General features: G+C 43.5%; 4 protein-coding genes across 6 annotated transcripts; 1 reads left to right on the top strand and 3 right to left on the bottom strand.

Annotated features, from left to right (window-relative positions):
- Positions 1-1,640: 1,640 nt before the first annotated feature.
- Positions 1,641-18,180, bottom strand: Mat2b (methionine adenosyltransferase 2 non-catalytic beta subunit). 3 transcript variants are annotated; one of them, XM_069993963.1, is made up of 7 exons: positions 17,886-18,180; positions 9,108-9,302; positions 7,604-7,718; positions 7,259-7,411; positions 4,429-4,622; positions 3,072-3,185; positions 1,641-2,582 (listed from the first exon to the last, which is right to left on the bottom strand). In XM_069993963.1, the coding sequence occupies exons 1-7, from the start codon at positions 17,913-17,915 to the stop codon at positions 2,412-2,414; spliced, it is 972 nt and encodes a 323-aa protein (XP_069850064.1). In that variant the 5' UTR covers positions 17,916-18,180; the 3' UTR covers positions 1,641-2,411. The 3 variants fall into 3 exon arrangements, with proteins under 3 accessions (XP_069850064.1, XP_069850063.1, XP_069850065.1); XM_069993962.1 differs by lacking the exon at positions 17,886-18,180 and adding an exon at positions 15,741-15,841; XM_069993964.1 differs by lacking the exons at positions 7,259-7,411; positions 17,886-18,180 and adding an exon at positions 15,741-15,842.
- A 6,490-nt stretch (positions 18,181-24,670) lies between these two features.
- Hmmr (hyaluronan mediated motility receptor) lies at positions 24,671-45,938 on the bottom strand. Its single transcript, XM_069993959.1, has 18 exons — positions 45,640-45,938; positions 43,390-43,488; positions 42,673-42,749; positions 41,288-41,335; positions 38,918-39,106; positions 38,046-38,132; positions 37,856-37,956; positions 37,585-37,659; positions 37,270-37,445; positions 36,304-36,452; positions 34,438-34,652; positions 33,148-33,264; positions 30,029-30,175; positions 29,362-29,514; positions 28,933-29,032; positions 27,708-27,884; positions 25,109-25,268; positions 24,671-24,810 (listed from the first exon to the last, which is right to left on the bottom strand). Exons 1-18 carry the CDS (start codon positions 45,683-45,685, stop codon positions 24,791-24,793), a joined length of 2,136 nt encoding a protein of 711 aa, XP_069850060.1. The 5' UTR covers positions 45,686-45,938; the 3' UTR covers positions 24,671-24,790.
- Positions 45,939-46,351: 413 nt separating this feature from the next.
- On the top strand, positions 46,352-52,018 carry Nudcd2 (NudC domain containing 2). Its single transcript, XM_069993961.1, has 4 exons — positions 46,352-46,581; positions 47,313-47,361; positions 47,839-47,990; positions 51,532-52,018. Exons 1-4 carry the CDS (start codon positions 46,393-46,395, stop codon positions 51,613-51,615), a joined length of 474 nt encoding a protein of 157 aa, XP_069850062.1. The 5' UTR covers positions 46,352-46,392; the 3' UTR covers positions 51,616-52,018.
- A 1,644-nt stretch (positions 52,019-53,662) lies between these two features.
- Ccng1 (cyclin G1) lies at positions 53,663-60,041 on the bottom strand. Its single transcript, XM_069993958.1, has 6 exons — positions 59,840-60,041; positions 58,827-59,090; positions 57,749-58,002; positions 56,616-56,694; positions 56,442-56,540; positions 53,663-56,221 (listed from the first exon to the last, which is right to left on the bottom strand). The coding sequence occupies exons 2-6, from the start codon at positions 59,088-59,090 to the stop codon at positions 56,030-56,032; spliced, it is 888 nt and encodes a 295-aa protein (XP_069850059.1). The 5' UTR covers positions 59,840-60,041; the 3' UTR covers positions 53,663-56,029.
- Positions 60,042-70,180: the final 10,139 nt, after the last annotated feature.

Genomic DNA, 70,180 nt, shown 5'->3' with positions numbered 1-70,180 from the left:
AACAAATGCTGGCAAGAAGTGGGGGAAAAGGAACCCTATTGCTTTGCGGGTACAACCACCCTGGAAGGCAATTTGAAGGTTCCTCAAAAAACTAAACCTAGGTTTTTCCGTGAGCCAGCCGTATCAATCCTGGGCATCTACCCAGAATGTTACGGTCAAATACACAGAGAAAAGCAACCTCTCTGGAGTTGTAATAGCAAACTGGGGGAGAATTGAAGATGTTCCATCATCTAGTCTATACTGCAAACACATTACAAATGAGAACCCAGGGACTACAAAGAGCAAAGCAATTGTCCAGGTAGAGCTAAGCCATTCCACAGCCATCTTCTGACACAAATCCTTTGCAAGTAAACAAGACAAATGCATTGGAATGTATCCCATTTCCAGAGATAACAGGATGTGCACAGCAAGCATTTCCCCTTGTGTGTGGCCACCTACGGAACTTTGGTAAGTCTTTGGTAAAACATTGCAAAAATGATTCCTCCTCTTTAAAATCATTTTTAGGGGAGATGGGGGACTGGGAGGGAAAAAACTGGGAGAAAATGAGGGAGGGCGCTACTCTTCAGAAAGAAATGCACTTACACCTGACTTATGTAACTGTGACCTCCTGTACATCACCTTTACAATAAAAAATTTTAATCAAATAAAATCTTTTATTTCCCGCATAGTCAAAAGTAGGCTCATTGCAGAAGAATCTGCAAAATATTTTTTAATCACAGAAGAAAAACCCACCGCTGGTCACCTTACTTACAGAAGGTAAAGGTAAGGCTGATCTTTATCAGGCATGGTGACAACCCCCAAAGCCCCATCCACAGATACTGGGTTAAGCCCAGAAACTTGATGGCCGGCCCTCATCTGCTCAGATAGCTAATGGATGGCTGAAGGAGAAAAAGGCTTTACATTTTCTTCACCTTTTCTCTTTTATACTACATGACATAGAGCGACATTTAAGAAAAAATAGTAATAAAGCAAAAGCAGCAGGGATGGCGGATGCAATTATAACTCAGGAGGCAGAGGCAGGAGGCTAAGGCCAGAGTTCGAGCCCACATGCTACATCTCTGTCTCAAAAAGAAGAACAACACCCAAGTGCCACACTAGCTATCTGGGAAACACCCAGGGAGTGTTTTCACATAGTTGTCAGCAGGCCTTATTTCTAACAATGGTATTTTGGTGGTTCAGTCAGTCTAGGTGAAGTCTCAGAATTTCCTCCAGTTAATTGGTGTGGAAATTGCTGCTTTAGTAAAGGCATCAAATCTGAGCCACTTGAATCCCCCAATCTAAGTAAATTACAGTTACAAAATACTGTATGCATAATTAGAATATACAAGTATGAGCCAGGCATTGGTGGCTAAAGCCTGTAATCCTCGCTCCTCAGGAGGCTGAGATCTGAGGATCACAGTTTGAAACCAGCCGGGGCAGGAAAGTCTGTGAGACTCTTATCACCAATAAACTATTCACAAAAGGCCAGAAGTGGTGCTATGGCTCGAGTGGTAGAGCCTTGAGCCAAAAGAGCTCAGAGACAGTGCCCAGGCTCTGAGTTTACGCCCTAAGACTGATACCAAAAAAAAGTTAAAGCCACAAAGGAACAACTGATGCAGACAGGTGGTCTGCCCATAGAAAGAACCAACACAAGGCAGGCCTGACATGCCAGCAGTACGTGTTTATTATGACTCAGGAGTGGTCAAAAGACTTACAGGCTCATTATTATTAGTATAACCGAGCATGTGAAATGTCAGCAACGTGGAGTGAAAAGGGCAGTCGTGAATTTATATTACAAAACCACACACACGCATACACTCTCTCAAGGGTTCACCACGCCCGGCTGTGACCCGGGCGCCCAGCCGCAGGAGTGCTGATGGACGTAACGTGTTAACATATCTCAAGCATAAAAACTGTACGGAGGTTGCAAAAATAAAGTTTCTTTCCTCAAACATTTTGATCTGAGCTCAAGCAAAGCAAATAATGAACACCAATGATTTTCATATGACTTCACATGTTTTAAAACAAGTCAACAGCTGCAAAAAAAAAAAAAAAAGAAAGAAAGAAAGAAAAGAAAAAAATCCTGAAAATATACAGAAGTTCTAGAAAGAATTAACAGTGAGTTTCATCCAAAATAAGAGTCTACAGCAGATCTGTCTCATCCTGGCTCCCAGGAGTTTTAGAATCATAATTTACATTACGGCAACTGCAGGGAAAAGCCAAACAAACAAAATCGTAACATAGAAAATCATGGCTACGGAGAAGGCTCCAATGCTCCTCGGATTCTTTAGACAATTTCACTAGTGCAAGAGCATCATTCACCTGAAAGAGCAGAGGCCCCTTAAAGAGTAATCATACAAAACTAGTTCCTCTTCTCTTGAAAAAGTGCCACGGACTGTACTTTTCCTTTTTAAAAAGACACGAGGCGTGAACTAATGAAAGACCGTCTGTCGCCATCTCTTGTCGATGAGGAAGGGCCAGAGCGACTCTTTGATTCCGATCTGAAAGGGTGTTCGCTGGCCGATGCCCAACGTCTCCAATTTGGAGCAGTCAAGCTGAGCATTTCTTGGACGCTGGGCACCTATGACAGGGCTATCAGTGATCTTGAGAGAGAAAGGAAACAAAGCATAAGGGCTCCAGCAAGAAATTGGGGTTAAAAAACACAACTTCATTTCATGATTTTTTGGCTGGTCGTAGGGCTTGAACTCAGGGCCTGGGCTTTTTGTGCTCAAGGCTAGTGCTCTACCACTTGAGCCACAGCTCCACTTCTGGCTCTTGGGTGGTTAAGTGGAGGGAAGAGTCTTACAGACTTTCTAGCCCGGATTGGTATTGAATCACCGTTCTCAGATCTCAGCTTCCTGAGTAGCTGGGATCGCAGGAGTGAGCCACCGGCGCGTGGCTCATTTCCTACTATTGTACACCGTTGCCTCTCGAACAGCGCCTGCCACCGCTCAGACACTACCTTTCCGCTGAACACTCCTCACCACGCCGTCACAGAGCACGCTGCCAGGCTAACCCAACGGCACTGAGTCCGTGCTGAGACGCGAAGGCAGCCAGCGCACGCCAGGCCGCGGTGGGGCGGGGTTACTCACGGGCCGCAGGTGACTGCTGGGCAGGTTGAAGGCATCGGCAATCGCACAGGCCATCTCGTACTTCGTCATCTGCTCGCTGCCAGACCAGTGGAAAGTGCCCTTGATGGACGGGTCCTGGGGACAAGGACACAAGCATTCCCGAGACTCAAATGCAGGCACCGCCACCTCCGGGGGCCAACGCGAAACCCCCGGCACCAATGCACCACCCACCTTTTCGGGAATGGATTCCGACGCAGCAGCTAAAGGAAGCGCCTGTAAATATTCCCAGCTCAACAACCACAAACAACCTCCACAAGGATTTGGAAATTTGGAAATAGAAACAGAAATTCTGTGTCATTAGTGGGAGTCCTAACAGTGATTTCCAGAGATTTTTAGGGGAAGTATTTTCAAGTATACTAAAAAGCTAAAACTAGAGCTGAGTACAACTACTTTTTGAGATGAGCTCATTAGTTAAACCTTAGATATGTTTGCAACTCAAAAATAAATATTTTCATACTTAAAAAAGAACATGGTGGTCAAAGCTGGGCATGGCTCATGCCTGCGATCCTAGCTACCCAGAGGTGAGACCTGACAATCAGGGTTTGCAATCAGCCAGGCAGGAAAGCCCGTGACACTATCTCCAGCTAACACACAAAAAGCCAGAAGCAGAGCTGTGGCTCATGTGGCTGAATGTCGGCCTTGATTTTAAAATAAGCTAAGGGACAGCACCCATGCCCTGAGTTCAAGCCCCGGCACCTGCCTACAGCAGCACAAGCCGGTGTGCCGACTCAACCAGCTGCAGGGCCTGGGTAAGTTCAGAGGAGCCATTCCTGAGGCCGGGCATCATCTCCTCCAACCAAGTCTGAAGAGGGGGACCCTGAGCTGGAAGAAACGGAAGCCCGGGTCTGGACAGCTAGGGGGAGGGGCGTGAAGCCTCAGTTTAGCTTTAAGCAAGTCCTGGGGAATCAGGAGTGAACATGGCACGCGTAAGAAACTTGGGATCGTAGAGTCAGCATCAGCAAGACCAAAGGATGCGTTTGCCCATGCCCAGATTGTTTCTTTCTACACTGACCGCAGCCCAGGCTGTGATGGGTGGAGGCCGCCCTGACATCTGGGGTCAAGGACAAAAACAAAGGATCAATTCCTACTTGGGCTGCCATTCAGGCTCTCTACCGTTCATTTAATCGGAGACAGTTATTAGCTAAAGAACAACTGCAGGCTTTCTGCTGCCTTCCTGTAGAAGAAACAACAGGTCGCACGGCAAGTGAGAAATAAACCCAAACGCAAAGGTTCTTTGGCAATGTAGTCTCCCCTCTGTCAACCACTTCTGTCTGGCCTTCTAGCTCGTCCTCCGTCCGCCCCCTCCCCAGCTGCTCACCAGCATCCGCTTCTCTGCCAGCTGCCGACACACACTGGCCACGTCCTTGACGTGGGTGGGAAACCGCTGCTGCCAGTGGTCCATGTTGGCCGATTTGTTGCTGAACTGCACCTTGTCGAACATCACGGTCACCGCACTCTCCTCCAGCTTCTCCACCTCTCCGTAGAGGACAGGAATTCTCAGAACTGCAGCTCCTGGACCAAGAAAGGGGGCGTGCTAGAGCTGCGTTCCCAAGTTTTCATGGGGGAGACATTCCCAACACAGAGACCTCGTCTTTAATATAATAAACATGCTGGGCTGGAATACAGCTCACTGGCAGAGCATTTGTGTAGCCTCTCAGAGGCCCTGGGTCCGATCCCTAGCACCAACACACACAGCTCACCAGCGATCAGGCCAATTTAATACATGGGATCTTGAGTATTTTTATAAATATCTGCCATCTGAGATATTTCTGTATCTAATGTCTATATTATGATAACTAAAGCAAAAACTTGTGACAACGTAATTAGAAATCCTGATTAGATGTCAAATCTTACAAGAAGATTACTTTTATAGAGGGAATGTTTTGAGGACAGTTGGAAAATACCTGTGGAGGCTACGTATAGGACTGCAGTCCACTGTTTATCAGGACTGTACTGCAGTGGTGTGGAGAATGTCCTTGTCTGTACAGGACACGAGTGAATGAAGTGGTCTGAGACTTCACTTAAATGGAACAAGCTGTCACCAGGGTTGGCCAAGTGCATATAAAACCAATGCGCCAAAACATCAGCATCTGAAGCCTGGTGAGGAGTCAGTGTTCACACTTCTCACAAGCACTGGTGGAGGAATTTCAAGGCACTTGGATTTAATTGGTCCCTGCTGAGGGGTATGGTGTATGGATAATTAGCACCTTAATTGCAAGTAATTGTAAGTTTTATAATCAAATGATCAGACAAGTAAACATGGAGACTGCTACAGTCCCAACCCATAATGTTCCCCCCAGAACTCCATGCTGGTTCAATCCCCAGAGCAACAGTACTGGGAGGGAGGACTCAGGTCACCAGGCAGTAATGGGGGGGTGGGAGGATGGGGGGAGGGCTCAGGTCACCAGGGGGAAAAGCCTTTTTTTCTGTCAATCTGTCATCTGTTCATCTTGAGAACTGCTGTCCTGACAAGTCTCTGCTTTGGCCAAGTGGCTGGAGTCAGGAGTTGCATCTCACAAGACAGCCAGCTACCTGCCAGTGCCAACGGAGGGGCAGCGCATTCCCACCTTCCTGACTGCGGCACAGCCACTTTACTTCTCTCTCAGGTTTCTGGTTTTACCAAAACGCTCAATTCCTGGGCAGCCAAAGGTATTTTCATTACTTTTTGGAACGGATGTCCTTTTGGAAACTGTTCTGTAGGAAAGTAATTTGAGGTTGTTTTCTTCCTTGATCTATATCCAAAAAAAATGCTTCTAAGAATATTTTATTCTGTTGGAAAAGGCTGTGTTTAAGTCCAGAATTTTTGCAACCATTTTGTCAAATTAAACAAAAAGGGGGAAAAGAAAAAAAGGACTTCATGTAAGAGATCTCTCTCAGGTAGGAAAAATGTAGAAATTTCTAAGAAGTTGTTTGAGGGGGGGAGGAAGGGAAGGGAAAGAGAAAATGCTTTTAGATGACAAAGGATTTTAAAAGGTCAAATCCTTTTAAAAGGTAAAATGTTCCAGAATATTCCAAAATGAAAACAGCAAGTTGGAGGGAGGGAGGAGGGTGAGAACAGAGTGTGAAAGAGAGGAGGGAAAAAGTAACTTACAAAGCAAACAGAACAAAGAAATTAAAAGGCTATGAAAGGTGTACAAAAGGTAAGAGTAGGTCTTATAAAGAAGGTAGCTGCTGAAGAAGAGTACAGGTGGTTCACATCCATAATCCTCGCTACTTAGGAGACTGAGATCTAAGGATCCAGTTTTGAGGTAAAACAGTAAGTGGCCTAACCACTGCACCTAAAATAGGCAGATGGACGTAGGTTACCATCTGGGCCACAGCTGTCAACCTAGTTTGTGATTTCTGTGGACAGCACATACATCTAATTTAATGTTATATCTAGCATACGCTCTATCTTAGCATTGAATATGTTATATCTAACATATGTTGTATCTTAGCATTTCCTTCCTGAATTTTTGACTCATTTAACATATTCTATTAAACATCCAGATAGGAAAATGGCTGATTTTATTTTTTTTTAAGTCCTCACTAGTATCTCTGACTTGTCTTTTAGCTAAAGAACATTCTGTCCTCTTCTGGTCCAGATGAAGGCCAGTCTGTCAGCTAGATACCAGTCACTTTTTCCTCCCTCCACGCTTAGCATGAAGCAGCTATGGAAGATGGACCACCGATCTTCTACCTTCTTTTAAGATTAGAAGAGACTAAATGATGTCAAAGATATACAAAGAGTCAAGAAAGTCTATTTTTTTCAACAAATCAAAAAATTACAACTGGGAAGTAAATTGAAAAAGCAGATAAACTCAGGGCCAGGGAGATCTTCTTTTATTTATTTATTTTTTTTAACTCAAGGCCAGGGCCAGCACTCTACCACATGAGCCACGGCACCACTTCCGGCTTTTTCTGTGTATGTGGTACTGAGGATCCGAACCCAGGGCTTCATACATGCTAGGCAAACGCTCTACCACTAAGCCACACTGCCAGTCCCTACCCTCAGGATTTTTAAGTACTTACTTTCCCTTTATATTAACTATATTCTCTGATTTCTCTCTAATGACTTATCGCTTGATTTTCTACAATTTGAAACATTTCACTCGTAAACAAAAAGCAGTTCTCTGAAACAATCAGCGGCTCAAGAGGCTAAGCCTTACCTAAATTATTTTCCAGTACCGCCTTTTCTCCTTCTAATTTGGTTTTACCATACAAATTTAGGGGAGCAGGTGTGTCTTCCTCTGAATAAGGTGGATTTGTCCCATCAAATACATAGTCTGAGCTAATGTAGATGAGAAAAGCTCCGATTGCAGCTGCAAAAGATTAGAAACAAATAAATAAACAAAAATCTATCAAAATGTGTTGTGCCGTTACTTTTGAGCAGAACTCAGAACGGTTTGTTCTATGTGATATAAAAACCGATGCAAGTGATCTATAAAACGCGGGTCTCTGAACTTGTGTGCTGACTGGACACCTGGAGAAGGGCGTGTGAGGACGTTGTTTACCTGCTTCTTTTGCCAAATTCCCAGAAGCACCCACGTTAAGCTGAGCAGCAGCGTCTGGCTGGCTCTCCACAACATCCGGCCTCCTCTCTGCAGCGCAGTGAACTACCACGTGAGGCTGGAAGGCAAGCGGTCACAGATAAAGCACAGCACACAGAGCCCCGCGGAAGCCAAGGCCTTCAGTGAAAGAGGATCCTTCATCAACCTCCTTTCAGGGAAGATTAATCACTGCGACTTTTAATGCAGTTTCCTTTCCCTTCCTTTATTTCCCTCAAGGCTCAAACTTCCTCAAATTACATACAGGCCTTGAAAAGTAAATGTGCAATTTTGTTGTTTTGGCTTTTCTTCTTCATGGTGCTAGGGATCCAGGACCTTGCAAGCAATCTACCCACTGAGCTCCATCCTCAGGCCTGCAGAGAGGAAATTTACTGAAGCCTAGACGAAGATTAGAAAACTGTCAAAAATATGAGCTGGCACACTGGACATGAAAATGAACTAAGTTACTCAAGGGCAGCAATGGAAGGGAGGGAATGAGAGGGAAAGAGAGGCCAGCTCACACTAAGCAAAAGGAAAGAAAGGTAAATATCACCTGATGCGGAAGAAATGGCTGTACTGTCAAAGCTCCTGAAATTCACAAACTTTATGGACCATGACAATGACAATATGCTTTGTGAAGGCTGAAAGGTGTTAGTGACTTTAATTAAGTATCACTATTCCACAATGCTGTGAAACATGTGAAATTTATGTAATCACCTAATCTCAATAAAATGTTTTTAACAAAAAGAAAAATTGCAAAAAAGAAAAAAATATATATATGAGCTGGGCACAGGTGGCTCACGCCTGTCAGCCTAGAGACTCAGGAGGCTGAGATCTGAGGATCGCAGCTGGAAGCCAGCCCAGGCAGGAGACTGTGAGATTTTTTATCTCCAAAGAACCACCAGAAAACCAGAAGTGGCTCTGTGATTCAAGTGCAAAGGAGCTCACAGTGCCCAGGTCCTAAGTTCAAGCCCCATAACTGACAAAAAAAGAAAAAAAAAGAAGAAAAAAAGCTTACTATTTCTGTCTTTGTCAATGTCTCCACTTAATCTTTTACATGCTAAAGAAAGTGCACTCTGAGGCTGAGGATCCCGCCCCACGTGAGAGCACTTGCCAGCGTGGTCAGATGCTCGAGACCCTGGGGTCAGCCCTCAGCCAGCCACAGAGGGTCAGTGCTTTGAGCACATGGCAACTTCCTTCACAGCAGGTACATCACCCGGGCGATTCCGCCCCCAACTCAGGTAGATGCCGACATAAACTCAGGTAGATGCCGACATAAACTCAGGTAGATGCCGACATAAACTCAGGTAGATGCTGACATAAACTCAGGTAGATGCCGACATAAACTCAGGTAGATGCCGACATAAACTCAGGTAGATGCCGACATAAACTCAGGTAGATGCCGACATAAACTCAGGTAGATGCTGACATAAACTCAGGTAGATGCAGACATAAAGGGAGGAGACTGTACCTGGTAATCATGAATGATATGGTGAACGGCTTCAGAATCTAACAGGTTGACCTGCTCAAACTTTGGTCTTGCTCTTCTAAAACCACAGCCAACAGCATGCCAATTATTCTGCTGAAATTCCTTGTAAACAGCTCTGCCAAGCAGCCCAGTGGCACCAGTGACCAGAACCCGCCGGCTGGGGGTGTTTATCTCCTCCTAAAAGCCAAGCAAAAGGACAGGGTCACCTGCTGTGACAAGACCTCTATCACAGAAACAAGTCACTGCTAGTGTCCACCGAAGACCTCTCGGCCAAGCTGTTTCCTAGGATATACCGCAGGGATTGGGCACTGAACCCAGGGCCCCTGGCATGCTAGACCAATGTGCTCTCATGTGAATGATACCCCAAGCACTACGCTTTCGTGTTGGTTTTGAGACAGGGTCTTATTACCATTGTTCATGCTGGTCTTGAACTAAACATCTTCCTGTCTTTCAGGCCCAAGGAGCTTGAATAAACAGGATCTCCAACCCCACCTTGCCTGGCATCTTTCTACTGCCCAAAACAAAGGGAACCCAAGAAAAACTGGCCACACAAAAATCTCAATTGAAAAAAAAAAAAATATATATATATATATATATATGTATAAAATAAAGGACCAAAATCTAGCTGTTTCTAGCATTTGAAAAACCTGAAAGGAAAAAGCTCATGAGTAAGGTAAAAATCTTAAGATTCTTTTCTCATAGTTCTACTAGTGGCAAAACACTTGAGAAGTGTACAGAAACTTCATCCAGGCTCTCTGTTGAAACATTTGGCTCGAAGCCAGGTGATTTATGAAAACAAGGACTCCAGCCAGCACAATATTTTCTTAGACTTTTGGCAAGAAGACAGCTCTACAAAGACACAACTGTAAAGAGGGAAGAACAAGCCAAGTCTGGTGGAGACAGACTCCGCCGACTTCCCCAGGACAGATGCCCTGACGAGGTGGGATGGGGGACTTCCAGGGGGCCTCGGGGTCCCTCGTTTTGCCCTAGGGAAGCAAAGGCAGGGGCAGCAGGGTGTAGGTCGGGCCCAGGAGACTCAGGTCAGTACCCCTCCAGCTGACGGGACGGCAGATCATGGGTATTCATGGGAGATCATGGGGACCCACTTGTAATCTTGCTTTCCAGGATAAGGCTTTTCTGAAGACGCAGTTCTCTTATTCCAACAAGACAAAAAAAAAAAAAAAAAAATACTGCCATCCAACTTCCCAGACAACTAGTAAGGCTGGTATGGGGCACGGACCTGTAATCCCAACGCTGGAAGGGCAAGGGGGAGGAAAGAGGCACAGGAGAGGAAGACTGAAAAGGAAGACGTGAATGAAAGAAAAAAGAAAAGCCCAAGTATTATGCAACCCATAAGTACTATACCATGAAGTGAGAACTGCATTCTTCAGGGGTTTTTTGTTTTTGCTTTTTTTTTTTTATTTCAAGAACACTTTATTTACCACACTCAATAAAGTCAGTTCTATCTTAATCATGGAATTAACCACAAAGTATAATGAAGGAGCAGGCCTACATTTTGTTTGCAAGTTTATTAAGATCTCAGGGGAAAAACAGATCTTTTATTTCTTTACTTTCATACTTCAGTTTTGAAAGCACGTGTTTCTCTCATTTTAATACATTTGTGTTTAATGAAAAAGATGAGTCTCCTGAGCATGTCAGTTTGGCAGTGTTTTCTGATACCTAAGTGCATCTTAAAATAAGAGGTCACCCCTGGGTGCTGGTGACTCATGCCCATAATCCTAATTACTGGGGAGGCTGTGCTCTGAGGATCACGGTTCCATGCCAGCCAGCTGGAAGTCCACGAGACGCTTCTCTCCAATTAACCAGTAAAAAAAAAAAAAAAAAAAAAATCCACAAGTGAGCTGTGGCTCAATCAGTAGAGCACTAGCCCTGAGCAAAAAGCTCAAGACCCAGGCCTTGAGTTCAAGCCACAGCACCAGCACAAACAACAACAAATAAGAGACTATTTAGACTATCTTAAAATCAAAAGCATCTTAAGAATTGATACTATATTGAGTTTCAAGAACAAGGCTGCTTTTTTTTTTTGATACTTATGAAAGGACTGGGGTCGCCAGGGGAATATTATTTCCTTATAGCCTGTGCTAATGTGTACTGTCCTGAGGAACCGGGAGACCGAGTATCCCTCACCCAATGGTCAGATGGCAATTCAGGGATCTGAGATGGGAGCATCCAACGAAAGGGAAAGGCCAGTTCCCAATCTTGAATTTGAAGACTATCAAGTGTTATGAAAACTTAGGCTGTTCCTTCTGCTTTGTCATTTCCAAACTAAAGATCCCACAGGTGGTGGTAACTTTGTCCACAGAAAGAAAAAGACTGGGACCAGAACCTAAGAGTCTTGTCTCGATGCTCTAACCACTTGCAATGAATTTTGTTTCCATCCTCTGGACTTCCATTTGATAGTTTTATCTGCTTTGTCATAGACTAAAGCATTGAGAAATTATAATACTCACACTGGCTTAATTCCTCACCAGTAAAAAGAAGCATTTGGACAAAACGGTTAGTGCTACAATTCTAGCACTTCCCTACATGTAGAACCTGATGACTGCAGCAAGATCTCTATCTACTGAAGGTCACCTTTGCCCTATTTCACCCCAGAAGACCCTTTCTGCCTGAGCCATCTATTTCCTCAAGTTTTGCTCAGTGAGTAGATGATTAAAGACCATTTGGAAATTAATCTCCATCTGTCTCTATAGCAGAAACTCAATATATGGAAGTCAAACACTTTAAGTCATCTTATTTATAGATGCCAAAAATAACTCCTGATGGTGTGTGGATTTAGCCTGAACTGCTTGTCTAACATGGCAAGATGTGAGTTCCATTCTCAGCACTACAAAAAAAAGAAAAGAAAAAAGAAAGAAGAAACCCCTTGAAGTATCAAATACAGAAAAATACTAAGCCTACTGTTCTTATTAGGCTGTCTAGTTATATGACGCCAAATTTTGTGGCTAATGGGAGATGAGTATCTCTTTCCGAACAGTCCTACCGTACGGGGACACTGACTTCCACTTTAGGACACACTGTGGTAAATTCTATTAAGAATGCTCTGAAAGAGTCTAGAATGCTAGCACTGATGTTATGCACCGAGTTGTTCTGACATCTTAACAGTATATGTAATACTTGCTACCCTTGGAATCCTTTCGATCTGGCCACTTCTTTTTTCTTACATGTTTTTTTACTCACATCAATTACTTGCACCAAGGGTTACGTTTTGACATATCTATATAAACATACAATGCATCTTGATCAGACTCACCGCTCCCCCTTTCTTCCCAAACTAATCCATACTTTATGTAGTGCTGGAATTTAGTAAGCGTGACTTCTGACCACTTAGGAGGGAATGGCTCCTCTCCCACTCTGACCCTCTTGTAACAGTCTGAAAAAACCAAGGGCTGCCTCTCAAATATTTTAAAACAAGTACCATTCTCCTGAAGAGAGAGTTTTAGTTCTACAGGTTTTCAGAGCACAAGTAATATTTGCTAAGCTCTTAATGGAAAACATGGAAAGTCATTTTCTTTGCTGAACTACTATGAAAATAGATTGAGGTTCATCCACCTGTAGACACACACATGAATGTAAACTAACAGCTGGTATCATGCACTCCATCATTTGGGGCACACAGAAATAGAGGGTTAAATAGCCCCGAAGCCTAACTCTACCAAAGTCCCAAATACCACTTGAAGGCACTGAATATGTCATATTTTGGAAACATAGAACTGCTGCTAAAGGGCAGGCTTCAGGGTCTCACACCTGTGATCCTCCAGGCTGAAGAAGCTGAGATCTGAGGATCGCAATTCTACGCCATCCAAGACAGGAAAGTCTGCAATATCTCCAATAAACTACCCCCAGAAGAAGCCTCAAATGGTGCTGTGGCTCAAGTGGTAGAGTGCTAGTCTTGAGCAAAAGGAGCTCTGGGACAGCGCCCGGCCCTGAGCTCAAGCCCAGGACCAGTATAAACAAACAAAAAACTATTGCCTCAATACAGAAAGCCATCCTTACAATCTTTCCTGTGTTTCTAACACACACGTGTGGATTCAGTCTCCTTATCTAGTGATGGACAGGTTCTGTGAATGGCTGCAGGCATGAATGGAGGGGGAGGAACCCAGGGATGGATTTCCCCAACACCATTTTCTTTCCTCCTGCAAACCATGGTGGTGGTTTGAGGTGGTTCAGGTCTTAGGTGGCCAGAGGCCTGCACCTTACCCAGAGTCCCATCTCAGAGGAACAAACCCGTGCCTGCTTTCCTCAGCTGAGAAGCAATTGAAGCAGCAGCTAAGGCATCCTGTGTATGCACACACAGGAAGATCATGAACCTGCCTAAACACCACACCTTCCTCCACGTGGCGGGCAGGGAGAGTGGGGAGGCAGCCATGACTGGAAACTGAGCCGCCCTCCAGCTTTCCAGAGCTGCAGAGAGCAGGGGGCTAGGCTCTATTCCCTAAAGAAAGGGAGCGCCCCTCTCTTTCTTTAGGACACCCCACAATCCTGGGATCCCCCATGGCTGGACACCCCCGGACCTCTGCATATGCCCACCACCCGGGGAATCCCCACATACGCCCCCTCCTTCCATCCCAACCTCAGAGATCTCCAGAGCCCCCCACCCAGACCCCTCACCCTCAGATGCAACACCCCACGTCTACATGCCCTCACCCCGCAGACTCCCCTCTAATCTGCTTACCACCCACCCCTAGCCCTTGATCTCCACTCACTTCTTGACCCCCACAGCCTCACCCTTGGACTCCCGCATATCCCCACCTCTGGCTACCCCCCCCCACCCCCAGGCTTACCACCCACCCCCATCCCTGCATATTCCCCACCCTCACTGGGAATCCCCTACTCCTGCTTAACCTCACCCTGAGGTTTGCATCCCCACTCCTGGACCCCCTACCTCTGGACCCCCACCCCTGCATGCCCCCACCCCTGGACCCCCACCCCTGCATGCCCCCTATGCCTGGGCCTCACCCCTGCATGCCCCCACCCCTGGACCCCCACCCCTGCATGCCCCCTATGCCTGGGCCTCACCCCTGCATGCCCCCATCCCTGGACCCCCACCCCTGTATGCCCCCACCCCTGCATGCCCCCACCCCTGCACACCCCCACCCCTGGGCCCCCCACCCCTGGGCCCCCCACCCCTGGACCCCCCACCCCTGGACCCCCCACCCCTGCACGCCCCCACCCCTGCACGCCCCCACCCCTGCACACCCCCACCCCTGGATCCCCCACCCCTGCACACCCCCACCCCTGCACACCCCCACCCCTGGACCCCCCACCCCTGGATCCCCCACCCCTGCACACCCCCACCCCTGCACACCCCCACCCCTGGATCCCCCACCCCTGCACACCCCCACCCCTGCACACCCCCACCCCTGGATCCCCCACCCCTGGACCCCCCACCCCTGCACACCCCCACCCCTGGATCCCCCACCCCTGCACACCCCCACCCCTGCACACCCCCACCCCTGGATCCCCCACCCCTGGACCCCCCACCCCTGCACGCCCCCACCCCTGGACCCCCCACCCCTGGATCCCCCACCCCTGCACGCCCCCACCCCTGGATGCCCCCACCCCTGACCCCCTCCCCGGGCCCCCACCCCTGCATGCCTCCACCCCTGACTCCCCCGGACCCCCACCCCTGGACCCCAGCCCCTGACCCCCCCTCGGGCCTCCCCCCGACCCCCTCACCCCGGACCCCGGGCCCCCCGACCCCTCGCCCCCGACCCCCTCACCCCGGACCCCGGGCCCCCCCGACCCCCTCACCCCGGACCCCCTCACCCCGGACCCCCGACCTCCTCACCCCCGACCCCCTCACCCCGGCCCCCTCACCCCGGCCCCCTCACCCCCGACCCCCTCACCCCGGCCCCCTCACCCCCGACCCCCTCACCCCGGCCCCCTCACCCCGACCCCCTCACCCCGGACCCCCGACCTCCTCACCCCCGACCCCCTCACCCCGGCCCCCTCACCCCCGACCCCCTCACCCCGACCTCCTCACCCCCGACCCCCTCACCCCGGCCCCCTCACCCCGGCCCCCCGACCCCCTCACCCCGACCCCCTCACCCCGGACCCCCTCACCCCGGCCCCCTCACCCCGGCCCCCTCACCCCCGACCCCCTCACCCCCGACCCCCTCACCCCCGACCCCCTCACCACGGCCCCCTCACCCCGGCCCCCTCACCCCGGCCCCCTCACCCCGGCCCCCTCACCCCGGCCCCCTCACCCCGACCTCCTCACCCCCGGCCCCCTCACCCCGGCCCCCTCACCCCCGACCCCCTCACCCCGGCCCCCCCGACCCCCTCACCCCGGCCCCCTCACCCCCGACCCCCTCACCCCGGCCCCCTCACCCCGACCCCCTCACCCCCGGCCCCCTCACCCCGGCCCCCTCACCCCGGCCCCCTCACCCCGACCCCCTCACCCCGACCCCCTCACCCCGGCCCCCTCACCCCGGCCCCCCCGACCCCCTCACCCCCGACCCCCTCACCCCGACCCCCTCACCCCGGCCCCCCGACCCCTAGCACCGCACGCCCCGCCCCAGCGGGGCTCCAGGCCGGGAAGGCGGCGGAAGCTCCCGCGCCGGCGCCGCTCGGGCCGAGCCGCGGGCCTACCTCCACCAGCTGGCAGCTCCCGGGCACGAAGTGGATGGACAGCTCCTTCCCCCGCCCCACCATGCCCGCCGTTTTCTCGCCGCCGCCGCCGCGGCCGCCTCAGCCCGCCCCGAACCGCCGCGGGCCGCAGCTCCCCCAGGCCCCGCCGACCTCCGCTCCCGCTTCCGGCTTCCGCCGCCCGGGCCGCGCCTGCGGATTGGCCACGCTCCGCCACGCCTCCGGAGGAGGGCGGGACCTCGCAGGACGCGCCGGGCCCACGCGCCAGTTCTTAAAGGGACAGACACCGAGACCCAGACCGCCGACGCCGAGGGCCGGGTTTGGGGGGTGGGAGGCCGGCGGGATGGTTTTCTCTCGCGCTTAAGCATCTACTTTTCTTTTTCCCCCTTAACTTGGGAAGAAGGATCGAGTTGACGGGCCTGGCGTTGCAGGTTCGCAGACTGTGCGGCGGGCACGAACTACACCGAGCAGCCTGAGAGCTTTTCAGAGTGGGAGGGAGGGGAGCGAGCGCCCGCGCCTGCGCAGGAGGAGGGGTCTGAAAGAGGGCGAAATAAAGTCATCACAGAAATAATCGTGAGAGCCGTGCCGGAGTCAGTAACCACCCGGGAGCCTATGTGTGTCCTGGGGTGGTTGTTGACTCCCCCAACTTCCCCTTCCTCACTGACGGACAAACTGACAGAGGCCAGGCCTCCACTCCCACTGGTGGGGAGGGCAGACCCTGCAGCCTCCTCAGTGGATCTCAGGACCGCCTGGGGGAGACTCGCTTTGCTTTTTAAAAGCACATCAGGAACAACCCCCCAAGACAGTTGCTGCTGCTTGGCCTTCCTGGCACTTCACTTGGCTTCCACAAGTGTGCACGCCGTGTACGGGGTTCGCCCACCTTTACCCCACAGTCTATTCTGGTTCAGGCACTACCCACGACACTGAAAACCTGCCCACCAACGTGATCATCACGACTTGTATTTTCCTGAAGCCTTATTTTCAAAAGAAAAAAAAACAAAAACCCTTGTAAGAGTTAAAGGATTAAGCAATCTTTTTTTTTTTTAACCTCAACAGTCCTGTGACTTGGCTTCCTCTTCAACGCCCAAAGAAACTATTTCCTTATTCATTATACACATAAAAAGTTTCTTGGGATCAGTGACTCAAGACAGCCTTAGGTCCCTAACTTTTTGAGATTATATATATATATATATATATATATATATATATATATATATATATATATATATATCTTGAAGCTATTATTGTTCACAAACCGAGAGGATTGTCCCAACACAAGCAGCAGAAGCAGAAGACAAGGAAGTAAAAGGCAAGAGATCTAGTCCTGGCCGTGCTTGCTTACCTTCAGGGAGGTTGAGACAGGAAGGTGTACTTGTTCCCAGACAGCTATGGACCAAGCCTCAAGACAAGTAATCAAAACCTTGGGGGACAGAGGGGAGGGATCCTTCCTGCTTAAAAAGTGAAAATTCCAGTTCCTAGTAGGACTGTGTGAGGTAATGGGATCTCCCCAGAGGGACTTAAAATTGTCCAACAGAAACATGTAAGAATTGCAATTTGCAATTTCATTCTCAGAGCAGCCCATCTTGAATGAGGAACAAAGTGCTCATTCGCCTACATTTAAGACTCTGCTTGATGCTTACTGGGGTAAAAGTTGGGTATGGGTCATCTAGCACATATGTTTGGGTGTACTTTATAATCATTTTTCTGTCAAGAAGATAAACTATATCCATTCACAGATAACATCTAACTTCCTATGTAGTCAAGTATAATAAATGCAGCCTGGAACTAAAAGTTATGCTAGCAGATTGGAGTCACACAAAAGACAGAAAGCTGGAGCTCACCATAGGATAAAAATCCTGATTTATCACAAAACCTTCACCTACATTCTTGCATCTCATTTGGTGCATGCTTTGCATTTTATTTTTGTAAATGAGTGAGACTTCACTAAGCTTACCAAAGCTGGCTTCCAGGGTCAGTAACTCAAGTTGGGTGTATTATTCTATGTCCAAAGGTTGTACCGGGAGGAAAATGAATGCCTCAACCTGTTTCCTCTTTTCTCCTTACATCCACACTGCAGCTACCGGGCATTCTGGTGTGCATTTAAAGCAACTCTTTCCCCTGAATGTTCCTTGAATTGCTAGCTCTTACCTGCTCCATGTCCTCCGGCATTTCAGGCATGATTCCCAGATTATTCCAGGAACACAGGACGGGGATGGCTGTCAGCGTCTGCTTTCTCTGGCTGGGTCTTTTGTCTGCCGGGCTGGCTGAGAGCACAGGCACGCCAAAACGTGAGGCGCAGCTTCGCTTGACCTTTTAAATTAGCATTTTGATTCCACTCCCGGAATCTCGTGCAGTTTTCCACAGTGCAGTAAGCTGGCAGCTGATTCCCCCGGCCTCGTTTTGAAAATACCCAATAGGAAGTTTCATGTTTAACTGCCAGCCAAGCGAGGAGCCATTACCAAAACCATATGGCAGAGCCAACGATGGCAGCAGCAAAGACAAAGCAGCTAGGACGGTAACCTGCCCTTTCATCCCAGGACTTGTTGAAATTTTCTGTTGCAGGGAGAGATCTCGCAAGCCGGCAAGCTGGCAAGCCACAGGGGGGCTGTGGTTCTTCTTCTGAAATATTGTAATTCAACCACACCTTATTGGAACAGAATATGATCACTACCATTATCCAGTACATTTCCAGTCAGTGTATGTTAAGTAATTATTCCAAAGGACAATAAAAAGCACTGGTAGTAACAGCACACGCATACGCTCACAAAGTCAAGAGTTAAGTGGTCATTTCTTTATTCACATTGCCTTCGTAAGTGGAGTGGCTTTTAATTTCACCTAACATTAAAGACTCACCGATCAGTAATAATTCCCCAACCTGCCTGCACTGCAGAATCTACTGAACAAAATCTCTTAAGAGTCAAGTGCAGGAATTTTCTTTTTAACCATTTTAAAGGTAGTATGCATTTTTCGTTAAGTTTTGAATCAGTGATTTAGATTATGGCAGTGTGTCTATTTAAAAGCAACAAAATTTGGCATTCAAATTTAGCTAAAAAAAAATCCCATAACTTTAATAGTCTACCCATTTAGAGCATACAGCACATGGCAAAATGTAGGAGGCGTTCAAAGTCTGTAAGTTGTGAAGATTTTTTTTCTAGGGTTTCTATTAAAAATACATATCTTTAAAATTGACGTCCAAGGTGTAAAAGCTAAAATATCAAACTTAGGAGAAAAGGTGTATGATGATATCTCCATAACCCAACAAACAAATAAATATCTCAAAGGTACAAAGAGAAATCGACACTACACATTTTTAAAAACTGATAAACTAAAATTTAACAAAATGGAAAACATCTCATTAAAAGACATGAAGAAAATGAATAGCAGAGTAGAGACTGGGGAAAAATCATTACAATACTTATATCTGAAGAGGACTTACATTCAAAATCCTTAAAGAACTTCAACTCAATAATTTATAAAAGCATTTATAAATGAAAAAATGGTTAGTACACACTTTACAAAGGAAAATTATAAAAATAGCCAATAAGCCCAAATACAAACATGAGTGACCAAGAAACATTCTCCTTATTAACCTGATTTATGGAATTGTAACCCCTTATACAAGTACTTAGTTTAAAAAATGAAAATATAAACCTAAGATAGCATTTCATACCAAATAGATTGGGTAAAATTAAAAAGATAGGTAGCTGGGCACTGGTGACTCTTATCTATAATCCTACCTACTCAAGAGGTCAAGATCTGAGGATCATAGTTCAAAGCTAGCCCAGGCAAGAAAGTCTATAAGACTCTTACCTCCAATTGACCATTAAAAAGCTGTAATATGGTTCAAGGGGTAGGAAAAAACAAAACAAAAGAAACAAAAAAAACCCACTTCAGAGACACGGCCTAGGACCTGCATTCAAGCCTCAGGACTGGCAGAAAAATAAATAAAATTTAAATATATATATATATATATATATATATATATATATATATATATATATATATATACAAGGTAATATCAAGTACTAGTATAAGGGAGAAAAAAAATCTCTATTTAAGCTTTTGCCAGTGCACCTAAGAACTGACATGGGGCAAGAGAAAATTTATTCAGTCTAAGTTTTATGTGACACAGGTATCTTAAGAAATGAAGCCCCCACACACAGACATTGAGTTAGACAATGAAGACTAGATTGTGTGGTGAGATGGGGGCCTTCAACCAGGTTTGTGTTACATTCCCTTCCCACCTTTGATGACAACTTTGCTGGTGGTGGAGTACAGGGAGGACTCCTTTCATGGAAAGTTCCTGCTTTCAAAACACAGCAGAAAGGTCTAGGTGAACTTAACACAAGATAGTGAATACGCCAGGGTGGTCTTTTCGTAGCTCCTTCATGAATACGCATCTGAAAAACAAATAGAATGCTCATTCTGTGTGCTAGAGGGAATGTATATAAAAACAATTAACCCATCTTATTTTCTGTGTGTGTGCTGGTACTGGGGCTTGAACTTGGATTGTGTGTGTGTGTGTGTGTGTGTGTGTGTGTGTGTGTGTGTGTGTGTGCTGGTACTGGGGCTTGAACTCATGTTTGCCTTGACTTTTTCACTCAAGCTGACATTCTACCACTTGAGCCACACCTCCACTTTAGATTTTCCCCTAGATTAAGTGGAGATAACAAGCCTGGAATTGTCTACCTGGGCTGGTTTTCAAACTGGATCCTCAGAACTCAGCCTCCTGAGTAGCTAGGATAATAGGCATGAGCCACCAGTGCCTGGCCCACAACCAAGTTAGTAGACATATATATGTAAGTATATATGTATATAAGAATATATGCATATGTATATTTCTTCAAAATCTAGATTCTAATAACTTGGAGCAAAAGCCTTTTTGATAAAAAAAAAAGTGGTGTTTTAAAGATTTGCCTTATTGTCTACATAGCACAAGGCATGTTAAAGTACAGAACACATGAGTATGTTCACACAAGAACAACACTGGTGGATGAAGAACATCTCTTAGCATTAACACTGGATACAGGCTCTGGTTTTACCAGCTGTGTACTGCAGGGCTATGATGCAAGGAAAATGTGCAAGCTGACCTAATGACTTTAATCCTCCTCTTAAAGGGTATCAGGTCATATAAGCCCATTGAAGTTTTGGTATATTTAACTAAGTTGGAACACTAGTACTGGTTTGTTGATATTGTTTTTGGTCATGGGGCTTGAACTCAGGGCCCGGGCACAGTCTCTGAGCTCTTCAGCTCAAGACTTTGAGCCACAGCTTCACTTACAGCTTTCTGGTGGCTAAACAGAGGTTAAGTCTCACAGGATTTTCCTGCCAGGGCTGGCTTTGAACAGCAATCCTCAGATCTTAGCCTCCTGAAGTAGGATTTTTTCACCAAAAAATTCACCAAACATATTCAGTCAGAGGAGATTTTCTAGTGCACTGCAGAGCCACAAATGACTGGCCTATACTCGTGTATAATGCAAACATGTTAAAATCTTCTCCCTCAGGTCTCTGCAAGCCAGCATTGAACAGGGAGGTCTGGTGCTAAGATGATCCTGGGGCTGCTGTTGCTGGTTTATACAATGAGTGTCCTGTAACATTAGCTCTTGGTGATGTGCCCTTATCTTTTCCTTTGATCTTTGCTCAACTTCTTGGATTTATGAAAGATGACTTTTGATATTTATAATGACGAAAATGAACTCTGGGGGCTGGGAAGGTGGCTTAATGGTAGAGTGCTTGCCTCGCATGCATGAGGCCCTGGGTTCGATTCCTCAGCACCACATAAGCAGAAAAAGTTGGAAGTGGTGCTCTGGCTCAAGTGGTAAAGAGCTCACCTTGAGCTGAAGAGCTGAGGGACAGTGCCCAGGCCTAGAGTTCAGGCTCCATGACCCACCAAAAAAACAAACAAAAAACAACTCTGTACATTTTCCCCCTCCATTCTTTTCCTCTGGAACTTCATTTATTCATACAGTAGGCCATGTGATATTATTCCACAGATCTTGGGTACTCTTTCATTTTCTTAACTTTTTCAGCTTGGAAATTATTTCTTTGTATCACTCAAGTTCATTGATCCCTTTAATTTTTCATGTTCACACTGGTTTGTGGTTAAGCCTATCTAATGAATCCCATTTTAAATCACACACTTTATAACATATGTATATATCTAGTAAGTTTCTGTTGTTCATATGGTTTACTTTTTTTGTATCAAGCATCTTTCATTCCGTCCCCACAGGGACTTATTTCTAGTCTTCTCAGTGCCTAGGATGTTGAGCAGTATACTTATCTATTCTCTTTGCTATTAGCTTAGTTCAAACCATTTGGTTCTATTAATTTTTCTAATTCATATTTTCTATAAAATTTCTAATTTATGTATGATGGTCTAAAATTCACTCACATTAAGATTTAACACAAGAATTTTTATTGTGAGAATACCATTCAGATGAGTTACAATGACATGGGCAAGATGAGTGCATAATAAAAATAATAATATTTCTTATCAAGCATTGTTGCCTCCTCTTTGTTTCCCCTTCCCATCCCTTCCCATACTCCCCCACCTGTTTATCCTGCCCCCCACCAAAGTTGTAAAGTTCGTTTTTTGACATGACTTGTACATCTCATTGTTGCCCTTCTCCTCCACAAATTATACCATCATCAAAAACAGTGAAAGCAGGGGTTATACCGTGGGGGAGGGACATAAAAAGCAACATAGAAATCATCTTATATGTTAGAAACAATAGCAAGAAAGAAAAAACATTTGAGTCTTTATCTTGGGGTTCGCCTAACATCAACTTATCTGTTTCTGCTTGTCTCAGAATATACTAGTTATTGCAAATGGGAAACCATGGGACCTGTTTCTTTGGGCCTGGCTTACTTCACTTAAGATTTTTCAAGTCTTTCCATTTCCTAACAAATGGGGCAGTGTCATTCTTTCTGGTGGAGGCATCGAATTCCATTGTGTATATATACCACATTTTTTTATCCATTCATCTACTGAGGGTCATCTGGGTTGGTTCCATATCTTACCTATGGCAAATAATGCTGCAATAAACATATTGTGCTGGTAGCTTTAGTGTGGTCTTGTTTGTGATCATTCAGGTAAATGCCCAAAAGTGGGATTGCTGGGTCATAGGGGAGCTCTATGTGGAGTCTTTTGAGGAACCTCCATACTGCTTTCCAAAGTGGTTGAACAAGTTTACACTCCCACCAACAATGTAGTAAGGTTCCCTTCTGTCCACATCCCCTCTAGCATCTGTTATTAGAGTTCTTGATTCTAGCCATTCTAACTGGGGTGAGGTGGTATCTCAATGTTGTTTTGATTTGCATTTCTTTTATGGCTAGGGAGGTTGAGCATTTCTTCATGTGTCTATTGGCCATCGTTCATTCCTCTTCAGAGAAGTTTAAGTCTTTAGCCCACTTATTTATTGGGCAGTTGTTTCTTTGAAGATTTGTTTTTGGGGGATTTAATTTTTTGAGTTCCAGGTATATTTTAGATATGAGACCCTTGTCTGTTGTGTGGCTAGTGAAGATCTCCCAATCGTGGGCTTTCTATTGATCTTGCTATGTCCTTTGCCATGCAGCTCTGCAATTTCATGCAATCCCATTTGTCCAAGCTTTCTTTGATTTGTTAACACAAGAATTTCTGGAAAGCTGTTCTGATGGTGTTTGTCTCTATTGCTCCATGAGCATTGTAGGGAGGCTTTAAACTACATACCAGGGCTAGGAAGGTGGCTCAGTGGTAGATTGCTTCCCTTGCATGCATGAGGCCCTGGGTTCGATTCCTCAGCACCACATAAGCAGAAAAAAAAGCTGGAAGTGGTGCTGTGGCTCAAGTGGTAGAGTGCTAGCCTTGAGCTGAAGAGCTGGGGGACGGCGCCCAGGCCCAGAGTTCAGGCCCCACAACTGGCAAAACAAAACAAAAAACTACATACCAACTCTGCAAATCAAACAGAAGAGAGGCAGAATCACCACTTTCTCAACAGTATCATTTGTGAATCTTGGGGCAAGATAGGGTGGGATGGAAAGACAATAAACACATTCAGAATACAAGTTTTAGCTGAGCTTCATCAAGTGAAAATGAAATAACTTAGCAAATGACTGTTTTTACTTTACGTGACACAAATATTCAGTACACATACAGATGGCATGTTCTCTAGAGGCTACATGTGGAGGCCAAACTACAGACTTTAATCTAGAATTGACGTACTGCCCAGGAGTCAGTACATTCAGTAATTCAGTGACTCTGACACAAGGTAACAAGGTTCCTATGGAGCCAGTCGTGCCCTTCATTTTATTTGAAATGCACAAATGATGAGGACAGAATGAACATTACTGGTAAATCAAAGAAAAGGCCACAAGCCAGGGAGCTTTAGTTTTTTCTCAAATGAAAATGATTTCCAGCCAGGCGCTGGTGGCTCATGCCTGTAAATCCTAGGTACTTAGGAGGTTGACATCTGAGGATCATGGTTCAAAGCCAGCCCAGGGAAGGAAAATCTGTGAGTCTCTTATCTCCAATGAATCACTCAGAAAACAGGAAGTCGTGCTGTGGCTCAATAGAGTACTAGCCTTGAGCTGAAGAGCTGAGGGACAGAGCCCAGGTGCAGAGTTCAGTCCCCAAGACCGACCAAAAAAAAAGAAATAAAAAAAAAAGAGAAAATTATCTCTAGAATCAAGGCAAAAAATCCAATCTGGGGATTAGAATTTGGGATCTTGAGTCTGAAACTAAGAATGAGGAAAAACAATTTTATAGTGATGTTTAGAGAAATATAAATTTGGTGGTGTGTACTGGAAATTGGAAGCCAAATTTGATAGGACAGAATGGGATGCTAAAGAGATTCTTAACAAGAGAAAACAGTGTCAGAAGATATTCAGAAACAAATGTGCAACTTCATTTAATATACCTAAGGATCAGCAGTTAAAATTTAATATATTATCAAATATCCAGAATAAACATATTTAATAAAAACAACAAGGTCAACAAAAATAAAATGATTCCCAAGAGGCTTTGGCAGCACATTTCTCAGATACTTCTTGCATGATTCTTGACACTGCATAGGAGCTTAGTAGCAGTTTGTATCACCTGAAAAAATTGGTAAAAAGAAATGTTATTTAAGCTCAAATGATCATCATAAACAAAAATGCATGTTTTTTTTTTGAAGATAGCTGAAGCAACGCTTGACGTTCTGCAACATAATTTATTTGTATTTTGATATTCATTATTTCCACCGGTTTTGGAAATATATAAAGATTTAGTCAAAAAAGATGTCTTTCTCCCAGGACCACAAATTAATAAATTATAGAACAAACATTTAGGTTAAAATATACATTGTGTGTATATGCATATATGTGACAGCTCTATACGTGTATTAATTTCTTACCTTCCTTTAATGGGGTTTTAACAAAATTCTCTTTATATTCATGATGAAAAGCCTTTGATGGATCAAAGCGTTTGATACCCAGAACTTTATTCAATTCTTCTTTAAGCTTTTGTTCACTTTGTTTCCTTTTAGCAAGCTGAGACTGGAGTTTTGACACCTCCTATGTGAGAAAAACAGAAAATACACAACTATTAAAGATCACAGTGGAGAGATGTATTACCCAAGCTGCAGGCTAAGTTGTTCAGCATCATAGCTAATGGCAAAGTAACTATTCCAAACATACTTTCAAAATCAAGTAACAAAATTGAAGGACTTGAAGGACTGGAAATGTGGCTTAGTTGTAGAGTGTTTGCCTAGCATGCATGAAGCACTGGATTCGATTCCTCAGTATCACATGAACACAAAAAGGTGGAAGTGGCACTGTGGCTCAAGTGGTAGTGCTGGCCTTGAGCAAATGACTCTCAGGGACAGTGCCCAGGCCCTGAGTTCAAGCCCCAGGGCTGGGGGAAAAAAAAAAAAAAACAGGTATGATAGATAAATTTGTCGTACAGTTACAAAGCTGTTTTTGCAATAAAAGCTCAACCTAAAACTACTGAAAGACAAGCAAAATGGCAGTTATTCAAGCAGAAGTAGATTATCTTTTTTTTTTTTTTTTGCTGGTCCTATAGCTTGAATTCAGGGCCTGAACCAATTTGTGCTCAAGACTAGTGCTTTACCACTTGAGCCACAGTGCCTCTTCTGGCTTTTTGTGAGTAGTTTATTGAAGGTAAGAGTCTCATGGACTTTCCTGCCAGGCTGGCTTCAAACTGAGATCCTCAGATCTCAAGCCTCCTGATTGGTGTGAGCCACTGGAGTCCTGCTCAGAGTTAGATTTTAAGGGAGTACCGATCATAAAGCAATAGTGCACCAAAACAGAAACAGGACAGGTAGCCTGACCAAGCCGTCTACTATTGGAAATCAACTTTTGTCTTGACAGCATAAATGCCTTGTGTACTAAACATCAGAAAGGCAAAACAGTTAAGACCTGACTCTGAAAATGGCACTGGGGGAAACATGAAGAAACATCTATTACAGATCTAGGAGAGAACTCAGGGTGAGGAACAATAGAATTCCATGGTTGACAAAGAACCCTGGCTACTTGAGAGTAAACCTTAAAGAGTAGCCACTTAGTGGTTGAACTATGGAACTTGAGGTATGGATATGATTGGGAGAGATGGGAAAACAATGTAAGGGGTGATACTGATCAAGATGCATTATACTGCCAGGTGCCGGTAGCTCACCCCTGTAATCCTAGCTACAAAGGAGGCTGAGATCTGAGGATCATGGTTCAAAGCCAGCCTGGGAAGGAAAGTCCATGAGTCTCTCATCTCCAAAAAACTACCAGAAAACTGGAAGTGGTGCTGTGGCTCAAGTGTTAGATCACTAGGCTTGGGCTGAAGAGCTGAGGACCAGCACCCAGGCCCAAAAGTTCAAGCCCCATAAGTGACAAAAACAAAACAAAACAAAACAAAAACAAAAACAAAAAAGCATTATACTCAGTCTGACTTTTAAAACTGAAATCTTTGTACCGATACTTCAAAAAAAATTTTTTAAAAAGAAGCAACTTAGGGGCCTTCAACTTTCAAAACCCACACCCAGCTAATCCTCTATGAAGGCTCTGTGAGTTATAAGCCAAAAGCTCTAGAGTCACAGATGTGTGGTTGTGAAAAAGGTGAGGTCAGAGATTGCAAAATATCCATTCAGAAACAGGTTCCTGTACTTTTTTTGCCTGAGCTGGCCTTATAATCTCCTCTATGTCCAACACTGCTTGAATTTTTTAGTAACTTTTTTTTCTGGGATGGTTTTGAACCTCTATCTATCCCAGAGCTGGAATCAGAGGCATGTGCCATAACACCCAGCCTCTGAGTTTGTCTTGAGCAGCTTTGTCTCTATCATAAATTCATTTTTGGAATAAAATGACCATCAAGGATGACTGTGGGAATACCTGGGCAAGATGATACACCAGGAGGCTGAGGAGATCAAAGAGTTCAAGGCCAAGCTGGCCTACATAGTAAAATCATATCTGAAACAGACACTGAGAAAACACACACACACACACACACACACACACACACACACACACACACACACACACACACACACACACACACACACACACACACACACACACACACACACACACACACACACACACACACACACACACACACACACACACACACACACACACACACACACATAGTGCTCCCTTCCTCTCCACTCCAAGCTGACTAAGGCAGACACTCCAGGGCAAAGGCTATAGCTAAGAATAGAAGCTTTCCTCTTTCCTCAACTTCCACAAGGTACTTCTTCCCAGGAGGAGTAGGGCATCACAGATGGTGTTGCCAGCAGCAACCAGTTGCTGAGGTTCTGCCCTAGAAATTGTAGTTGAGGTGGAGAAAGAAGCTATTTTGATCAGCCTTAATTGTAGTACAGGAATTCTACTTAGGCACATGTGTTAAAAATGCTGTTCTGCTTCATGAGGTAATGGTGTCACCTTAGGAGAGGCAAATAAGCCCTTTATTCATATCCTTAATGAAAATAACGCTATTTTACAAACCGACTTAAGATGGCTATTTTCATCTTTCAATTTCACAACATGCTTGATTTTTTGCTTTAGATTCTGATGACCCAATAGTTCCGCATAGGAATCTCTTATTTTATTCAGCTGTTCCTGAGTTGCACCATGTTCATTCAATAGTGCCTGCTTCTCTGCTTCAAATGCATCCAGTTGTTGCTAAAAAAAAATATATTGAAATTGTTAAATCTTATTAGCTTCTTTTAAATCATGAAAATAAAGAAACCAATAAGCAAATCAAGAGCATTCTTACATAAAAGACTCTAAGATACTTCTAGGAAACTCTTAATTTTTTTTTTTTTGGGTCAGTCATGGGGCTTTAACTCTGGGCCTGGGCACTGTCCCTCAGCTCTTGAGCTCAAGGCTAGTGCTGTACCACTTGAGTCACAGTGCTACTTCTGGTTTTCTGAATGGTTTATTGGAGATAAGAGTCTCACGTACTTTCCTGCCCAGGCTTGCTTTGAACTGTGATTCCCAGATCTCAGCCTCCTTCGTAGCTAGGATTACAGGCATGAGCCACCTGAGCCCAGCTGAAACTCTTAATTTTTTTATTTTAAAGGTCATTAAGAAGAAAAAAAGCCAAAGTTGCAATACACACTTCACATACAACTCAGCACTCAGAAGGTTAAGGCAGAAGGATTGCAGGCTTGAGGCCTGAGCTGGCTTACATAGCGAGACACTGCCTCAAAAAATCCCATTTAAAACAAAAGCAAAAACAAAACAAACAACTTAGAGGAAAGGAAATAGCCAGCCACCTCCCTCTATCTGTATCAACTATATCATCACTCTATAATTCACATGTATTTTTACTCTAAAAGTCCAAATTAACATTTATACTATTTTTTCTTTTAAAAAGATCAGTGCATTAATTTGTAAAACACAAATACTGTGAAAAATACATTTTACAAAGCGACATAAATTATCAATGTACATACCAGGAGAGCCTTCTGGCCTATTACTTTCAAACTATTTTTTAAAATATGTTAATTTAGGTTACATTAAAAATTTATGTGTATCTGTCAATTATTTCTTAATAAAGCTAGAGAAAAGTTATAATAAAATTTATGAACTTTTAATAGGAAATTGGAACAATAAATGCATATATTAAAGTGACTCTTCAGCAAAACCAATCACTATTATAACTGTCTCAGGAAAAAAAGTGAATTCCTAAAATAAATACAAACAAGTTTACTTCTATGTGACAAACCTGGAAAGGTTTGGTTTTCTCATATAGTTCCTGATAAAGGAGACGCCATTTATTCACTTCCTCTGTTAATTCCGCCACTTTATTTTCTTTCTCAGATTTCCTGCATGATAAAATTAAATTAAAAACTATTATTTAGACTCCAGGCTCCAGTGGTTCACACCTGTAATCCTAGCTACTCAGGAGGCTGAGATGTGACGATCACAGCATCACAGTTCAAAGCCAGCCCAGGCAGAAAAACCTGCAAGACTCTCACCACCAAAGAGCCAAAAATCAAAACTGGTAAGGCTTTTGAGGCTACAGCTCACATGGTTTAGCACTAGCCTTAAACACAAAAGCTCAGGGGCAGTGCCTAGGCCCCAAGTTCAAGCTCTAGGACTGGCATATACTCACAAAAAAATACATGGCACTCAAGTTCTAAATCTGATTTACCTTGTTTCCTCATCTTCTAGTTGCTTCTTAACATTTTCCTCTTCTTGTTTGAGTTGGTTCTGCAAATCAGTAATCTTTTTAAGTGAACTATCTGTGATTTCCTTAATTTCTGCTTCTTTTAGTGCAGACTCCTTCTGGAGATCTGCAAGCATCCTGGAATTTGAGAGAAAAAGAATCTACTAGACATTTTATAGACATTTCATTAATTTCTTTTAAAAAATCCTAAAGGAACTTAAGAAATCTATCTATCCTTTTAATCTTTTTCCCCCTCCATGTGCATGTTTAGTTTTATAAACATACCATATATCAGGAGTCCAGCATTTCAAGCACCACTGGCACCAATTTTAAAACCTCCTTCAGCCGATTAGGTTTTTTTTGGGGAAGGACATGTTAAAATGGATCCCATTATATTGTAAATGTATATAATGAACTTTTGGTCATATCCTTTCTCATATTACTTTTTGTCCCACTTCAGCCGATTAGGTTTTTTTGGGGGAAGGACATGTTAAAATGGATCCCATTATATTGTTGTAAATGTATATAATGAACTTTTGGTCATATCCTTTCTCATATTACTTTTTGTCCCACTTTCCTACTGGTCCTTTTTCTTTAGTGAAGAATCCTTGCCTAAGGCTGCGGGGATGGAAATGTTACTTGTTCTACCTACCTTGCATATTCTCGATTGGTGCTTTCTGTTTTCACTATCTGATATTGAACATCCTGTGCATGCTTTTCAGCCTTGGCTACTTTTTCCTGTAGAGATGCATTCTCCAGTTTAAGAGCTTCCATCTCACTTGCTTTTGCTGCTTTATAGCTTATTAAAAGGAAAAAGTAGCATTTTAAATGTGCATCATTCATGCATATACCTAGTTTCTATTTTAGGTACTTTCCAGTAAAACAAACACAACCATCCAATATACTCATGCACTTTCACAGGTAAGAATTCAACGTTCAGAATTAAGTACTAATGAGTCTCTTACAAGACATTTATTGTTCAATGAAAACAAAATCATGTGGCTACGATGTAAAGGAAGTATACATACAGAGATGAAATTAACTATCAAACATAAAAATTACTTCACAACACAATCTCTGAATCTACTGTCAAGAGTTCATGGTCCCTCATAAAAAACAGGTAAATATATAATTACAAACACTTTTGAAATATGTGTTAGGAAGGGAAAGTACAAAAGGTTTTAAGCTTAAGAATAGGGGATCCTGCACTCTGGATAGTAAGTTAAGAGGTAGACAGAACATAGTCCTCTACAAGGTGAGAAAAAGGCTCATGAATGATAGGCTGGAGAAGGGGTTAGAGGTGAACAATGATCACCGTATCAGAGCATAATGAGATACTTGAGGAATATGAAGCCCTAGTAAAGGTCTCTAAGTAAGTATGTGGATTTCTCCGGAGATGATTATACAAAGAAGTATAGGAAGAAAAACTAGAAAATTAATAGATAATTATTTATTAGCCAGGTGAGAGAAAGGAGGGTTTAGATTGATATGCTGACAATAGAAAGAAGTAAGACTCTTTTATAGACATTATAGAAAATTGTGACATACATAGCCTGGATGCAAAGGCTAAAAGAGAGAAAATAATAAAGAATGAGGCTTAGATTTATGGAATGAGAAGTGGGGAAGATGAAAATGTCACCTACTACAATGAAAACACAACAATAAAAAAGGAAAGACTAGAAGCAGAACCAAATGGAAAGACCAAGAACTACACTGTTCAGATCAGCACTAGGTGATAGTGAGATACCTATTTGAAGATGTAAGAGAGATAGAAATGGAATGGAAAAGATCTGCTTTGAAGAAGCACATTTTAAGGGCATTAGAGTATTTATAGTGAGTGAAATTATAGAATCAATAAAAATCACTTACAGATCTGTTTATTAAACTAGTGAGAATTCCTTAAAAGGATTGAGATTAATAATACATATATATGTACATATTTCATATATATATAGGCATCTCCCTATATTTTATATATAACATTGTTGATATAAAATATTTATAATACATGAGCATATATATAATAACACATACAATATATAGGCATTTGTTAGTATCTTTAGGTTCTTAGAACAGGAAGAAGATCTTCAATAAGATACATTAAATAAAGTTATACATCACTAGTAGGAGTACAGATTCATATCAACTTTGGAAAGTGATAGTACTAAATTCTAAAGTTGGATAGTAGCAGAGAAAAATTTATACATATGTGTAATAGAGAAACAACCTATGCTATTAGTTTCATAAAAATGAGAAATAATCCCAAAGTGATAGTGGATAAATTGTAGGCTGTTCATATAAGCAAAGAGTCACAGCTTAACCATGAGCAAATTTTAGCTCAATAAACAAATGTAGTATGATTCTAGAAAATAATGCATAATGAAAACCAGGACATTAATGCTATGACAATGCATTTTGCTGGCACTGAGACAAAAGAAAATTAGATAATGCCTTTCTGTATGAACATATGTTATCAAATTGTAATACATAAGGTAAAAATCAGTGATAAATTAAGGCCTCAAGAAAGTCTTATCTAGCCAGGCGCTGGTGGCTCACGCCTGTAATCCTAGCTACTCAGGAGGCTGAGATCTGAGGATCGCGGTTCAAAGCCAGCCCGGGCAGGAGAGACCGTGAGACTCCTATCTCCAATAAACCACCAGAAAACCGGAAGTGGCGCTGTAGCTCAAGTGGTAGAGCGCTCGCCTTGAGCTGAAGAGCTGAGGGACAGCGCCCAGGCCCAGAGTTCAAGCCCCACGGCCGACAAAAAAAAAAAAAAAAAAAAAGAAAGTCTTATCTGATCTGGGAAGGCAGAAACAAAATACATAAATATACAAAACTGTTGAAAATCCTTTGTGTTGATTTTATCTTTTTATAATTCATGTAAAAAATTGGACATTCTTTTATTAAAGAGAAAAGGAATCTTCTCACAAAATAATAGGTAAATAAATAGCTAAGTACCTGTGGCTTACACCTGCAATCCTAGCTATCTCAGGAAGCTAAGATCTAATGATGGCAGTTCAAAAACCAGCCCGAGCAAGAAAGTCTCAGATTCTTATCTCCAATTAACCAGCAGAAAACCAGAAGTGGTGCTGTGGCTCTAGCCTTGAGCACATAAGCTCAGGGCAGCACGGAGGCCTGGAGTTCAAGTGAAAAAGAACAACTGTAAATGGAAACATTACTGTTAATATACCAGATAGAAACATTACTATTAATATTTCAAGTAAAAAATGTACAACGTATTTCATTGTGTGTGTCAGTACTGGGGCTTGAACTCAGGGCCTCACTCTCTTGCTTTTCTGTCCACGGCTGGTGCTTATTGAGCTACACCTCCACTTCTGGCTTATTGCTGGCAAATTGGAGGTCTCTCAGACTTTCGACCTCAGCTGGCTTCAAAATGTGATCCTCAGGTCTCAGCATCCTGAATATAGTTAGGACTTCAGGTGTAAGCTGCAAGCATATTTTTTTTTAAAGAGGGAAAAAATATATAGAAGTGAATACAGTGTGCAGACAGTACCGTGTGCAAATCTACCAAACAACTGTGAGGAAGAATAGAATTTTGGCTTAAGGTGCCAGATTGAATGGTATGAGACAGCTTCAAAGAGATCAAAAGTGTTTTGGGTGTTTTTGGTGAGATTGAAGGGAGTAAGTGAGGTTGGATTCAAACTTGCTATCACCTCTTTCCTCTGCCTACCAAGTGCTGAGATTACAAGTGTTATGATCACTATGTTTGCCTGGGAAAGGGAAACTTTCATATAAGTAGAAGATTAATACCTTTCAAATTGAACATTAACATCTTCAAGGTTTCTCAATGCACTATTATAAGTTCCCTGCAAAATCAAGGTAGCCTGTAAATGAGCAGTATTATTGTTCTCCAGTTCAGCTTCTTTCCTAAGAAAATAGAAAAATGAGAAGATAAAATATAGGCATTTAGAGGAACAGCGCTCTTCAATCCCTCCATCAAATCATTACTCTTAAGAGAATGCATTGAAATGGAATCACGTATCATTGCTCTAGCCTTTGTATCCTATCTGGACTCAAATTTATGCCTTCTAACAGCATTTTTTTCTCACTACTTAGTCCAGGCAGGCTTTTATTTTCATGCTCATCCTCCCTCCTCTCCTTATGCGTGCTGGAATCACATGCATGCTTATCACCAGGTTTCTTATAGTATTTTATTATTCTCATTTTTTTTCCAAAATCAAAAGAAACTTGTAGACCAATCAGGTTTGATAGTTAAAAATGTCTTGTACAGATATAATTAGATATACTGAAGAGTGGCAGATTGCCACTAGCAATTTTTCATCCATGGCTATCCATTATTCCATGTTTACCAAACCTTGAGCTAGGATGAGGCTTCAAAGGATCACCTCCTTAATCCTCACAACCATCTCCTGAGGTGTCCTTAGCTCATAATTATGTCCTGGTCAGAATGGAATGGGCTCACCCTTTATTTCTGGAACAAGTTGTTTGTGTTGTTTCTTTAATATATTAATTTATTGACTGGTTTCATCTCATCTTTACTGCTTATATTTTATTTTTTTCTTTGGTCCAAGATGGAACTTGAATTGTAACTTGCTTTCTGCTTATTGGCAGGCAGTCTACCACCTGAGCTACACCTCTAACTCCTTTATTTTACTTTTGTTTTAAATTTATTAGTTATTAAATTTATCATTCCACATCATATACATTTATACTGGTAGTTTAAAACTTACTGGGTAGAATTAAAGAGACTCTAAAACAATTTTATAGCAGCAGGAAAGAGTAAAGAATACAAGGATTACCAGTTACAAAGCACCTAGATTTAATGAAGTCTAAACTTCTGTATGTAGTACAGAAAATATACAGTACGGAAAGTTATACAGAAAATATTAAGTACAGTGAAAGATATTTTAATGGTTCTTTGAAAACAGTTACAGAATTATGAAGACTTATCCTATATAACATTGTTATCTAGGGTTGAAACAACTTATTCTTTTGCATTTTGAGAATCTTAAGAAACAAACTAGAGAATGCTTTCACATCTAAAGTCATGTATAAGTTTGAGATATTGTGAATACAAACTGTGCCAGCTGGTCTTTTAGGAGTCTTAGCTCTCTTTTTGCAGATCTGGTGTCCACTTCTAACTGGTTGATCAGTGTTTCAGTCTGGAAGTCCTTTTGCTGTGCTTCCTCCAGCTCATCCAATGTTGATTTTAGTTCTTCTTTAAAGTTTTCCCTTTCTTTGATAATTTCTTCTTGACAATTAGATAGGTTCTGCTGAAGACTAGAAGATAATTCCTGTATTCAAACAGGCAACACAGAAAACAATATGAAATTACTTTGAAATTTTTCCAAAGACACAAGTACTGTGCAATCTAAATCCAAAAGTTTCACAGAAATATTACAAAGCATATATGTATATATATATATATATACTAACTATATTCACTTTTACATATGCCGGTCTATATCTTAACATTCTGACGTGATTTTCAAGTTTTTGGAAAAAAAAAAAAAAAACACTCCCAAATAAGCTTTAGTAAAATAGAAACTACATCTATGTATGTTTTATAATCGATTCTTTTTTTTTTTTGGGTCCGGTCATGGGGCCTGAACTCTGGGCCTGAGCGCTGTCCCTCAGCTCTTCAGCTCAAGGCTAGCACTCTACCACTTGAGCCACAGAGCCACTTCTGGCTTTTTTCTTTTTGCTTATGTGGTGCTGAGGAATCCAACCCAGGGCCTCAGGCATGCAAGGCAAGCGCTCTACCACTGAGCCACCTTCCCAGCCCCCATCATAGAAGTATTTTTTATCTGACATTAGAACCATATAATCGATTCTGACATTAGAACCATAGTATACTAGTATATGAGAAAAGTATATTAAAATATACATAAGAATCGATTATATGGTTCTAATGTCAGATAAAAAATACTTCTATGATGGGGGCTGGGAAGGTGGCTCAGTGGTAGAGCGCTTGCCTTGCATGCCTGAGGCCCTGGGTTCGATTCCTCAGCACCACATAAGCAAAAAGAAAAAAGCCAGAAGTGGCTCTGTGGCTCAAGTGGTAGAGTGCTAGCCTTGAGCTGAAGAGCTGAGGGACAGCGCTCAGGCCCAGAGTTCAGGCCCCACAACCGAACCCAAAAAAAAAAACAAAAAAAAAACTTCTATGAGCCAGACACTCCTGGCTCACACCTGTAATCTTAGCTATTCAGGAGGATGAGATCTGAGGATCACGATTCAAAGCCAGCCCAGACAGGAAAGTCTGTGAGACTCTTTTCTCAAATTAATCACAGAAAAAGCTGGAAGTGGCCCTGTGGCTCAAGTAGTAGAGTGTTATCCTTGAGTAACAGGAGCATAGGGACAGCACCCAGGTCCAGAGTTCAAGCCCCAGGACCAACCAGAAAGTAAAAAAACAAAATGAAAAAAGAAATAAGTAAATTTTTCTTTATGTACCTGCACTTTATGTTATTTTTCCTCTGTATTTATTCAACTGTAGCCAGACACCTGTAAGCCTAGCTACTGAGAAGGGTGAGATTTGAGGATCACAATTCAGGTAAGTCCGTGAGACTCTTATCTCCAATTAACCACCAGAAACCAGGAAGTGGCACTGTGGCTCAAAGTGGTAGAAAAAGCTGAAAGGCAGTACCTGGCCAGGTCCTGAGTTCAAGCTGAAAATATCTATATAGCCTGTCTAACACAAAAATATCCTAGTAAAAAGTTTTTATTTCCTATTTTGTCATATACACTATTTTTCTTTTGTATATATCTACTAACCTTATAATGACATATTGTAAAGATCTTTACCTATAGTAGTCAGTGTATTTATGATTACTGACTCAGGCTAAGAGTCTAAAATTAGAATTATTAAAGAATATATACAAAGAATAACATATAGGGAAATTTATGACATATTAAGAACATTTTTTTTCAACATTGGAGACTACCTACCTTCTCTTGTTGGAGAAGTGACTCAATTTTCAAATTTTCTTGTTGTAATTTTTCATACTTTTGTTTCTTAAGAATAAGCTTCGTTTTTAAGTCTTGTATCTCAGCATTTAGATTTTCATCCCTTTCTCTATTCTTGTTGATGAGGTCATCTATATAGGAAAACATTAGGGACATTGTTAACTAAAAAATAACATTACTTTTTTCTTTTGGTGCTGGGTACTGAGGCTTGAACTCAGCTAACCTGTCCCTTGGCTTTTCTGCTCCTAGGCTACTGCACCACCACATGAGATACAGCTCTACTTCTCACAGTCTCAAAGACTTTCCTATGCTGACTTAAAACCTGGATCCTCAGATTTCAGTATCATGAGTAGCTAGGATTACAAATGTGAGCCACTGACACCCCATTCAATAACATTATCAGAGTCCTACGTTTCCATATACCCTTTTTTTTTTGGGTCCCGTCACGGGGCCTGAACTCTGGGCCTGGGCGCTGTCCCTCAGCTCTTCAGCTCAAGGCTAGCGTTCTACCACTTGAGCCACAGCGCCACTTCCGGCTTTTTTCTTTTTGCTTATGTGGTGCTGAGGAATCGAACCCAGGGCCTCGAGCATGCAAGGCAAGCGCTCTACCACTGAGCCACCTTCCCAGCCCTCCATATACCCTTTTAGTATATTATGTAAATCAAGTATTTCCGGAGGTGGGGGGAAGACTCCTCATATTATGAAATTCGTATCATTACCATAATAGCACACATTATATACTATTTTTTAAGCCAGGAACATAATATATAGAACTAAGAAGAAAACATTATATAAGTTAAACACTTGCAAATAAAGAACAAGCTATTTTATTTTTTACATATTAAAAAGCTATTTTAACAAAGCAGTACTTTTCTTAAATATGGTATATAACATTTCCCAAAAAATAAAACTAAGTAAAAAACTATCAAAGTATAAACACCAAAATACCTTTTTCTTTTTCAAGTAGCTGACATTTAGCATTGAGTTCTTCTACTTGTCTAGCTAATACAACTTTTTCCTCCATAGATTCCTTGAGATTTAAAACTTCATGGTTCTTCTCATTCAAGTCTTGTTTCAACTGGGCAACATCTACCTTGTATTTTTCCACCTGATCTGATGCACAACTGCATTAAAACACATGGTTTTGAAGACTATATCCCTTTAAGACAGGGAAAATCTCAGCAAATCATTAAAATGACACATTCATCGGTGTTCAGAAAAATAAGGCACAATTATTATAATAACAGCTACTATTCATATTACCTAATTTCTTCAATGTATTCTAAGAGTTTTTCTATTTCAGGTTTTTCATCAATTTTTTCTTTCTCTATTGAAACACTAAAAAGTAAAATGAAAAGGGTGATGTTAATACATACTGATTTTGTTCAATATACCCACGTAACACTATCTATCAATTAGCCTAATTTAAATATAACATTATACATGTGCACTGAAACAAAATAGCACCCCTATAAATATGTGCAACTTTGTTTTCATGGATCACTTTAATTTCTCTTTCCTTTTAGTCACTTACAGTTTCCCCTCAAGTTGTGCTATTTTCCCTTTAGACTCTTCCAGATTCTTTTCAGTCATCTGTAGCTTCACTTCCATGCCTTCTTGTTTAGCCATCATACTCTACATAAGAGAGAGATGTTTGTTTTAGGAAATGAAAAATTGCTTACACCTCTAATGTAGACAGTTAACTTACCCAAGGTAGCACTTACCTTCATTTTTGCTTCTCTTTTGTTTCTAAGTTTCATCAACTCCAGGCTGAGAAGTCTCATATTCTTCTGGTTACCATCATCAGTAAACTAAGCACAATAGACATAAAACTTTAGAAATGTTTTTTGCTAAGTCATATATAATGACTTTAATTATTATATCACTGTAGCTATACTTGCCTGCAATGTACTTTACTGTTAGAGAAAATAGTTTTCAACCATAATTGCTGCCTGTAACTGCTAGTATTATTTTTGTTTTTTCTTCCTCTTAGTAGGACTTTCTAGTTTATTTTTGAAGTACTTTAAGCATTTACTTTTATACTTTAAGTATACTTAAGTATTTACCTTTATATGTCCACATCAAGGGTCTCTGAGAAATTTATCAAATATGCTTAACAAAATTAATCTTAAATTGCATCGTATTCTTGAAATATGCAGTCTGTAGAGGCCCATCCTAGGTCTCCTAACACATAATCTCCCTTGGGTAGGACCAAGAAATCTACTCTCTTCTCTGATTCTTGTGCACTTTTACTCCCTTTCTGAGGAGGAAGAGAGAGGAGAGATGAGAGAGGAGAAGGGAAGGTGAAAAGAAAAGGAAAAAAGGAGAGAAGAGAAGGGAAATGGGGGAGAGGGAGAAAAGAGGGAGGAAGAAAGGGGAGGGGAGAGATCAATCTGTTAAGTAACTTTAAGATACAAATTCTGTGATTTTTATTAATGGTCATATTTGGAGGGAAGGTGAGAAGATTTCAAAACATTATTAACAAGATGTAATTTATTTAAAACCTCTTATGTGCCAGATTCCCTAATAAAAAGACAATCCTATTTGAAAAAGACAAGCTTATTAATCAATTTTAGTTATTGTGAGGTTCAAGTACCTTAGATTTTAGTAGCTCATTTGCTCTAGTTAGTTCCATAAGCTGTTTTTCCAGTGAAGCATTATTTGCAGACAGAGTTGTTTTTTCCCTGACTGCAGCAGTTAGTTTTGCTTCCATTTTCTCCAACGCAGATTCCATATCCTGGATCTGCTTGCCCAGAGTACCACGTTCATGTGCAAGAACACGAATCTTAAGAAAAGAAGTTGATAATAAATGATTCACTAATATAGTGCCAATAAAAGTAGATGCTACCGGTAACAACAGCAGTAAGGTCTCTAGAGAGGACATACATTTTGACATTATACTCAGCTACCTTTTTTTGGTGCCAGTCCTGGGCACTGTCCTTGGAACTATTTTCCTTAAAGCTAGAGCTCTACCACTCACGTATGCCACAGCTCTTCTTCCAACTTTTTGTTAATTAACCGGAGATAAGAATCTCATGAATCCTAGCTACTCAGGAAGCTACCCAGGCAGGAAAGTTTGTAACACTCTTATCTCCAATTAACCACCAGAAAACTGGAAGTGGTGCTATGGCTCAAGTGGTAGAGTACACATTTGCTTTAAGCTGAAGAGCTCAGGGACAGCACCCAGTCCCACAACTGGTGGTGGGGGGGGGGGGGGGAGGTGGGGGGGGGTAGGGAATCTCATGAACTTTCTTGCCCAGGCTGATTTTGAACCACAATCCCCAGATGTCAACCTCCTGAGTAGCTAGGATTACAGTTATGAGCTACCAGTGCCCAACCACAGTTACTATTTTACTTGCTTTGTGAATAATCACTTTTAATGTATTTTTTTACTTTTGTGTGTGTGTGTGTGTGTGTGTTGGGCAATATTGGGGATCAAACTCAGGTCCTTGAGGTCTAGCTTAGACTGAATGCTCAGCTACAATGGTGGCTCAGCTCTACTACTTGAGCCATACTTCTTTCTACCCCAAAGAACACAAGGATTATACTTGCCATAAACTTCTAAGTACAATGCAGCTGTTTATTTACTTCTAAGACATGAAAGTTCTAGTTTTCATTCATTCAAATTACACAAATTTGAATTTTACTTTGAAATGCTAATTCCTTTCATAGAGGCAGAGCTGAGGTTCTAAGCAGACTGCAGTATTGGTCCTATTAATATCAGCAACAAAAAAATAAATATCTGTAAACAAAAAAGTGTGCAAGCCATAGTGGGTATGTGGCTCCAATGGCCTGCTCTTCTTGTAATGAGGCCCTTGGTTCTAACCCCAGGTCTGATGGGTGGTGGGGTGAGTTTGGGGCAAATTTTGCCATTCTAAAGTTCTATATCCAGTGAAGTAACTGATGCAAATGATCAGTTCTAATCCTGGCACCGCCACTGGTCCTTAGCTATGCCACTGAGACTCAGTTATTACATGGTGACTATCACTGAATATATCTGCTTTGGCCTGGATCCTCAGTAAAATAATAGCCAATTATCATTTAAAGTAAAGCACATCAGGGCAACCAGAACAGAGGCATGCAATTATCTATGTTCTCAGTCCTAAATTAGCATTTGACAGTAACCAAATGCTTTTTTTTTTTTTTTTTGGTCGGCCGTGGGGCTTGAACTCTGGGCCTGGGCGCTGTCCCTCAGCTCTTCAGCTCAAGGCGAGCGCTCTACCACTTGAGCCACAGCACCACTTCCGGTTTTCTGGTGGTTTATTGGAGATAGGAGTCTCACGGTCTCTCCTGCCCGGGCTGGCTTTGAACCACGATCCTCAGATCTCAGCCTCCTGAGTAGCGAGGATGTGAGCCACCAGCACCCGGCCCAAATGCTTAATTTAGAATAAAGAATGTAATTACCAGAACAGTGAACAACAGGAACCTGTAGACTGGTAGAAAAGTAAAGTTACATTGAGCAGCCTACCATCATTAAGGAGGTAAAATGGATTCTTTAGGGCAGCGTTGTTCTACAGAAAATTCTGCTTTAAGAGAAAGGTACTGTTGAATAGAGCAGCTGTTTACCATTGGTGGCTAACTGAGCAGTTAAAAAGTAATAAGCAAAATGTGAACTGAGTTCGTAATGGTGTTCAACATTATTTAAAAACAGCCATATGGACAGATTCTCACACTAGTAATCCTAGCTACTCAGAAGGCTGAGGTCTGAGGCTAACAGACTGAAGGCAGCCTGGGTAAGAAAGTCCATGAGACTTTTGTCTCCAATTAACCAGAAAAAAAGCTGGAAGTAGAGTTCTGGTTAAATTGGTAGAACCAGCCATGAACAAAAAAACTGAGACAGCACCCAGGCCATGAGTTCAAATCCCAGGAACTGGCACAAAAAACAAATGTAGTTAGCAATTATTATTATTGAATTATTATTCAATAAAGCACTAAAAAAAAAGCATTTCAAGAAAGAATTGCTTACCTCTTTTTCTAATCTCTTCAAATCTTTATCATTCTTTTGAGATTCCTTCTGTTTAAAAGCCAAGGAACAATTATAAATAAACAAGTGCCACAAACATCACAGTCAAACTTGATTTTTAAATTAAACAAATTAAAGGTTCTAAACAAGTAATTTTCCTTCATTTGATCTTTTGTGTAGTGCCTTACTATGTAGCCAGGCCGGTCTCAAACTCACAATACTGCCTTAGTCTCTTATGTGCTAGGTTTAAAGGCATGGGCTACCACACCTGGATTCATTTCTAGCTCAAACATTTCAAGGGGTTCATGAAATATATTATAGTTAGCTTCTCTTGTAAATGAAAGAGAAGTTTTTTAAAATCTCAAAATATTTTAGGTTAAAAAGTTTGCAATACATCTGTAGTTTTTCCTAAGAAGCCTGATGAAAATAACAGGTGGAGGTTTATGGATTATGCACTAGCAGTATTTCAAGTACTTAACAGCCACATACAGCTACTCACTTCCACAATGGAACAAATTATTCTATACTGCAAATCCAGAGATTTAAGTAACTGCCAAAAAAGTAAACAGTTCAAGTATAACCTATAGCTTTGGACTCCTAACTCTGAATCTTTGTCACATGATAATATGCTAATATGTGCAACTCCTTAAGAAAGCAAAGTTGCCTATTTATGAACAAATGAAAATATTAATAGTAGGACACAGCAACGGTCACAAAATTACTAAGAAATCTATCCTCCCACCACTACCTTAACAGTTTCCAAGTAACTACGTTAGGCATTGGAACATTTCTTCTTTTCCACCAATCCCTAGCCTTCCCCAGAAATGAAACAAACAGAAAACAAAACAACTCAGACAGTGGTGACTTACAGATCATAGTATGATTTATAAAGGTTAAAAAAGTAATAAGAAATTTAAGCTGGGCGCCGGTGGCTCACGCTTGTAATCCTAGCTACTCAGGAGGCTGAGATCTGAGGATCATAGTTCAAAGCCAGCCCGGGCAGGAAAAGTCTGTGAGACTCTTATCTCCAATAAACTGCTAGAAAACTGGAAGTGGCGCTGTGGCTCAAGTGGTAGAACTCTTGCCTTGAGCTGAAGAGCGCAGGGACAGCGCCTAGGCCCAGAGTTCAAGCCCCACGACCGGCCAAAAAAAAAAAAAAAAGCACTAAGAAATTTATCTAGATATAAAAATGACTCAGAAATAGAGACTATTTTGTAATTATGACCTTAAGGCATAAACATAGTGGATTTAGTAATCACTGGGGAGATTAAAAAACTTGCCAGAGTCCTAATGATAACTTAATTAATTGGTAGATTTACTTACAACTTTGATTTATTCATTTAGCTTATTTTTTGATACAGATGAGCTATTATATTAAAGTTCCTCACCTTTAATCCCACAGTCTTAGCTCTTTTAGCTGAAGTAGGCAAGGTAGTGTCTGTGTCATCAAGATTTTGTTGAGATTCTTCAGAAAAATGAATTGAAACAATTATGGTTGGGTTTTACATGCTTTAACCATATATGAAACATAAAATTTCCAGATTTCTTACTGCTACTATTAATAAGTCAACATTCTTTTGATTGTACATTTCCAAATAACTGTACAATATTTTTACATCTCTAACACCTTTCTGATTTTTGTAGTATTATGACAGAAAGGGTTGCTTAATCTTCTTGGTTATGCATACTATAAAGATGAAAGCAGCTGGGCGCTGGTGGCTCACGCCTGTAATGCTAGCTATTCAGGAGACTGAGATCTCAGACTCACAATTCAAAGCCAGCCTGGGCAGCAAAGTCTGTGAGACTCATCTCCAATTAACCACCAGAAAACTGGAAGTGGCCCTGTGGCTCAAGTGATAGAGTGCTCGCCTTGAGCTGAAGAGCTCAGGGAAAGCACACAGGCCCAGAGTTCAAGCCCACCACTGAGAAAAAGAAAAAAGAAAAAGAAAGCATTATTCTGTCGTTGAGCCTTCCATAAATCCATCAAAGTAGTCTAAATATAGTTTGGGCTGTTCATCTTTAGAAATGTACCTTTACATATAGTTAGTTACAGCTTTAAAACTTAAAAGTTCATGTTACCATTGTTCTATTTAAAAACTCATTACCTTTTTGTTTTTTAAATCTTTGAGATTTCTGAAAAGATACTGGTCCTTTAGATACTTCAGAGACTGTAACATCGTAAGCACCTGGAGATGGAGCACAACCTAAAGAAAATATAAGACATTAATGAGTTATTCAGCATTAGTCATTATTTCTTGTTAAAAACATGTCAAGATAAACCCAGGTATGGTAACATATGCCTGAAATCTCAGCACTTGGGAGGCTTTGAGAAGTAACACACACACACACACACCTATCTGTCTATACTTACACTAACAGAGTTTGGTAAAAATAAAAAAGTCCCTTTGGAGGGCACATTCCTGTAACTCCAACTAGTTGTGAAGCAGAGGCAAGAGAACTAAGCTAGCCCAGCAAAAATTATGAGATTAGGGTAGATTTCTCTGAATACCAAAAAAATATGGTCCTAGAGTCAAGGAAAAAAAGCTTGTGTTAGCTCACTCAGTCATCCTTTATAAGCAAGTGATGAGCATTGCCATTTGTATATTATCTGACTGAAATTACAGATGGAATGACCACTAACTAATGTACATTATAATGCATAAATTAAGGACATTGATATTCAGCTCTACTCCTTCCTGGATGGCTATTCAATACAGCTACACGCCATTTAGTATTCTCTTGGTAAAGGAAAACTATAGTTTGGTACCTAATACTGACCCTTTGCTGCTCTGGCTGCTGGAAGAACAACATTTAGATTTTAGTGTAGTGAGGGAGTAGCATCTATCAAGTGATATCTACTATACTTAAGTCATCTACTTGCGTGGATGGATCATAGAAGCCTGGGTTTATACTCTATGTCTTTGGTTTTGAGCATATTTCAGTCCCATTTTTTTTCTTTTCTCAATAGAGCACTTACTCTACCTCTGGAACTACAGCCACAGTTCAAAAGAGTTAATCCTTTTCTTTTTTTGATGCCAGTCCTGGGGCTTGTACACAGGTGCAGTACTTAAACTATTTTTGCTCAAGGCTAGTGGTCTATCATGTGAGCCACAGTGCCACTTTCTGGCTTTTTGCTGGTTGGCAGAGTCTCATGAACTTTCCTTATGGTCTGGCTTTGAACTGCAATAATGAAATCTCAGCCTCCTGAGTAGCTAGGATTACAGATGTGCTCAACTCATACCAGGTGATAAAAAAAATTTTTTTTTTTGGGTCCGGTTGTGGGGCCTGAACTCTGGGCCTGGGCGCTGTCCCTCAGCTCTTCAGCTCAAGGCTAGCACTCTACCACTTGAGCCACAGTGCCACTTCCGGCTTCTTTTCTTTTTGCTTATGTGGTGCTGAGGAATCGAACCCAGGTCCTCTGGCATGCAAGGCAAGCGCTCTACCACTGAGCCACCTTCCCAGCCCCGGATTGTTAGATTTTTGAAAAAGCAATTTGGATATAGCAGGGCCTGGTGGCTCAAGCTTGTAATATTAGCTATTCAGGAGGCTGAGCTGTGAGGATCCTGGCTGGAGGTTAGTTTGAGCAGAAAACCCCGGGACTCATCTCCAGTTAAGCACCAAAAAAAGCCGCAAGTGGAGCTGCGGCTCAAGTCCAGTGGGAGAGTGCCCGCCCGCCGGGCATTTCTCATTTATTTTCCTTATTGTGTGCAGGTCCTATGGCTTGAACTCAGGGCCTGGGGGCTGCCCCGATCTGATTCTTCACTCCAGGTTGGGCTGGTTCTCTACTGCTTGAGCCACACCTCCACTTCCGGGCTTTGGAGGTTCCTTGGAGCTCAGGGTCTCGGGGACCTTCCTGCCAGGGCTGGCTTCGAACCGGGGTCCTCCGATCTCGGCCTCCTGGGTTCGTTTAGGATGACAGACGTCGGGGCCGGCCTCGAGTATGCTCAGGGACGGTGGCCAGGCCCTGAGTGAAAGTCCCACGCACAGGCGTCCGTGTTGCGCGTGCGCACACACAAGCTCCACTACCGGGGGGGGGGGGGGGATGGTTGGGAGGCGTGGCTCACGACCGGGGCCTGAGTTCAAATCCCGCCCCACCCACGACCACCGGGCCGCGGGCCGGGACGTGACAGGCGCTCAGCGAACCGTGCCGTCCAGGGCCGTTTCCCCAGCACCCCCCCCCTCCCGGGAGCTCGGGCCCCGGCCCGCGCCCGCCCGGCGCCATCTTCCCCGCGTCTGTCAGCTGAGAGCCCCGGGGTCCCCCGGAGCCCCCCGCGTTCCGACCGAAGCGGACCCCCGGGCAGACCCCGCCCCGGCCCCGGCCCACCCCCCGAGCGCGGCCCGCACCCGGCGCCCACCAGAAGGGTGATTGAATCTCTTCAAGGGCGCCTTGGCAAACGACATCGTCAGGGCCGGCCAGAGAAGCGACGCGGGCGGCGGCTCCGCAGCGAACCCGACCGTTAGTCAGCCCGCCGCCCCAACGTTGGTATTCAAATCAACTCGCACTTTCCCCGCCCACCCCACAGTAGCCAATTGGAAGGCTGAGAACCAGGAGGCTGACCAATCCCGCTTAGGAACACTGCAGGAGCACGTGCACCGAAGCCTCTAAGGCGTCCAATGAGGTGATTCGTGACGGCAGGCTGTACAGCCAATGGGAGGCCGTTTCTCTTGGCTACGTCCCGCCCGCTCGGCTCTGGAGCCTCGCAATCCGCCGTGTGGGCCGGCGCCCTTTGGGCGTCGTGATCCGCTCGTTCCAGCCTGGTGCCGCCGTGCTTTGGCTGTCAACTTTTCTGGGTCCCAGTTGCTTCAACACCGGATCCTGTCCGTGTCCTAAATGGACATGGAAACGGAAAAACGAACTCCGGGCTCGGCGTCAGGTAGGGGATGTGCGCATGTGCGATGACCCGGGTGTGTAGTGGTGGGAGGGGGGGGGGAGGAGGAGCGTGACCCGAGCGTGGCGCTGCGCGCGTGCGCACGTCACACTCGGGGCGGCGGGGGATTGGGGACGGGGTGGGGGAGCCCGGAGGCAGTGTCTGGTGGGTGGGTGGGGGGCGTGGCGCGGCGCGCGTGCGCACGTCACACTCGGTGCGGCGGGGGCCGGGGCCGGGAGCATGTCGGCCCCGTTCGAGGAGCGCAGCGGGGTGGTGCCGTGCGGGACGCCGTGGGGCCAGTGGTACCAGACGCTGGAGGAGGTGTTCATCGAGGTGCGGGTGCCGCCGGGCACGCGCGCGCAGGACGTGCAGTGCGGCCTGCAGAGCCGGCACGTGGCGCTGGCCGTGGGCGGCCGCGAGATCCTCAAGGTAGCGGGCGGGCCGCGGGCCCGGGGGGGGGAGGAGCGGAGGGGAGCGGGCCGGGCCGGGCCGGGGGGGACGGGGAGGGGCAGCCAGCCGGGCCGGATCCCCCGACACCCCCACCCCACCCCGGCCCCGCCCCGCCGAGCGATCACCCAGCCGCGCAGCAGGCCGAGATGTGAGGATCGGGGTTCGAAGCCAGCCTCTTCCCCCGCCTGCCACCTCCGGCGGGACAACCAGAAAAGTCCGAATGGGAGCCGCGGCTCAAGTGGTGGCGCGCCCGGGGTTTCCCGACCTGGAGAAATTCCCCCCCCCCCCCCCCCCCCGCCGGTCTGAGAACCGAGCCGGAAGCTAGTTAGGAAGGGCGGGCGTGGTGGCCCAGGCCGGCCGTTCGCCCGATGGGTTTTCACTCACGGCCCCGGGGTTCCGGGATCACAGACGCAAGGGTCTAGTTTCGTGCTGGGACGGGGCTTGAACCCCTTTATCGGCGTGATCCCCCGACCCCTAGCTTTGGGACCTTTTTGTTGTTAATGCTGTATGAAAAGACCAGTTAACAATTGGAAGTTGGATTCTGTTCTCCGACACTAGCTGCGGGACGTGTCCAGTGGGCGGTCGTGCCCTGCCAGGACACAAGGCTTGCTGGACTCCCAGCTCCGCCAGATTTCTGGGTCTGTGACTTCGCGCAAAAGGTTCTTCAGCACTTACCTATCTTCATCCTGTACTTGACGTTTATCTTTCAGGGCAAGCTCTTTGATTCCACTATAGCTGATGAAGGAACATGGACTTTGGGTAAGAAAAACAATAAGATTAATTTTGAGATGAAATTTAGTATCTTCTTCCGCTTTTTGTACAGTCTTATTTATTATTATTATTATTATTATTGGTGGTGGTGGCGATAGTGTTGGTCGTGGGGCTTGAACTCTGGGCCTGAGCGCTGTCCCTCAGCTCTTCAGCCCAAGGCTAGCGCTCTACCTTGAGCCACAGAGCCACTTCTGGTTTTCTGGTGGTTTATTGGAGATAAGAGTCTCACAGACTCCTTGCTGGGGCTGGCTTTGAACCGTGATCCTCAGGTATCAGCTTCCTGAGTAGCTAGGATGACAGGTGTGAGCCACTACTAGCACCCGGCTGTACGAAATCTTTTCGTAGTTATGAAAGATATAGACGTGGGTTGAAAACGATGGACTAATCACAGTTGCCTAGTAGATTTTGAAAAATAAAAAGAAGATAAAGTGATGGACTGATTTCTTTGTAATTTTTTTTTTTTAGAGGATAGAAAAATGGTCCGCATTGTTCTTACAAAGACAAAGAGAGACGCAGCCAACTGTTGGACTTCCCTTCTAGAATCTGAATATGCTGCTGATCCTTGGGTACAAGACCAAATGCAGAGAAAGCTCACATTAGAGAGGTTCCAAAAAGAAGTAAGTCAGATGAATGCATGAGTGTGTGTAGTTAAGTAATTGAAAGAATTGTAGTTAAGTAATTGAAGACTCATAGAGAGTAATTTTTACTAAAGTTCAAGTATGAGGATTATCAAAAGTGATGAAAGCTCTTGGGGCTGAAATTATAGCTATTCACAATTGTAGCTACTCAGTAGACTGAAATCTGAGTATCACAATTTGAAGCCAGCTGGGGCAAAAAAAGAGAGAAAAATCTATGAGACTTATTTCCTATTAACCAGCAAAAAGCTGGAACTGAAGGCATGGCTCAAATGGCAGCCATGATTGAAAAAGCTGACTAGAAGTACGAGGTCCTGACTTTTTAAGTTCCACTTGCTGGCACATACACAAAAAATTATTGGGAGAGGGCTGGGAAGGTGGCTCAGTGGTAGAGCGCTTGCCTTGCATTCCTGAGGCCTTGGGTTCGATTCCTCAGCACCACATAAGTAAAAAGAAAAAAGCCGGAAGTGGCGCTGTGGCTCAAGTGGTAGAGTGCTAGCCTTGAGCTGAAGAGCTGAGGGACAGCGCCCAGGCCCAGAGTTCAGGCCCCACCACTGGACCCAAAAAAACCAAAAATTATTGGGAGAAATATTTCAAGTATAGTTGGAAAAATGCATGGTGGTTTTTTTAACTTTTTAAAAAAATACTGCAAAGAATATTTTAGAGTGAGTTGTAACTTTATACCTCCAATTCATGAATAGTAAACTGTAAAAATTGAATCAACACAGACATATTTTTTTTTTAAATGCAAGGTCCCTTCACTCACATTTCTCCATTGTAGGCCTCTGTTTGATTTTCTTCTCATTTATTGGTCTGTGTTTATTGTTTTTCATGTTTCTCCTTTGTAGTATATCTTGGTCTCTACTACTACATACCTACAGCATGTGCAAATCGGAAAACTTAAGTCTTTAGTTTGAATGTATCATAATTACTTACTGATCAATTCCTCTTTAATATGATTCAAATTCTCCATTTTCTTTTTTTTTGGGGGGGGGGGGGTCTGGTCGTGGGGCCTGAACACTGGGCCTAGGCGCTGTCCCTCAGCTCTTCAGCTCAAGGCTAGCACACTACCACTTGAGCCACAGCACCACTTCCAGCTTTTTTTCTCCCTGCTTATGTGGTGCTGAGGAATCGAACCCAGGGCCTAATGCATGCAAGGCAAGTGCTATACCACTGAGTCACCTTCCCAGCCCTCCATTTTCTATTTTTTAAAGTTTGTGCATTCATCTCTGTGAAAGTACTCACTTGTTCCAAGCTGGTATCTTTAAGATAACACTTAAAGGACTCTAGTTTTAGTGGACAATTTATGGTGATTACCCAAATGTTTATGTTTAGTCAAGATTTTGACTTGGATTTTGTATGTGCATATGCAATTATCTATTCAACCTCTCCACTTGGCTAACACATGAGACGCAGTTTGGGTGTCCTAGTCAAATACCCTAATTTCTCCCCTCAATTTGGTCTTTAGCTTTCTTCTCTCAGATGATAGAAACTAGTTGCTGAGATTTTTAAAAGTTGAGACCTATCATTTGACTCCTATCTCTTTCTCACACCAATTGCTAGTAAATCTTCATTGGCATTACTTACAGTTACATGCAGAATGTCACTGCTTCTCAGCAGCAGTGTTAACAGCCCCTGTGGTGTGGCTCACTTCACACATTACTTGTGTTGTCTGGCATTCCTTCAGTCCTCTCAAAATAGCAGTTAGAGAAAGCCTTTAAAAATACAGGTCAGCTGGAGGCCAGTGGCTCACCCCTGTAATCTTAGCTACTCAGGAGGATGAATGAGATCTGCAGGAATGTGGTTTGGAGCAGAACATTCTTTGAAACTCCATCTCCAAAATAACCAGCCCAAAGCAGAACTGGAGGCGTGGCTCATGAACTATTCCAGCCATGTAAGCAAGTGTGTTTCCCTGACCGCAAACCTTGGTTCTGGTTTAAAAAAAAAAAAAAAATCCCCAAGTCAGATCGGTCACTTTTCAGAAGTCTGCAAGGTACTCCCTGCCTTAGTGGAGTAAACTGGTCAGTGATTTCATTCTTGCCCTACCCTCCTGTTGATGCTTGGACATTGTAGCCTGTTCCTTTGTCATCTTTGACAGGAATGCTGGCCTCCAGTTTGTCAACTTCTTCACTGTTTTCAACTCTTATCAATGAATGAAGCAAACTTTGATGGTCCCATTTTCTTCTTTTTCCTTACACTGTGCTTTTTGTTTATTTTTGTATGTTTTGATGGTTTTCAGCACACTAGATCAGTGATTACAGTTCCTATGGGCCAGATTGAGCTGATTGCCTTTGTGTGTATGTATTGGGGTGTGTGCTGCGTGCGTGCTGTGTGCTGCGTGCGTGCGTGCGTGCGTGCGTGTGTGTGTGTACACCAGTACTGAGGCTTGAACTCCAGGACTCACAGTCTCACTCAGCTTATGGCTAGTGCCCTACCACTTAAGTCACACACCTCCACTCCATCTTTTTTTTTGATTAATTGGAGATAAAAGTCTTGTGAATTTATCTGCTTAGGCTGGCTTTGAACTATGATTCTCAGGTGTTAACCTCCTGAGTAGCTAGGATTATGAGGGCAAACCCCTGGCCCCTGGCTTCACCATTTTTGTAGTAAATTTTTGTTTGTATGTTATTCTTTATAGAGAAATTCTGTGTGGTTATTTGTTACAGTCTGTGGGCTGCAGATCTTGAAATATTTCCTACCTGATTTTTTACAGAAAAGTATGCTAGCTCTGCACAGAATACTTTCATTCCTTTTTTCTTTCCTGATAGTTAGTTCTTCTGAAGTAGACATCTTTACTCTTGAACTACACATGCATTTAATGGTGTCTTCCAAAGAGTAGAACTCATTATGAGCTTGTTAAATGAATAAAATTAACCATTGAAAACACTGAAGGCATATTTACTGCATAGAATTGTCACGAGGGTTAAATGTATTAATGTATCTATGGCTCTTAGAATCCTGCATGGCACGTAGCAAACTCTCTCAAATGCTATCAATTAGCTATGGTGGCACATGCCTATAATACCACTACTCAAGAGGCTGAGGCAGGAGGTTGACATGTTGAAGACCAGCCTCAGCACCTTGGGATAGGACTGTCTCAAAAAGGAATGAATGGACCTGGCGCATGGCTCAAGTGCTAAGTACTTACCTAGCAAGCACAAGGCCTTAGTTCAAACCCCAGTTTCACAAAACAATCAACAAAACAAGTGAATGGATCGATGCCAGGTTGTCGCCCAGCGTGGCAGGCTGCCGCAGCACCGTGGGGAAGAAGTTCCACCGAGTGCGCTCACGCGGATAGTGACGTAGTTGCCACAGGACTGTCTCCATCGTATTACACATAGCAATGTCCTAAATACTGAAAAGTGCCTGTAGTTTTGAATTTTACTTTGGTGGCGATGGTAAGGTTTGGTATCTTTTCGTGTACCTTTTAGGACACTTAGATCTCCTTTCCTGTCAATTGCTCATTCAACTTACCTTTTTCCTTACATGCTTTATTACTTGTTTTTTTTTTCATATTGTTTAGAATCCTGGCTTTGACTTCAGTGGAGCTGAAATCTCAGGAAACTACACAAAAGGTGGACCAGATTTCTCAAACCTTGAGAAATAACTGCAGTTCTTTAGAAAAGAAAAGCTTTTGGTTACATTGTGTGGATCAAAGCAGGTATAGCCAATTTTAATATAAGCAGTATATTATGTGGAAGAAAAAAATAGGATACCTACAATTAACAAATTGCAAAGCTATTTAAATATGGTTCTAAAAATTGCATTAAGATATGATTTACATAGAAAACATGTACCATAGGAAATATTCTGTGGATATATGGTGACTTTTTTGGACTTGTTTTTGCTCAGCATGAAGTTTTATATTCTGCCTTTTACTAATTTCATATTTAATTGTATTTTTACTACAAAAAATACCAATCATATGAAATGAAGGGTGCCTTCAGGGAACATTTAAGTTTTTCTTAAGTGTGATGCAAGAATAATGTTCAATAAATTTTCTAAGCAGGCACTGTGTACCCCTTTGTCTTTGTATCCTACTTCACAAACACAAGTTCTGAAAAAGTTGTAAGAAATTCAAAACAGCAATGGTATTTTGGGCAACTTGATGTCAAGATTAATCTCCTAGTGTATAAATCTGGTGAAGTTTAATACGTGCATTGGCATATGAGAGCTTTGACAATTATTTCAGTCACCCTAGAAACACCAGAATGCTTTCTTAGTAGTTGCTTCTTCCTGCGCCCTGAATTTAAACTTTGGGAATTACTGATCTAGACTATCTGTCGTTTTGTGTTTGCAAGATTATTGTTATTCTATAGAACCATTGGAAAATTGTTTATTCACATACCCCACATTTACCCAAAGAATGCACATTGTATCCAGTCCATCACTGTAGATAATTTTGAACTCAAGCCCTCAGCTTTTTATTTTTTATTTTTATTGTCAGTTGTCGGGTCTGAACTCTGGGCATGGGCACTTGTCCCTCAGCTTTTCAGATCAAAGCTAGTGCTCTACCACTTGAGTCACAGCTCCACTTCTGGCTTTTTCTGCTTATGTGGTGCTGAGGAATCGAACCCAGGGCCTCATGCGTGCGAGGCAAGCGCTCTACCACTGAGCCACCTTCCCAGCGCCCTCAGCTTTTTTGTTCCTAGCTGTGCTCCTCTACCATTTGAACTGTTCCTCCTGCCCAGCCTGCTGCCCGTTGACTGGAGATGAGTGGAGGGTTTCTCTGCACGGTTTGATTGAAATCAAACAGTGATCTTCAGATTTCAGTTCCCTAAGTAGATAGGATCTAAGGTATGAGCCACAGTTGGGGAACCCAGCCAGTATTCACCCAGTGTGCACATTGTGTGCAACCATCAGCACAGTCAGAGTGTTTTCCTCACTTCAAATAGCACTCTTGGATGTCTATATTCCTTCCCACCACATTTTCTGTTGCATAGATTTGTGGCCATTTCATACACATGGCATCATATACTATGTGGTCATTGGTTACAGGGTTCTTTCACTTAACATGCTCCAGAGGTTCTCCATGTCCTAGCATCGGTAACTACTTCATTTTTGTGTCAGAGTAATCCTCCATTGTATGAGGGCATCACATTTTGTCAGTCGGCTTGTAACTTGATGGATGTCTGGAGTATGTTTCCTGAATACTGCTATAAACATTTGTGTACAGTTTCATATGGGTACGTGTTTTTCTTACCTAGGACCAGGGTTGGTCTATGATGTGTTTAAACATTTAAGGAATGTAGCTATTTGGGAGGCAGAAACCAAGGCCAGCCCAAGCAGAGAAGTTAGTGAGATCCCATTTCCGCCCATGGCTGGGTGTTGTGTTTACAGGAAACAATGGGTGTGCCCTGTGATATACACCCATCATTCCTATTGACACAAGCACCAGGAGGAGGGAGCACCCACGCTGGCTCAGGCAGTAAGCTCCAAAGTAACCTATGCAAAAAGAAGCTGGAGGTACAGCCCAAGTGGTAGAGTGCTTCTCTAGCAAGTTCAAACCCCAGCACCACCAGAAGTTAAAAAGCTACTGTTCCATGCATCTTTGTGTAGAATTTAAACATATGAACCCAGCTTCTTTCTTATATTACCACACTGCGACAATGAATCTGGAAAGGAAAAAAAAAAAAACAACTAGCCACCAAAGATTGCATTTCAATAGTTTTATTGAAAGGTACCAAACAACGGTTGGACAGGTTGCATCTGCCAACTCAAAGTTAACACTGATGTTTTCAAAATGTTGAAATGTATCAGCCCTTTGGGGAAACCAAAAGGTCACCCATAAAGTATGGTCTACAAAAGTTAAGGATAACATACACTGTGGGTCTTTGGTTTGTTTCTTCAGCGCTGGTCAGAATTGCTAATGGCCGGTCGGGAGGGACTGTGGCTACTTGTACTGTCCATACACTTCCTACGTCTCCTTAGATCCACCAGCTGAGCGGAGCAATCCTCGCTACTACTACCTCTGCCATCTGGTAATCATGCGGGTGCCGACCATGCATAAGACACAGAGGTGTTTGTGAACGTGGTTAAAAACAAAATTCTGCTTTAGAAGCAATTGCAGTTTTATAAAGTCTTTTGTAATAACTGGGGTGGGTTATCTAGCTTATTTACCTACCAGCTATTTAGCTTATTTTGGTGGAGGCAAAACAAGTTATCAGAGTGACAATTTAGTTTTGAGTTTCTAACAACTGACACTAGTTTCTTTAGTGGAACTGGAATAAGGCAGTAGATTATGAAAATTCACCATGGATGCAAACATCACCTGTTTCTAGGAGACACAGTAAAGATAATATATCAAACTTGCAAGGTCTTTTATTTGTTTTATATAAAATGCCTGCAAATTCAAATTAATTTCTTATGTAGCAGTAAAATCCTCTTCGAATTAACTGCTACCTGCGTTGTGAGTTCAAGAAGCCATTTACTGCCTAGAGTATATTAACTCTGATGCCTTAAAGTGCATTTGTGAAATGTTGGTTTTCATGTAAACTTTATAATTTAAAATATGTTTAAATTAAGAAGTTTACCATTGTCAATACCACTTAAAAACAATAGCTCTAATATAGAAAGTTAGATCAAAGTTAGAAATGAAGATTCACAAGCCGGGCGCTGGTGGCTCACGCCTGTAATCCTAGCTACTCAGGAGGCTGAGATCTGAGGATCGCGGTTCAAAGCCAGCCCGGGCAGGAGAGACGACCGTGAGACTCCTATCTCCAATAAACCACCAGAAAACCGGAAGTGGCGCTGTAGCTCAAGTGGTAGAGCGCTCGCCTTGAGCTGAAGGACAGAGCCCAGGCCCAGAGTTCAAACCCCACGGCCGACCAAAAAAAAAAAATTAAAAAAAAAAAAAAGAAAGAAAGAAATGAAGATTCACAGTTTACCTTCCTAGGTTTGTTATTAATATTTCACCTTGGTATCTTTAGCTTTGACTTGACTGCTTTACAGATGAATTCAAGTCTTAACACAGTTCAACTAAGCATTAATTAGCCAGTTTGCCCAGATCTGAGGTTATATAGTGGTGGTGTTTCCATGTATCATAGCTTAACATCCATTACAACATGGAATCCATACTTAGGGTCGTGGAGAAAGATTCCAGAGGGCTTTGTTTTCTTGCTTCAGTAACAGAAATTTAAGTCAACAAAAATCCCAGTTGCATAGAAGTCTGCCTAAATATCAACTGGCCAACCCTACATTTTTATTTTACTTTTTATTGCTTGGGGGGCTTGAACTCTGGGCCTGGGTGCTGTCCCCACGCTCTTCATCTCAAGGCGAGTGCTCTACCTCTTGAGCCACAGCACCACTTCCGGTTTTCTGGTGGTTATTGGAGATAAGAGTCTCAGAGACTTTTTCTTCCAGGGCTGGCTTTGAACCAGGATCCTCAGATCTCAGCCTCCTGAGTAGCTAGGATGACAGGCGTGAGACACTGGTGCCCAGCTAAGCCTACTTTTTTTTATGCATATAATTATTATAAGGTTGAGAAACCTTAGCAAGTTCCAGAAACCCAATGTGGAGATCATCTGACCATAGTCCTGTTTCTTTTTGACACCACCAAGGTTGAAATGCTATGGCTTATGAGCCATGCCACCTGAGTTTATGTACAGGGCAGAGTTTTGGTCCTGATGCTCAACTTGGGCTTCTGTTACTTTGAGTTAGATATTAGATACTTGCAGTCTACCTACAGCAAGATAGGCAATGAAAAACACTTCAGTGCTACCTTAAAAATGCAGGCTATTAAGGAGGCCAGTTTCCTATGCTGATGACTGAAATGATGACCATTATCAAGGGGGAGGTAACAAATTAAATTGATTAAGGGAATTAAAGGAATTAAGGTGTTCTGCTGCATACACAATAAATGCTTTCAAGTATTAGCAGACTAGAGCAGTGAGGTGATTTCCCCCTTTTGCTATTCCAACTCCATTTGGTTTATTTTGAACATCATATTTCAGTTCTCCGATTGTAGAAATAAACTTATACCACTGGAAACTTTTTCTACACAGAGAACCAAATTTGCCCATTTATGAAACAGTTTCGGGGATGGTTGGGAGGTGACTTATTCTGTAGTAACTATGCTTCAACTGTCGTGCGGTCCGCCCGGAAACAATCCACTTCAACTTCTGAACGTTTGGTTTGGAACACTTGTTGGATGAATATTCAGTTAAACACTTGGATACGAGCTCTTGCCAGAAGATCAAATCCCGAGCACTTATCTGTACAGAAAGTTTGTTGACATTATAATCACATCACAGTCCTACTGTATTGATGGTAATAAAATGGCTGCCATATTATTATTCATTTGAATCTTTTCCCCTCATCAAAAACATTGAGGCTAGCTACTTCAGTTTCAAACAGGTGACATACCCCTTGGCTTTAGAAGATCACAAAGTGGTTGAGATTCATATCTCCTTAACAGTTCGGACCAGGACATACCTTGGAATGTTTCTGAAGGCATTCGACACCTTCTGTTAATTCTAGGGCCTTCTGTGCCTGGATCTCCAGAGCCACAATGGACAGGGCCAACACCGAAGGCTGAAAGGGGCAAAGTGAAGGTCAGGTACAAAAATAGGTCTATATAAATAGGTCTAACCTAAACGAAATACCCACCTTTGCCTTAGAAAATAGGATCCTGCAGTGACATGCCTTCAGTTGAGCTTCTAGTCTTTCAAAATTAAGGCTATTTCTCCTTTAAAAAAAAGAGAGACCGATTTCAGGTAGATAGATAGTAACATTATTAAAGTATTATTAGTGTGACTCAAGGTATCTAATATTAATGTCTGGCATGAGTCAAGACATTTTTTAAAAAGTATTACTTTTTTGTTAAAGGAATTTCCCTTTATCAGAGACATTAAGTTCTTAAAGGAACCAAACAGGAAATTTATGAATAGAATAAAAAAAGAACAGGGATATGCCACAAATATTAGGATTTCTTTTTTTTTGGCCAGTTTCGGGGTTTGAACTCGGTGCCTCTTGCTCTCTCTGCCTGTTGGCTTGTGGCTGGCACTCCACTTGGCCCATACCTCCAATCCAGCTTTTTGCTAGTAATTCTGAAGATGAAAGTCTGGAGGATGTTTCAGCTCTGACTGGCTTCACAGTTCAATCCTCAGATCCCATGCGCCTGATGAGGATTACAGGATTGAGCCACCAGTGCCCAGTGAGTTTGCCTTTTTTGTGGTTGGAAGGATGGTTCAGGGCCTTGATATTGTTAGGCAAGTACTGTACCATTGAGCCATACTCTCAGCCCTTATGTTTTGTTAGCTTGCTTTTCAGCTAGGGTCTCTAACTTTGCAGTCTGGCCTTGAACCTTGAGCCTCCTCTTGCTTGGAATAGAAGTATATGCCAACAGGTCCAGCTTGTTTTTATTGAGATAGGCTTTCCTAACTTTTGTCTGAGTTGGCCTTGAACTGCCATTCTCCTGTTCCTGCCTTCCAAATAGATGGGATTCATAGCTGTCTGCCACCATGCCTAGCTCCTCAAGGTATCTAGGCAGCATCTTACTGACTGCCCATTGAAGCTTGTGTTAAATACTAACCTGCTGGGTTCTATGAAAACTTAAATGTCCTTTCATCCTAAAAATGAGCCTTCGGGAAACAACTGATGACCATCATTTCACTTCTGCTGGGTACTAAAGGTCAGAAGCTGTTTCACCTACTTTGGTTGGAATTCTGAGGGTAGTGATTTTATGCAATATGCAAACAGTCCAGTCCTGATTTCTTTCATTCAAAACGAAGGTCACCTACCTTTCAGGTGGCAAGTTCTCTTGAATGAGGGAAGAATAGAGTTGCAGAAACTGAAAGGCCGTGGTAGCTCGGACTTTCCAACACACCTTCTCCAAGACAATCTTTTCCATTCTCATCAAGTCTGAAACCGTAAATCTATACTGACTTATTCGGATCAAGTCAGTTGCCGAAGGGACATTCCTTTCCTCTTCTATTGACTTTACAGCCAAGTAAAAGCAGCTCAGTCCAACACACCCAAGGTGCTTAGGCTGTACCTAGAACCAAAAATCCACCATCAGCCCACATTGCTACCTTGTTTTAATAAAACACAAGGGGGTAATCTACTACTTAAACCTATCATGAAATTATGTTTGAGATTATAGCTCAGCAATCAGAGTTCACATGCGCTCCCACCTTCAAATAGTTGTGCAAAGGGATTTCAGTTTAGTATGTCTGCTTACATGTACAATGCTTGTCATCATTTCCCCTAGACCTCATTTTGTTTTGTTTTGGTCAGTCATGGGGCTTGAACTCAGGGTCTGGGCAGAGTCCCTGAGTTTCTTTGCTCAAGGCTAGTGTATTACCTCTTTGAGCCACAGAACCACTTCCAGTTTTCTGGTGGTTAGTTGGAGATAAGAGGCTCATGGACTTTCCTGCCCAGGCTGGCTTCGAACCACAAACCTCAGATCTCAGCCTCCTAGGTAGCCAGGATTACAGGCATGAGTCACTGGCACCCAGCTTATAGCCTCATTCTTAACCATTCTGTCTTTAGCAAACTTTTTCTAAAAGTGAATTGTAATCAAGTGGAAATATCCAACCTATCAAGCAAGATTCTGTTTCAAAACATGCAGCTTTCGTACTGAATGATGCAGTTACTTATGTGGTATTAGGCTTTTCTACCTCAGAATGCATCTGGTAAGCCATACTTCTTGATTAGAGAGGAAGCAAATTAATGCTGCTGTACCCAGCCAGTATTTGTTACCCTCTGAAAACATACGGAAGGCCAAGGTTATGGATTCCAGCCCTGCATTGGTAATCCCAGCTTGGCTTTGAGCAAAAACATTGAGAAATTCTCGGGGTCATGTGGCTTCACACATACCTTCATTTTAGACAAGAATCTGTCCAGTAAATTGACAGCTAGAGAAAACGTCTCTGTGTCAAAGCCAAAGAACTGGGTCAGGCTCAGAAGGTCTTTCACTTCGAAGTCCCTGAGCCTCGCAGTCATCCTCAGGCCGTTGTCGTGGGCAGACTCGATCAGCCTCAAGCCACAGAGCTTTGGCTGACATCTCGACTCCTGCTCCAGGAGGGTGTTCAGCTGGTGTAGCAGATTCTGGGCGTCAGGTGTTGTGGGTACCTCGATCATCTATAAATGGAACAAATCCCAGAAAGGAGAGAGAGTATCACTTCCCACTCTCCTTGGCGGGTGCCAAGAAATGCTTCCTACTGTGTCTCCCTCCAGGGGGTAACTCAGTCTGAGACACTCCACTGTGAGTCGCCCGGTGTTGTTTTTCCCCTTCTACAAGTTGGCTGCGTCTTAACTGAGGAGGGACCATGCCTTAAACATCAAAGGTGCAGGCCTTCAAGAAATACTTTCAAGTACTGCTCGTCCATAACCTCGAACAAGGCATGGTAGGCTAGGGGAAGCGAAGGCGGGGGTTAGCATGCTGGCTAGGCAATGGACTCCTCTTGCTCCTGTCACTAACCCTCTGTGCAGTGTCCTCACAATAAAAGACCACGGTTCCTTAGCTGGGGCCATTACACCTCGCAGACCCGTGCGGGTCAAGGGCGCCGGCCTCCACGCAGGCGGCCCCGGGTTCGAGTCCTCAGCACCACCTACAGGGAACGGGCCGGAAGTGGCGCTGCGGCTGGGCGGGGGGTAGAACCCCGCCCCGGGGCGGCGCCCAGGCCCCGAGTTCGAGTCCTGGGCACCCTGCCTGCCCGGTACTGAGGAGCGGGGCGCGGGAGGCCGCGGGGCGCGGGGTCCAGGGCGGGCCCTCCCCGCCCGGCTCACCCGCGTCCGGGGCCCCGGCCCGCGGACCCCCGGGACGGCGGCGCGGCTCCGCCCCTCCGGCCGGGCAAGCCCGGGCTTGCGCGCCCCGCGCCCCGGCTCACCGTGACGGCGTCGGCGGCTCCCCGGCGGTCCGCGCCCCCTCCCCGGGCCTGCTCTCGCCTCGCCCCCCGAAACCACGCTCCAGAGGCCGACGAGGCGAGGGGCCCCGCGGGCCGGGGAGGGGAGGCCCGGGGAGGGCCAGCCGTCTTGGACGGAGGTCTCCGCTGAGCCTCCGAGACACTGCTGTCTTCCACTGGGTCCGCGGAGAGCCGGAGGGGGGACGCGCCGGGCTCCCGGTTAATATAGTCCAGGGGGCGGGGCTTCTCCTCAGGGAGGCTTTGTCACCGCTGATTGGTGGCCTTCTTCTGATGGCCGGCTCCCGCTGTCCAATGAAGGCTGGGCCGACGAGGTTAAGAGGATCAGCCAATCAGCGCACACTTCCCACTTTCCGGACTCAAATCCCCCTCGGAGGCCACGCCCCCTCCCCAGGCGGCTTTCATTGGACGGCTTCCCGGAGCCCGCCCATTGCCGGAGCGCGTGGAGCTCGGAGCCCGGCCGGGCGGGGTCGGCGCGGGGTCCCGCGGCGGTCAGGAGGGGGAGGGGGGGTTCCAGAAGGGCCTGGGCGAACGGCAGGTCCAAAGCGGGACTCTCACGGAGAAATGGACGTGCATGCAGGAGTCGGTTTTCTATGGTGTGGGTTGTGAGGTTCCAGAAGCTTCTCTGAATTTAGTTGTGCAATTCATCAGATGCTGCCGTGCGATGGAGCTGAGCACTTTCCTTGGTCTTCTACCATCTTTCCCTGCCTTTTTCAGATGCAGCTTTCCAGTGGCCTGGGGCAGACTGGGAAGGAGGCCCAGAAGCAGCTGCGGGCGATTCCTCTGAGCTGATCCTGGGGGGGGGGAGAGGGGGGATCCATCTCTAGCCTGGGGTCCCTGGATTCCACTCTCTCCCAGATTGTCCCAGGGATTTGTGTTCACAGGGAGTCCATGTTCAGTTCTTCCACAGCCCTGGCTCTGTTCCATGGCTCTCCAGTGGTTCTTCAAAGCTTTGAGAAAGTGAAACTCTGAAAGATGTTTGTTTGTTTGTTTCTGCCAGTCCTGGGGCTTGAACTCAGGGCCTGGGCACTGTCCTTGAGCTGCTTTTTTGCTCAAGGCTAGCTCTCTACCACTTGAGCCACAGCACCACTTCCTGCCTTTTCGGTTGCTAGGTACTGAGGAATCGAACCCAGGGCTTCATGCATGCTGGGCCAGCACTCTGCCACTCAGCCACCTTCCCAGCCCCTGTAGTTTTCTTGATGCCCTGTGGCTGTGAAATAACTTCATCTTATGGACAAAAGAACACTATTTGATCACAGAACTAACACTCAGAATTTCATGGCATGGTGGCACTGGTTCTATCTCACTAAACTCATGGTCTGAGACTTCATTGTTATTAACTTCTAGTCATTTCACAGTACCCTTTGGACTAGCTTGAGAAATTCAGCCCTAGCTTATTTATTCTCTACTGTCTAGTACATAAACCCCTTAGCAATAAACAATAGACTTTCTCAATGCCTGTTATGAAAGTTTCTCATAGCTGGGGAAGCAAAGAAATCGCTGGGATAGGATATGCTATTAAAAACCTAACTTGAATTGCAGGCCTGGCTTGAAGGTAGAGCACCCACCTGGCTGTGTGAGACCCTAAATTCAAACCCTAGTACCACCAAAAACATGAAGGACCTGTCTTGGGTCACTAATTATTGCTGCAGTTTAGCTTGGGGCTTGAATTCAGGGCCTGGAATCTGTCCCTGAGCTTTTGCTCAAAGTTAGCACTCTACTATTTAAACCACAGCTCCACTTCGGGCTTTTTCTTTGGTGATTAGGTGAAGAAAAGAGACTCACAGACTTTCCTGCTCAGGCTGGCTTCAAACTTGGATCCTCAGATCTCAGCTTACGAAGTAGCTAGAATTACAGGTGTGAGCCACTGGTACCCAACTTACATTTTCATTTTAAATCTATAATTAATTACAGTGGCGGTGCTGGAGCTTGAACTCTGGGCCTCACCCTTGCTAGGCAGGTGCAATACCAAGAGAAGCCCTCCTACCCTTCATGGTTTTTGTTGTTGTTGTTTTGTGCCCCTGTTGGGGCTTGTTGTCTGTCTCACACAAGGCTCAATTTTTTTTTTTTTTTTTTTATCGTCTGTGGTTAGTTTAGCCTCTATGGCAAGGTCTCCCATTCCCCATCCTGCAGACCCTGGCAAACATCTCCTATTATTCTGAGAATCTAGTGTTCATCATGGGGATTGTAATAGACTGAGCAAAGAATGTAAAGGTTGTAGCAGCTAGGACTTTATCTGATTAATCATTTCTCCCCCGCCCCCAATATTTGTATATTTGTATTTTACATTCCGGGACTGAATATGATAATATATAAGATGCAGGACATTTTTCTAATCAGATTTTTTAAAATTACACTCTTATCCTTGATCTATTTCACTAACAAAAAGATGTTTAATGCAAGCTTATCTCTGATTTATTTCCCACTTTCAATAGAAGATATTATCACAGCAAAAGAAAATGACTCTGAGCCCTCTTTTCCATGGAAGGGTAATCACACCATGGGCTATAAACTTTTTTGTAACTTTTCTTATCCACATGCCAGGCATGGGGGCTGTGTTCCAAGGACCAACACTCAGATTGGGGGGAAGAGAGGTGGGGCAGAAATTAAGAGAGCAAGGCACAGGCCCGGTGATCTTTTATGAACAAATGGCCATCCAGTAGCTGTCTTTTCTACACTGACAAAGGCAGTCAGACTTAACCCAGTTCGAGGGAAGTGGACACTGGAGGCCTGGCAAGCCAGTCAAACTCAAGGCCCTGAGTCCATGTCCCAGTAACCAAACCAAAACAAATGAATAAATAAATGAGCCAGGGAAGATAAATGGCCTCTACCTCTTGGTAAGATTACGAGGAAAATCTGAGACCCAGAACAAATGCTGCGGCTAATTTTGGAAAACACGATCTGCCACAGAACTCAATGCTAATATGTGAATTAAAATCAAACAAACAAAAAAAGGTAACTTTAGTGTTTGGGATAGACTGGGGGAGTAGGGTGCATGATTGAACAGATCACATCGATGAAGATGCACTTTACACGTACATTGACATAGTAAATGGAGAGCCCTTCGTACAACAACATCGAGATAACAAAAAATAAATCTTAAAGATAAAAAAAAAAAATCCTAGCTACTCAGAAGGCTGGGAGAGATCTGAGGATCACGGTTTGAAGCCAGTCAGGGTCTGGAAAGTCCATGAGACTCTTTTCTCCAATAAACTACTTAGAAAAAAGCTGGAAGTGGCACTATGGCTCCAACGGAGAGCTAGCCTTGAGCACAGACAGGTTCAGGTCCTGAGTTCAAGCCCTAGGATCAGCAAAAATAATTATATATATATATATATATATATATGTATGTATTTTAAAGATAATGTTAGGATTTTAGGAAATGAATGTCCAAGTGGGTATTTCCGGTGTAAAAGCATAACCCGTGGGAGAGATAATTCATGCAGCTCCTTTAATAACCTTTGAGTGGTGGGTAGGCAGATGCATATTCTAGTTGGTAAACACACATGCATTGTGTTTGTCCTCTTCTGTGCGTGGATTTGCTCTGAAAGGGAACAATAAACTTTCCTGAGGATTAAGTGAACTGTTCCCCATGCAGGGCTTGGCAAAGTAGAATGTATTTCTGCAAACTCACTAATCCCCAGATTGGAAGGCAGTGTTCACATAAATTCCTTTATCATCGCTGCTTTATCGTGTACAGAAACGAGGCCGTTCACCCGGATTTTGGTGTCATCAGTGTGGGCTCTCTTTGCAAATTCGGAAACAACCTAACGAGAAAGTTAGGAAGGTTTAGACAGTTTGAAAGATGAATGCTGAAAAAAAAAAATACAAGGAAAAACCAATAAAGGAAGGGCCTTTGAAGGTCACTTAGAATTCTGAGGAGGACAGAGGTTTTGTTGCATTTGAGTGCCAAGAATCATGACAGCGTATTTGAACTGAAGGCTGAGTGAGTGGCATTTATTTATTTATTTATTTTTTGTCGATCATGGGGCTTGAACTCTGGGCCTGGGCACTGTCCCTTTAGCTCTTCAGCTCAAGGCAAGTGCTCTACCACTTGAGCTACAGCGCCACTTCCGGTTTTCTAGTGGTTTATTGGAGATAGGAGTCTCACAGTCTTTCCTGCCCGAGCTGGCTTTGAACCGCGATCCTCAGATCTCAGCCTCCTGAGTAGCTAGGATTACAGGCATGAGCCACCACTGCCCGGCTGTGAGTGGCATTTATATAATAACCAAGGTGAGATGATTTTTGCTTGTCATTTTGCACTCAGAAAGTTCTAGACATGGATACCTTTTGTATTCTCATATGGAGTCCAGTTTTAGTATTCTAATCAAAGTCTGAAGTTTGCCAGGCCCTGGTAGCTCACGCCTGTAATCCTAGCTACTCAAGAGGTTGAGATGTGAGGAACGTGGTTCGAAGCCAGCCTGGCCAGGAAAGTCTATGAGACTCTTATCTCAATGACCAACCAGAAAACTGGAAGTGATGCTGTGACTCAAAGTGGTAGAACGTTTGCCTTGAGCCAAAGAGATCAGAGATAATGTCCTGAGCTCAAGCCTTAGTTCATGCCCCAGGACAGACCCCTTGACAGAGAGAGGCAGGAGGTGGGGAGGGAGAGAGAGAGAGATCTGAAACTCACTGGACAAGAGCATTAAGTGAATGAATATTTGGTTGTAAGAATTAGTCACTGCTTCCTTGAGCTTCCTATCCTGATCTCCTGTTTCCTTCCAGGAGTTGTAGGTTAAAGGGAAGGAAGTCCTTCTACTTATCAGTTAACTAGAATATTTGACTAACTCTTCTTTATCATTCTTGGGGGCAAGGGAGCTGCTGTTTGTGTATAGCCCAGGTGCAGTGTGATAAGTGTAAGGACCATTAATTACTCAAGATCACAGGATCCCAATTACCGCCTCAGTTACAATTATGGACTTTAGTCTCCTCTCAAAGATTCTTCCACCAATTAGCACTTGTGTCTAGCCCACCTACAAGGTCAGTATCCTTAAAAAGCAGAAACACGAATGGATTACAAAATGAAATCACGCATCCAGTAGAAGGATAATGACAAGATTTTCTGATGACTGCAAAAGGAATAATTTGAATATCAAAGGGTAAGGCAAAGCCCGTGGGGAAATCAATGGATTCTAGAATACATTATAAATGGTCTGAAGCTCAGTACGGAGGAAAGACTGACGAGGAACCTCACAAAGTTTTATTAGCGGAATGATGCCAGAAAAATCAATCCTTAACTCAAGGTCTGTCTGTTGTATGAATCAGTACAGAGCTGTGACCACAAACTGATTTTTAAGCATGATAAATGTATTTCATAATCTGTAGTTTCCCTTGTGGGCATGATTGCGCCTATAAAATCAATTGTTTTGCCATTATTTAGTACGAAATAATATCCCCCCTCTTACGCAGATCTGATGTTCCTTGTATGAGTTATCCTGAAATACCGGGGCATTCTAAAGGGACACGTTCCATCTTGGTAGTACTTGAAGGTTTGGTTAGCTTTTTGGCCCAGTGACAAAGTGCCTTGGAGGAAGTAGGCAGTGAGGGGCAGAAAAGGGGTCAGAATAAGAGCCTTCAAAGGCCACCCCAACTCCTGCCTTTCCCTCTACCAGACTCCTCCTCCTAGGATCCCGGTGGGGTACAAATTCATCAATAGATTGATCCTCTTGGAGCTAATCAGGTCTCCACAGTGCCACCCTCTGGCCACAATGCTTCAACACATGGACCACTGAGGCCATTGTATAACCAACCGGTAACAGCATGGTCCTCTAAATAGTTTAGAAGATGACAGGTTTCTCTTCTTAGAATCTTCGCCGTGTTTGGTTCTTTCCTTCTCCATCATCTATTCGGTTACTTTATTTTTCATCTGACAGATTTTATTAGTTTTTATTTAGTTTTTTATTATCCTAAAGTGGTTGTACAAAGGGGTTTCAATTCAACGTACCAGTGTATGAACACGATGCAATTGACCAATGTCAATCCTCCCATGACCCCCATCCCACCCCACACAATCTATTCTAGCACTTATTATTATTATTAATTATTTAGAAAAGCTTCTTACTCTGGTTCCTAAATAAAATTTAGTGTTCACCCATTTGGCCACTAGATGGCAGAATCGGGGCGTTTTCTAAGCAAATGGAAGTATTCTACATTTAGGGAGAAAAACTAAACAACACACACACACCATTTAAAAAACAAAACTCAAAACTATTATGGCTTGAAAAGGATGTCAGCTCATTCCCTTTCTACCCTGTGCATAGTTATGACATCCTGTTGTTTTTATTTCAGAATTATCCATTAATTATGATACTCAAAGTTTTTGTTCACGGAGAGGCAGCAAGCCAAAGTTTTAATTAAACTCATGGGGCACTGCCTCAAGGCAAAGAAGGGTAATGGCTGAGGCCAGGGATTTCCAGAAGGTGTTTCAATTAATTCTCCAGCATCCACCCCTTATCTCACATGGAGAAAACCAAGGGAGGTTTAGCAACATGCTCCGGAGCTAGGACCAATGCAGCCACAAGTCAGGGAACAGGAGAGGTGGAGAGATTTTTCCCCCCCTTTTTCCTTCCTTGATCCATTATTTCTTAATCATGTTCTCAGCCTAGCTAACCCTTTTATTTCCATTCTGCATTGTTTTCAAAAGTTAGAGAAAACAAAACCCAAGTCAATCAATATGTGCTTTGAAAACAAAAAGCTGTAGCCTTCTTAAGGTATAATAATTTGTTTGTTTGTTTGTTTGTTTGTTTGTTTTGGCCAGTCCTAGGGCTTGAATTCAGGGCCTGGGCAACTGTCCCTGAGCTGCTTTTACTCAAGACTAGCGCTCTAGTACTTGAGCCACAGTACCACTTCTGGCTTTTTCTGAGTAGATTTTTTGGAGATAAGAATCTCATGGACTTTTCCTGTCCAGGCTGGCTTCGAACCACGATCCTGAGATCTCAGCCTCCTGAGTAGCGAGGCTGACCGGCGTGAGTCACAGGCACCCAGCTCGAGGTGTAATTTTCAAGATAAGGTCGGTGATGGGCTGGGAAGGTGGCTCAGTGGTAGAGCGCTTGCCTTGCATGCCTGAGGCCCTGGGTTCGATTCCTCAGCACCACATAAGCAAAAAGAAAAAACCCGGAAGTGGCGCTGTGGCTCAAGTGGTAGAGTGCTAGCCTTGAGCTGAAGAGCTGAGGGACAGCGCCCAGGCCCAGAGTTCAGGCCCCACGACCAGACCAAAAAAAAAAAAGATAAGGTCGGTGATACAGGGGTGCCCTAGGTACCTAGCTCACTAATTAGAAAGGTTTCATCTATATTCACTACTGGTTGAATTATTTAGGATAATCGATGGTAAGAAATAATACCGCTTGGCTCTCGAGAGTTCAGGCTCTTACTGGCCCAGTCCAAAGCATTTGTCTAGTAAAACAAAATCTATCATCTTCCAGCATTCTTCCTGTGCTAACAAAACTCTCGGTTCCATTAGACTATCAGGGAAAGAGGAAGCCAATAAAGGTGTAAGCTTTCAGAGGCAGACTAGCATTGCCTAGAATTTGGATTGCACCTTGTACTGCTTCTCAGATGGGAGACCATGTAGTTATCTTAAGCCTTCCAGGCCTCCGTCCAGCCATCTCTGGAACAGCAATAATAATATTCATCTCATAGCGTTGGTATAGAAATCAAATGAGGTATATCAAGTGCCTGGCACAGGGCTGGCATATTTTAATGCTCCATAAATATTAATCTTCATCATTGTTATTCAGCTGGTGGACCATCAGATTGCTGCAGACTCTGATGAAGTCACTCTGGATAGGGAAAAGTTAAGAGCATCGATTTCTTTTCCCCCAAGGTTGCAATTTTCCAGACTTTAATATTCATGCACTCAATTGGAGATGAGTCCCAGAAAAATTAGCTGAAGAGGAAAATTACCTAATCATCAATGTGCTTTTCAAAGTTTGATTCCAAGTGCAGCAAATGCTAATACTGAAGTGTTAGGAAAAAATAAAAGACTATGGGCAGGTCATGCCCTGGATGACTTAATCTTCTCATCAACAGTAAGTTACACATTCTTAAAAAGCATCCTAGCTGGGGCTGGGAAGGTGGCTCAGTGGTAGAGCGCTTGCCTTGCATGCCTGAGGCCCTGGGTTCGATTCCTCAGCACCACATAAGCAAAAAGAAAAAAGCCGGAAGTGGTGCTGTGGCTCAAGTGGTAGAGCACTAGAGCCAAAAAAAAAAAAGCATCCTAGCTACTCAGGAGTCTGAGATCTGAGGATCATGGTTCGAAGCCAGTCTAGGCAGGAAACTGTGAGACTCTTATCAAAACGTCTCCAAAAAAAAAAAAAAAAAAAAAAGCCAGAAGTGGTGTTGTGGCTTAAGCAAAAGCAGCTCAGGACAGTGCCCAGGCCCAGAGTTCAAGCCCTAAGCTTGGTTAAAAAAAAGAAAGCTCTTTCAGTGTGTGTGTGTGTGTGTCTGTCTGTTTATCTGTCTGTCTGTCTTTTATGCAAGTTGTTTCTCTGAAAGCAATCAGATCTAAGTTTAACTGTTCCAAAGAGTTTTTAGTACATTAGAAGTTTTCAAAATAGGTGGACACAGAGGTAATATAATTTCACCTAACCAAATCTGTTGCCAAAGAGAAGATATACACATATATGGTTTAGGTAGAACTGATCTTTCTGGGCCAGACGTACATTGTTTTTTTGAGGATGGCAAAGACTTTTCTTCTCTTGTCTTTCTCTGAAAGGGATCAGGAGTCTGCTCTTCCCATCAGCCAACAAATGTCATTTATGTATTGGATTTTAGAGCACATTTTCAGGGTAATCCACAGCAATTTCCCCATAAATCACAAGAGGGCCATTTATTTTAATTTAGTGCATATTTTGGGGATAATCCACCAGCGGAGAATGGTTATCTATGGAACATGATCAGTCTTAAGTCCATTAATCACATTGGGCCAACTGATTTGTTGGTGCTAATGGTGGAGAGATTAAGGCTTCAGAGCTTTTAAAAGGGCCATGTTTCAGATCTGAGAAAGAATATTAAAAAAAATTGGTTTGAAATTGCCAGAAAAACTTTAAAATTTAATGTAATAAATGTTAAATTGTACATTCACAAAATGAAGCATTTTGTCAATGTTATTGAATTCTTAAATAAGTCCTAAGTTTCAGTTTGAAAACTTAAGATGAATTTAGAATTTTTAAATATTTGGGATGATTGCTTATATTAATCAATTAATTACCTAGAACCAAATAACTTAACAAACATTATGTAAAATATTAAAGAAGTTTTACAATAAAAAAAGTAGTAATTTACATGCTGATATGGTGCTGCAGATTGAACCCAGCATCTTGTGAATACATATAGTGAAGTGCCAAAAACATTGTTATGTTTTTCTTCCCACGAATAAAGGGATTTTACTTCCTAATTTTAAAAGGAGCATTTCTTGAGATATCTAAAAATATATACACTGCTAATATTTCTCAAAATAATTGAGGCAAAATTCGACAGACTTTCACAGAGGACTCAAGATTTTACAGATGACACACAATCCCATGTGAAAATTCAACACATTCCTTTTGGTAACTGAAATCTCCGGGAAAAGAAATACATGTATATGTATATATATGTATATATGTATATATATATACATATATGTATATGAATACATATTCAGACAAAAGAAGTGCTGTTAATCCAAGATCAGGACTCAGACTCTCAGATGCGCTCATTGGCTGGAACTCTGTGGCCAGGCCACGCCTCCAACACCCCAGGGAAAAGTTATTTTTTAATGAGGGATTCAAGTGCATCTTCAGGAAAGGATGCCCATTAGGTATCGGAGTGAGTCTGGTACTGTGACAAGTCTCTGGGTAAGCTGTTACTTTAAGCTCCATAGCTCTCTCTATGAGCACTGTCGTAGTGGTTAAGAACAATGATGACCTGAAAGACCCAAAGCAGAGGCAGTACGCTCTCTTGATGTCTCTCCCATCCTTAAGTCAACAGAAAATAAGCAAGCCACTTGCTTTTCAGTCAATATTGTCAGCTGGGTACTGTCCTGCTGTGATAGCCTGTCAGCTCTGATTCTCTTATCCAGGACGATTAGTAGGGGGTGGGGGAAATACCATTTTAATCATTGTCTTGAGAATCGACCTGTTCTTTTTCAGTAAGGGACTGAAGGGTAAGCATTGCTAGTCTTGACTAGCAATGTGGCTCAATTAAAAAAGGAAAATCCACAAAAGCACCCCCAACAGCCAGTCTTGACTGTAGGGGCCTTGGCTTTCCCATGGGATCAAGCCTGTCTCAGGTTTGAAAGTGATGACTTCATAGGCCACCACGGCATTT

Source organism: Dipodomys merriami, unplaced genomic scaffold, assembly GCF_024711535.1.
Source record: "Dipodomys merriami isolate MVZ:Mamm:240054 unplaced genomic scaffold, mDipMer1.0.p SCAF_44, whole genome shotgun sequence".
Lineage (NCBI taxonomy): Eukaryota > Metazoa > Chordata > Mammalia > Rodentia > Heteromyidae > Dipodomys > Dipodomys merriami.
Note: the sequence above shows the minus strand (reverse complement) of the source record. Positions and strands in the feature narration are given on the sequence as shown.

Bases quoted from the DNA above. Each gene is read 5' to 3' on its own strand.
- Mat2b (XM_069993962.1), bottom strand. From the start codon at position 15,803: ATGGTGGGGCGGGGGAAGGAGCTGTCCATCCACTTCGTGCCCGGGAGC. The intron at 4,623-7,258 runs GTAAGGCTTAGC...TTCTTGGTCCAG, and splicing joins GGTACTGGAAAATAATTTAG to GAGCTGCAGTTCTGAGAATT. The intron at 3,186-4,428 runs GTGAGCAGCTGG...CCTTGTCCCCAG, and splicing joins TGGCAGAGAAGCGGATGCTG to GACCCGTCCATCAAGGGCAC.
- Hmmr (XM_069993959.1), bottom strand. From the start codon at position 45,685: ATGTCGTTTGCCAAGGCGCCCTTGAAGAGATTCAATCACCCTTCTG. The intron at 27,885-28,932 runs GTTTGTCACATA...ATTTTTTTTTAG, and splicing joins AGAAAACCAAACCTTTCCAG to CAACAACTGGATGCATTTGA. The intron at 25,269-27,707 runs GTTTGTAAAATA...TTTCTCACATAG, and splicing joins AAAATAGCCATCTTAAGTCG to GAGGTGTCAAAACTCCAGTC.
- Nudcd2 (XM_069993961.1), top strand. From the start codon at position 46,393: ATGTCGGCCCCGTTCGAGGAGCGCAGCGGGGTGGTGCCGTGCGGGACG. The intron at 47,362-47,838 runs GTAAGAAAAACA...TTTTTTTTTTAG, and splicing joins TGAAGGAACATGGACTTTGG to AGGATAGAAAAATGGTCCGC. The intron at 47,991-51,531 runs GTAAGTCAGATG...CATATTGTTTAG, and splicing joins TAGAGAGGTTCCAAAAAGAA to AATCCTGGCTTTGACTTCAG.
- Ccng1 (XM_069993958.1), bottom strand. From the start codon at position 59,090: ATGATCGAGGTACCCACAACACCTGACGCCCAGAATCTGCTACACCAG. The intron at 58,003-58,826 runs GTATGTGTGAAG...TTTTGGTTCTAG, and splicing joins GATTCTTGTCTAAAATGAAG to GTACAGCCTAAGCACCTTGG. The intron at 56,541-56,615 runs GTGGGTATTTCG...TGCCCCTTTCAG, and splicing joins TCCTATTTTCTAAGGCAAAG to CCTTCGGTGTTGGCCCTGTC.